The 71,318-nt window shown below is 43.7% G+C and overlaps 3 protein-coding genes and 1 pseudogene across 6 annotated transcripts in view; 1 reads left to right on the top strand and 3 right to left on the bottom strand.

Annotated features, from left to right (window-relative positions):
- The first annotated feature begins 35,059 nt into the window (after positions 1-35,059).
- LOC147432731 (hydroxyproline O-arabinosyltransferase 3-like) lies at positions 35,060-49,111 on the top strand. Of its 4 annotated transcripts, XM_086492573.1 has the most exons (10): positions 35,060-35,627; positions 36,230-36,297; positions 36,386-36,587; positions 36,660-36,757; positions 36,837-36,906; positions 39,790-39,861; positions 39,955-40,068; positions 40,338-40,399; positions 40,494-40,728; positions 40,818-41,241. In XM_086492573.1, the coding sequence occupies exons 1-10, from the start codon at positions 35,481-35,483 to the stop codon at positions 40,923-40,925; spliced, it is 1,176 nt and encodes a 391-aa protein (XP_086348699.1). In that variant the 5' UTR covers positions 35,060-35,480; the 3' UTR covers positions 40,926-41,241. The 4 variants fall into 4 exon arrangements, with proteins under 4 accessions (XP_086348699.1, XP_086348698.1, XP_086348695.1 ...); XM_086492572.1 differs by lacking the exons at positions 40,494-40,728; positions 40,818-41,241 and adding an exon at positions 48,914-49,111 and having other exon boundaries at positions 35,063-35,627; positions 40,338-40,417; XM_086492569.1 differs by having other exon boundaries at positions 35,064-35,627; positions 40,338-40,417; positions 40,552-41,241.
- LOC147432733 (uncharacterized) lies at positions 44,094-45,464 on the bottom strand (annotated as a pseudogene).
- On the bottom strand, positions 45,169-46,150 carry LOC147432732 (uncharacterized). Its single transcript, XM_086492575.1, has one exon. It carries the CDS (start codon positions 46,148-46,150, stop codon positions 45,659-45,661), a length of 492 nt encoding a protein of 163 aa, XP_086348701.1. The 3' UTR covers positions 45,169-45,658.
- A 21,986-nt stretch (positions 49,112-71,097) lies between the features above and the next one.
- Positions 71,098-71,318, bottom strand: part of LOC147432730 (uncharacterized) — a 2,278-nt gene continuing 2,057 nt past the window's right edge. The window contains exon 2 of the mRNA XM_086491637.1: positions 71,098-71,318. This exon is cut by the window's right edge and continues 1,576 nt beyond it. The gene's annotated coding sequence lies outside the window, so the exon portion shown is untranslated.

The raw sequence follows: 71,318 nt of genomic DNA, 5'->3' as shown, positions 1-71,318 counted from the left end.
TAGTCCCCTTCTTAACTTCTACCTCACCAGATTCACTCTTTGGGACTCTTAACCAGAATATCTGGAAGCTTTGGCAAAAGCCTTTGGATAGTCCTAACCTTTGAGAATTCAGGCTTCTCTGTGTTAGGTTTTGTGTCTAAGCCCACTACATGGAGCTCTTCTCTTATCACACTTTGTTCAGATTCATTGTATTTTCCAACTAGACTTGCCTGCCACTTTTAGTTGATGCTTGCATTGACTTCACATGATGATACACACACCCACAAACACACCCATGGAGAAGCATGAACAACCAAGAAGGATTTGGATTGATCACCACTCATTCCATCACCCATGATGTCATCTAAAGGTCCCTTCAGAATCCTATATAATGGCTCACTATGTATTTTCTTTTTAGTTCAAAAATCAATCCATTTTGTGCCCATTACTTTTATGCATCGAGTCTTCTTATTGTGCTTAGTGTGGCTGCACATGATGCTCTCCCTATCATCATGAATGCAAGCCTAATCTATCCTCCTTAATCTATCTCCTTTACATGTGGTATCAAAGGTTAAAGCTATTGTTTTTTAATATAGCACTAGATCCTGTCAATCTTGCGTTTGCATCAAATTTACTTCTAAGCTACACCATTCAAGCCTAGTCTCTCTCCATTGCTTGTATTGGTCATCACTCATACTTCTTGCATTGAATTTAGGTGTAGAAATAAAATTGGATTGATTGCCTTGTATGTGTGTGTGTGAGAGAGCATTATATTCATTTTGTGCTCTACACCCTTGTTGCCAACCATTCTTAAGGGGAGTGATTTTTGGCCTACACCTTATTGTAACCACTCTCTTCGGGAAGCATTCACTTTGTATACCTATTTAGAGACTAAGATCATGCTAGAAGGATTTTGACCTTTGATATGCCCAAACAAAAAAAGGGGAGGATTGCTAGGTTTTGTGCCTAAGCCTACACCACGGAGTTCTTCCCTTATCACACTTTGTTCAAATTCATTGTATTTGCCCACTGGAGTTGCCTACCACTTTTAGTTGATGCTTGCATTGACTTCACATGATATACACATCCACACACACACACACACACACACCCATGGAGAAGCATGAAAGACTAAGAGAGGATTTGAACTGACCTCCACTCATTCCATTACCCATGATGCCATCCAAGGCTCCCTCTAGAAACATATATAATGGCTCACTATGTATTTGCTTTCTAGTTCATAAATCAATCCATTTTGTGCCCATTATCTTTGCATATTGAGTCTCCTAATTGTGCTTAGGATAGATGGACATGATGCTCTCCCTATCATCATGAATGCAAGCCTAATCTATCCTCATTAATCTATCTACTTGATACCTTGGAATCTTCTTAGCCAGATCCTCTGTGATCTTGGCTGCCAAAGTCCTCTATCCTTTGCTCTTACCATTCATCTACCTCCTTGGCCTTCTAGTGCTTCTCCCATCTCTGAGCCTCTTCACTTTGCTTCGTTTCTTCAATTGACTCATCTGGTGATTCCTTAATAACGACCACAGCACTCCTAGTGATCATGCGCATCGAAATTGGGTCTACCATTATACCTTTAGACACTTTAGCTTTAACATTTATTGGACATTGAGCTGCAAAATGTCTATACTTTCCACTTGTCTAGCAACTAAAATTACACCTCATAAAGTTAGTTTTACCTCCTCACCTACCAATAAAATTTTGATATCTACCTCTTCCTGGTATATTGCTGGTGTTGGCATCATTCTTTGTAGCCCCTAATATTCCTTCTTGTTTTACTGGTTCTGTGTTTGTCAGTGCTATCATAGACACATTCTTGTCTTCTTTGAAATGATTCATTCTAATCTTATATTTATTCCATAGATGCCCGAATGATTTGCAATAAGCGCATTGGAAAAGTTCATATGACCTATGTTCTTACTTACACTTCGTACACCGGGTCTCCACCTTCCCACTGATGATCTAGTTTTCAACATCTATCGCTTCTATCTTCTTTGTCTAGGAGCCCTTCTTCTTAGTCTTCGCCTGATCCATTGATTCTCTCTCAGACAAACTTGAGTTGGAATTGGAACTTGACTCCTCAGTCAATGATTTATTGTCACTTGAATTTCTTATTCCTTTATGGCCTTTTTCCTTCTTAGATTGCTGCTCCATTTCAAAGCTCTTTTTACCAAATTATTAAACTTCTTGGTCAATGCTGGTACCTCATCCTCTCTAACCTTATTGATTTTGAATCCACTCCAGACATGCATCCTCTTTTCTGAAGGCAGTTCATTCAATTGCCTAGTGAGCTCCTTGATCTTTTCCAAATAGCTTCTCACTGACAACTTGCTTTGCTTAATCTTGTCCAACTCACAGAGAATGTCTTCACCCTCATAGTTTTCGCTATATTCCACAAAAAATGTCTTTTGCATCTTGTTGTATGTCTAGAGTTTGTATGTTGGGTAATGGTAATACCAGTTCTTAGCCGCATCCTTTAGTGTCTATGGAAAGTACTCACCAATCATCTTCATCGATATCTTTCAGCCCGCATATTGTTCAAAATCTTGTATGTGTACATCCAGATTGTCCTTCCTTCCACCCTTAAATGTCAGAAATCCAATCGTCAAATTATTTGATCTCTCCCCATGTTTGAAATTGTGGTAATCCGACTCTCATGCTCTGCACCTAGATTTCTCCTTGTGATCAAACTTTCTTTCCATGTGCTTATGTTTGTTGTAATGGTCAATATCATCATCCCATATGTCATTATATTGATCATCTATTTCAATATAATGTCCGATTCATTCCTCTATTGATTTCTAATGTGTTGTTTCTTTTCTGCTTTGCATGCTACCATCATTGGTATCGGTCTAACCCTTCGCTTTGCCCTTCAGGCCTGACATCTGAGACCTATGAAAATGAGAGCATGTTTCAGCCCTCTCTAAGTGCCTCCTGATTAGATTCAATGTTGAGAGTCACCAAGCCCCTCAGTACCTCTCCTTCTAAGGTTAACATCTGCCTCCTCATTATGAGATTTAGGTCCATCATCACTGTGCTGCTGTGCTGCTGACATGGTCCTGCTCCTCAACAAGCATTGTGGTTATTACCATATACATGTGGTAGTGATGTGTGTGAACACACTTAGGACCACCGGGGTTTTTTTTTCCTCTCTAGGAGGTCCCCCCCCCCCCCGTGCATTGTATATATGCCCATCACTCTAGGGCTATCTTATCTTTTTATTGCACACTAAGCAAAACACTCTCTAGTATTGTGTGCCTTGAGCTTCCTTCGTTGGTGCAACCGAAGTTGGTTGAAGCTAAGAGATGGTCTATGCCAGGCAAAGGGTGCAATTGAGTGCAGTGAAGAAGGCTAGGGCAGATACCAAGGACCTTGGCAACCAAAGGGTAGCGGGAATGCATGCTTGAAGCAGTTTTTTAGGCCGAAAGGGCTGCAGGATGGTCTAGATGGGATGGCAGGTCAAGGTGTCCGAAATGACAAATCAGCGTACTAGAACATAGTGCTCAGCGTGCTCTAAAAGCTGGTCCAGATGGCTCGTCAAATGGAGCCCCGGTGTGCAAGATATTGCAGTTTAAAGAAGAGTGCGTAGCAGATCCTTGACGGACAGGGCAGCTGGGGACAGGTAGCCTGGGCTGATGTCAATGCATACATGTGTAAATCTCAAGTTACAGAGCATGCCTGTCTTCTCGGATTGCGAATCAGAGCTCTAGATGGCAAGATATGGTCAGTTGAAGATTTTTTGGGGGGTCGGGTCTGAGCCCATTTGACCGCACTGGGGGAATGTGCCATCTGGCATCTTTTGAGCCTCACCAAGGTTCTCAGGGGAAGTGTGCATCATGTGAAGGTAGCACAAATCAACGGTTTGTCAAACGGACACTCGATCAGCTAGATGCGACAGGATGGAGTCGGAAGGTGATGCCGAGAGAAGAGTTGGCATATGTTTTTTCATCATTTTTGCGGCCTCAAATAGCACGCTTGAAAGGATCCAAAGGCGGAAAGGATTTTATGGGCCGGATCGGCACGGCTCGACGACACGAAGTTCCGGCCCGCGGGAAAGATATGGGGACCGGGTAAAGGCAGGGCCAAAAGGGTGTTTTTTTACCAAGTTAACATGGCGATTTTTTTCAATTTTTCAAGGGTCTTGAAGGCTATGGGCCACAGACTTTCCAAGTGGCGCCCTATTGCCCCACATGCGGACGTGGAGCTGTTGAGGTTGGGGTATAAGTACAGGAGGAGAGCGCCTCAAAGGGCATGAAAGGGTGAGCGTGAGGTCGTGGCTATGGTGTTGGCGGCCGTGGGCGCTGCGTTGCTTGAAGGCGGCTGTGCCAGGCGTAAACGACGGTTTTGGCGGCGACCAGCAAGGCGGGGCTGCGCGGTGGCGCTCGCCCGCTTCAGAGAGGGTAAATGGCAGGTTGCTGACGTGGCACCCAGCACGGGGCAGTTCCCACAGCCCTGAGAGGCCCAAAATTTTGAGAAAAGGAGAGGGGGCAATAGCGACATCACTATTGCCTCCCCCCCTCAGGTAAGGGGAAAGTCCCACAGCAGGGTAAGCGAGCCACACACACACACACACACACACACACACACACACAGAGAGAGAGAGAGAGAGAGATCCCGAAGGCCACAATGTGTACCAAGCAAACAGCAAGACCACTCCAAAGAGTGTCCGAACAAGTGGACATAAGAGTAAAAGGACCAATTGGGGCAGGACAAACCAAAACTAAAGGAGGAAATGAAAGCTAAGGGCAAAATGAAGGCCGAGGGGTCGGACAGAGAAAGGGAGTCAAAGTCAAGCCTATAGGGCAGTATAAAGTTAAGTCTAAAGAGGGTAAAAATTGAAGGATAAAAATTCAAAAATAAAAAGGCTAGGGGGCAATAGCGACATCGCTAATGCCCCCCCCCCCCCCCCCCCCCCCCCCCCCAAGTGCAAAGAGTGAAGAAGAAAGAGATAGAGCAAAGCGGCGCCCCCTTTCCCAAAAATGCCAATTCAAGGTGCCAGGTGGACCAATTAAATTGTAAATTCCCAAATTAAAGGCCCCCCCCTATAAAAGTAAAAAATGGATCAAATTACTGGATTTTTTCTTGGCCTTTTGAGGTGCCGTTTGAAGCCTGCAAAGTGGAGTTCTCTAGCATGCTAGCCCCTTTGTAACTTTTGCTTGAAAATGGCCATGGTGATGGCATTGCAAGCCTGTGTATATGTTTTCTGAAGTGCAATCAAGCCACAATTGCCTCCCGTGCTGTTGTTTCTCCTTCCCCCCTTCTCTTTCTCCTGCTTTCATGGTTCTCCTCGGTGCCGGCTGTGTGGAAGTGTGTGCCCCCTCGGACCGACGGTCTGTTGTGTGAGAGAGTGAGATTGAGTTGTTGTGTGCGTGTGTAAGGGTGGAGACAGGCAGTGGTAGTAGGTGTATCTTGTGTGGTGGATTTGTGGAGTGTGTGAGCCATGGCAATTGAGCAGGCGGTGGTCTGCTAGTGTAAAGTGTTTCTTTGAAGGTGTTTTCCAAGAGGATAGTGGTGCTGTGAATACCCTGAGCTATAGAGAGGCCCTTTTGTTTGTGTTGGGCGTGTTCCCCCATTCCCCCTCTCCATCTTCTGGTGCCTCCACTGAGGAGCACACTGATTGCTCCTAGTTAATCGAAAAGAAGCGGTTTTTTGTGTTGGAAGTCATGGCAGCTAGAAGTTATGGACCGATTTTCACAGGAGAAGAGAGCCCTGATGAGTGGATGTCAGATTTCGATCTGTACATGCTATCGTTGCGTATGCCAAAAGAGGATAGCAAAATGCAGACTTTTCCTTTGGTGATGCGTGGTAGAGCTAAAGCATGGTACGACACATTGGAAGGTGAGCCGAAGCAAGCATGGCCGGCTCTACGGGTGAGGTTTCTTCACGACTTCCGCAAGGAGACTTCCCCAGTCAAAATGGATGCAAAGCTGAAGGCGCTTAAGCAAGATGTAAGTGAAGAGTTCAATTTGTTTTTGGGTCATTTCGAAGAGTGTTGGGCAGAACTAGCGGCAGCCATGCAATTGGCTAATGGAGACTATTTCAAGCTAGACAAGTTCATGGCCTGTCTGCATCCCAAGGTGAGAGAGAAAGTTGATTTCGAGAGCCCAGAGAATTACAATGGTGCGGTAGCCATTGCACGGTTGAAGAGCAGAAAGATAAAGAAGAAGATAGAGCAGGGCGTGTCAGGCTACTAGACGATGGCCCATGTTCAACCGCAGAGTCCGAGAGAAGCTGCACACAAAGATAATCATGGAAATCAAGGTGTAGCTGTTGTGCCGCAAAATTGGGTGCACACAGTGCAAGATTTATCCGAGCAGATGCAGGAGTTGCGGCTCACTGTCATGGATAGAGGACAACCAAGAGGAGCAAGGGGTAGGGCACGGCCACTACCTGGTAGATGTTACAATTGTGGAGAAGAAGGGCAATATGCACCCGATTGTCCTCAACCGTAGAGAGAAAGAGGAGGTATGTACCCGCTGTTTGGTAGAGGTCGAGGTCAAGGGCAGTACAATGGTCCAAGAGAGCAAGCAGTAGAGAATCCTGTGCAGCCAGCTCCACAAAACGGAGGTAAGGTCCAAAGAGTAAACATCATAGGGGTGGATAAGCAGGATGTCAAAGTTTTGGCCATTAAGAGGGCAAGAGCTGAGAGGGAGACAAAGACAGAACGGGAAACTAGAGCTCGCAAAGGCAAAGAGAAGGTGTACAAAGGTAGAGAGCAGCTTGAGCCTAGCAAAAGAAGGAGGTGTTGCAAGATCAAACAAGCGGATTTCCAGCTAGGACGTGGCTATCCCGAGTACAATCTGGTGTGTGATGTTCAAAATCAAAAAGAAAATATTATGTTTGGTCAATTGTTAGCTCTAAATCCAAAGTTAAGAAGGCAGTGGTCCACAAGTGTTAGCACCAGGCTGCCAAGAGCTAAGGGAAGTGTGCAAGCGGTGCAAAACATGGCTTTGAGGTTAGGTAGCCCCACAAATGTTCTTCCGCTTGTAGATGCAATTATAGAGAAGAGGATGCAAGTACAAGCCTACATAGACGGTGGAGCACAGGTTTATGTCATGACGGAAGCAGCCATGAAAGAGACAGGATTCAAGGCAGTAGTCAAGCCAAATGTGCGCATGAGCATTGATAACCATACTAAAGACAGGTGTCTGGTGTGGCACAGGATGTGAAGGTCAAGGTGATGGGCATAGAGTGCATGATAGACTTTTTCATGATGAAGGCAGGGGATAATGCTTATCCAATCATTTTGGGCTCTCCTTGGCTTTTGGCAATAGGTGCAAAGCAGGATTGGGAGAGCAAAGTGTTCACTTTGCCTGACAAAGAGAGAGGCAGACAAATTGTGCTTGATTTGAAGACCAAGGACAGCAGTTCTCGTCCTATGGCAGTTAGAGATGAGGGTGACACGACGAGCTACGAGTATGAGACAGAGACGGGCTATGATGAAGGCTATACTAGCACAGAGGAAGAGGAGAGCGAGGATGACATGTTGAAGATAGATGCAGACTTATTCGGGGTCACCATAGACGACTCTCCACCTAAAGAAGAAGGTATGCAGCCTCAAGCTCATGGTTTAAGCATAGAGGAGGTTTCAAGCATGTTGAGTGAAGATTTAACCAAGGGTGAAAAGGAAGGCTATGTTCAATTGTGTGAATCCTATCCAAACCTATTTGCAATGGAGTACAAGCATTTGCGAGGTGCAAAGGGGGTGGAGCACAAGATTTTTCTTAAGGAGGGACATAAGCCTAAAGCACAGAAGCTGAGAAGACTAGGAGAAATTCAAAAGGAAGCCCTTTGGAATGAGATCAATAAGTTGTTGGAGGCAGGCATCATATATCCTGTGAAGGAGTTAGAGTGGGTCTCACAAGTGGTCATAACCCCTAAGAAGAATGGGAAATGGAGAGTGTGTATCGACTACAAGCCATTGAATGCCGCGACCCAGAGGAATCACTATCCCTTGCCATTCCAAGACGAAATCCTAAACCAGGTGGCGGGGCATGAGAGATACTCTATTATGGATGGATTTTCAGGGTACTTTCAGATAGGGATTGCACTTGAAGACCAGCTGAAGACCACATTCATATCTCCATGGGGTTGTTTCGCTTATCGCACGATGCCATTCGGGTTGGTGAACGCATATGCCACATTCCAAGGTTGGATGAACAAGGTATTTGGTCCATACTTGGGCCGTTTTATTAGGGTCTTCATGGATGATATCGGCTGCTACAGTTCAAGGTTGGAGCATCTATCGAAGCTCCAATTATGCTTTCAAAGGCTCGATGAAGAAGGAGGTCAGCTGAACCCCAAAAAGTGCAAGCTAGCACAACCTCAAGCACAATTGTTAGGTCATGTGGTATCGCAAAACGGTAAAGAGGCAGATCTCGAGAAGGTGAAGGCATTGGTGTTCATGGAGCCGCTATCAGATGCTCAAGGTTTGGCTTCATTTGTTCATAAGTTGAAGTATTTGTCACATTTCTTTTGGATGCTGTCGCAATATGTGCATCCTCTTCAAAAGAGGGCTCAGCAGGTGCATGGTTATGAGTGGGATGAGGAAGCTCAGAAGTCTTTTGATAGAGTCAAGGAGGTTTTATGTCAGTTGTTGCCAGTGGTGTGTCCTTCCAATCAAGAGGACGACTTTTATGTGTCTATGACAGTGGGCACAGTTGCTATTGGAGCGGTTCTGTTGCAAAAGGTAGGGAGAAGTTACAAGCCGATATACTTCAAGAGCAGGGTGATTTGCCCAGGAGAGGCTACCTACACCGAGGAGGAGCAGTGGGTGATGGCTCTGGTGTTCGCTTGCAGGAAGTTCAAAATCCATTTGATTGTGTGTAAGTTTTTTGTGTTGACGGCTAATAATCTATTGCTAGAGGTAGTGCTACATTTGAAGCCAGGAAGAAGGATTATGAAGTGGGTGTTGGAGCTACAAGAGTTCAAGTTTGAGTTCAAGGTGGATCACACAAGTCGGTCTCACCTGGCAGACATTCTTGTCAGCAAGGCCATCGATTTACCGGCCTATCCAAGGATGGTACGAGATGAAGCTAAGGAGGAACCCGACTTGGAAGATGCTTTTACAACGTGATTCGATGGAGCATATTGAAGGGTAGTGCAGAAGGCAGGAGGAGGTGTGGTTATACACGACCCACACGGCAAAACTATATTCTCGAAGGCGTATGATTTAGAAGATGTCCACACCAATAATGAGGCGGAGTATCTCACTCTGCATTTAGGTCTAAAGCAGTGCATAGAGTTCGGCATTTCAAGGTTGGTGGTGAAGGGAGATGAGCTACTAGTCATCAAGCAACTGTTAGGCCAATGGCAGGTAAAGCGTGATTCTTTGAAGCATTGGTTCTTTTCCATCAAGTAGATGCTGAAGTCTTTTGAAGAAGTCCAATTCAAGCATGTGAGGAGAGAGCAGAATCAAGAGGCGGATCAACTAGCTAGCAGCAAAGTACAGGTGCATGTTGCAGGTCTATATGTGGCCCCAGCCACTTATGCAGGTAGGTAGACCCTTAAAGAGATTTAAGGTTTTTTGAGTACAGGACAGTGTTCAGAAGATTTGTCCAAGCTGAAAAAGAGAAGAGTGGTGCAAAAGGCCCGCAAATTCACACTTGTAGGTGAAGATCTTATGAACTATGGGCATGACGGAGTGCTTAAAAGGGTGCTATACAAAGAGGAGACAGGAGTGGTGCTGGAGCAATGCCATGAATAGAGCGGGCATCAAGGCAAAGATCAGGTTCTATTTCGAGTGCTTAGAGCAGGCTTTTGGTGGCCTTCCATTGTGAAAGACGTTGGTGCAACCAAACTTGGTCCGTGCTAGGAAGTGTGCAATGCAATGATGTGTATGCTGGCAGGTGCATGGTAGAGGGCTAAAGCCAGTGTGGGAGACCTCAGCGGGAGAGTGGCATCGGAAATGTATGCTTAAAGTGGTTTTTTAGGCCGGGGGGGCCTCCAAAGTGAGATAATGATGACGGCAAGTCAAGGTATTCAAAATGCAAAAAATGTGTCCCGAAATGTAGTATTCAAGATGCTCTAGAAGCTCGTCCAGACAGCTCGCCAAACAGAGCCCAGATGTGCAAGATATGGCAAGTTGAAGTGGGATGCGTTTGCAGATCCTCGCCGGATTGGGCAGGCACAGGTGGTTGGTCAAAGGCGGGTGTGAAATGATACACGGGAAGTGCTCGAGTTGTGGAGCACGTCGGTCTTTTCGGATTGAGAATCGGGCTTCTGGATGGAAAGTTATGGGCAATCAAGTTTTGGCAGGGGCCAGTTTCGAGGCGGTTGGGCCGCATTGGGAAACATGCCATTTGGTGTTTTCTCGAGCTCACCAGGTGTCTGGTGGATAGTATGCAGCACGTGATGCTAGTCGGAGTCGATGGCACCTGAATCGGAGTCAGGAGCATGGAGATATGCTTCAACGAGGTCGGCAGTTCGTAGCGAACATGGATGGTCAGATGCTTTTTTTCCATGTTTGGGACACGTCGTTCGAGGCCTTGAGGTGGTCTGAATGAAAAGGACTTCGTGGGGTGTGGCTTGGCAAGAAGAAGGTTCAACGAGTCCGGGCACATGAAGCACCGGCACCATGGGAAATGAGTTAAAAAAAAAAAGAGTAAAACCCATGGGCTATAAGTGTAAAAAAGTAAGCCTGTCGGAGTTTGGCTAAAAAGAACTCTCAATAGTTAAGGGGAGGAAAATAAACAAAAAGGAGAGTTGCAAGAGGCTAGTGGTGCCCGGCGTCACTGCTAATGAAGGAATTTTTTCCTTTGGACTTGGAAAAAGGAAGAAAAGGGGAGAGTGAAGAAAAAGAGGGTGCGACACTTCTTTCGAGGCCAGGAGGAGGGTTTTGCTCTTGGGCTCCTTTGGCTTGGGAAGGAGGAGAAGCTTCGTACGCTCGATGGTGGGAGCCGACATGGGTGGTCCCTGAAGCGACCCGAGAGCACAAGGGTTTTTTTGTGGATGGTGGAGGAGAAAGGGAGAAGAGTGCTCGTGTTCGGCGATCGAGCCCGGTAGCATGGTTTGCGAAGCGGCTCGAAAGAGCGAAAGCCTTGCAGGAGAGGTAGCAAGCAAGGGCTGCCAAGGGAAGTAGCTGCTCTCGAAGTGAAGCGAGAGGTAAATTTTCCCGTCGAGGCGTGTGCCGATCGATTTGGTTTGTCGAGGGAGGTGTGTGCCCCTCTGTATGAACCGGCGATGGCCATGGTGTAGCCTTAACACGGTTCATGGAGTTTGTACATGGTGTTTTCTTTTGAAGGAGAAGCTTTCACTTCTGGTTTTGCGTTGTCTCCCCCCCTTCCCCCCTTTCTTCTTTGCTCGTCTCCCAGGTGTGTGGTGCTGGTGTGTGTGAGCGTGTGTGTCCCCCGGGCCCCCTGTGTGTGTGAGAGAGAAAGAGGGAGAGGTGTCGAGTTGTGGAAGAGCTGGAAGAGGCCAATATCGGTGTGATCACTCTCTAGCAACTGTGAAGGTTGTGTGTGCGTTGGGCGAAGTACATGCGAGTCCCTGCTAGTGTGAATCCTCTTTTTCGAAGGTGCTCGCAAAGTGGATTGGGGTGCAGTGTGTGCCCTGGGCTATAGGAGGCATTCCGTGCTGGCGCGCTGGGTGTGCTCCCCATTCCCCCTCTCCATCTTCTGGTGCCCCCACGGAGGAGTACACTGATTGCTCCTTGGTGATGTGTTTGTAAGCGAAAATGTGGCAGAGTGTTGGTCCGATTTTCAACGGTGATGAAGATGCGGATGAGTGGCTGACAGATTTCGAGTTATTTACGCTCTCATTGCAAATGTGGAGTGATGAAGAAAAGCTGGAGACAGTTCCGTTGGTGCTGCGAGGTACAACAAAAGCCTGGTTTGATGGTCTGGAAGCTGCAAGTAAGCAGGATTGGGTTGGTTTTCGAGAGCGGTTTCTCTGAAAGTTTCACAAAGTGGTGTCGGCTGGTGAAGCGGATGCAAAGATTAAAGGGCTACGACAAGAAGTAAGTGGAAATTTTGAATCTTTTGCTGATAAGTTTGAAGCTTGTTGGAGTGATCTGGTTGCTGCCACCCATGTGGTCAATGTGGATGGTTTCAAGCTGGAGAAATTCCTAGCTTGCCTATGTCCTCGAGTTCGAGATAAGGTGGATGATGAAGAGCCAAAGACTTATGACAAGGCAGTCAGAGTTGCCAGGGTGAAGAGCGGGAAAATGAAAAGAAAGCTGGAGTTAGTCTTGCTAAAGCCTGCAGATTGTGTCCATTTGAAGCAGCAGTTTGTTCTATGGGCCCGTCAAGGATGGTGCCAGTGATGCCAAGTGTGGAGCCTGTTAGAGTAAGGCCAATGATTGACTATGTTCCTTGGGAATTACCTGTTGGTGAAGCGTCTATGCCGTTTGTGGAGGAGCTCATCAAAGAAGATGAGCCTTGTATTGAAGAGAGCTTGTGTGTAGAAGAGTTAGCAAATACCAAGTGTCCAGTGCAACATGAAGAGGTGGAGCATGTTCTTGTGGAGTGCTTGTATGAAAGGGTAACAGATCGTGACCAAATGGTAGGTGCAGAAAGGTTGGGGTTGGATGAGAAAAGTGGGCAGGATGATGGTCCAGCTTTTATGGAGCAGCTTGAGGATGATGATGCTGATATCGGATCGGCCTATGGTAAAGACGATGAGGCTACAAGCTCAAGTTTCCGGGAAACAAGCAGGAGGATAGAGATACAAGTTGTGAGACAGAGTCCGAAGAGCCGGTATTGATAAAGGTAAGGTTACCCTGTTATATGCATGAAGATGTGGTGGTTGCCACTATAAATGAAGAGCAAAGACGAGCGTCGGAGCTTGACAGCGACGACATACAAGTGAGGGTGTTGTGTGGCACCATGCTAATGACGATGCTCATCAAGGTAGCTAAGGAAGGTGCTTTGATTGTACGACAAATACAAGGGTTTCCCAAGAAGGAGAGAGTTGTTGTGGCTGAGGAAGATGAAAAGGTTGAAGAAGATGGCATGCAAGAGATATTGGACGCTCATAAAGAAAAAGAGCAGCTCCAGCTAGCCATGGATTGCACGAGAGATACCTTGGATACGGGTCCTTTTGAGCAGGTATCCTTGGATGATGAGGTTGATTGGGGGTTTGATGACCCAGTGGGTGAGATGGATGAAGAGACACAAGTGATGGCTGGGAAAGATTTGACCAGAATGCAGGCGATACGAGGGTCTATCCCTCTCCAGTTCGCAGTTTCTTTGGAAGAGCAAAAGTCTGTTGCTATGGTGGTATCGACAGAGGCATGTATGGAGGTGAGTATGGAAGTGATGGGGACTAGGGTGCCTATGTTGAAAGAATTGCCCGCTAAGCGGAGTGGTTCTTTTGAGCATGAAGAAAAGTCCAAGGGTGTGGACTTGTTCGAGCTGTCAAAGGAAATCTGCGGATGGTGGTTGAAGGGGATGCTGATAAACGCAGTTGTGCAGTGGGCTGTCGAGCAGGTGCAGGATTTGATCGAAGAGGATCTCGCTTTATATGGTTGGGAGGGAGGGCATGGTATGTTCAATGTGAATGATGATGTGCACTCGGAGAGTGGTCGTGCTTTTGGTGGTGTTTTTTTGGAAGTGGACAGTGTGCCTATGGATGCTTGGAGTGATGGAAGCATGGCGAGAACAACTTATGTGGATTGTTGGCTAGATGTCTTGGTGCGGCACTATGCGAGCATGTTACAGGTGGATGGACGGGATCAATGCCAGGTGTTTGATCCAGGTGGATATGGCAGGTAAAGCAGGGGGTTGGGCAACCCGCATGATCAAATGTGGCGGGTGACAGATGCCAAGTTTTGTACATATGTTAGGTGGTTTTGTGATGTGCAGAGAGTTTGTTTTGGTGTGGCAGTTTTGTTAGTGCAATAAGCCCGTTTATGGTTGAACATAAATGTTCAACAAGGGGGTGGGCAATGATGGTGCAACCAAACTTGGTCCGTGCTAGGAAGTGTGCAATGCAATGATGTGTATGCTGACAGGTGCATGGTAGAGGGCTAAAGCCAGTGTGGGAGACCTCAGCGGGAGAGTGGCATCGAAAATGTATGCTTAAAGTGGTTTTTTAGGCCGGGGGGGCCTCCAAAGTGAGATAATGATGACGGCAAGTCAAGGTATTCAAAATGCAAAAAATGTGTCCCGAAATGTAGTATTCAAGATGCTCTAGAAGCTCGTCCAGACAGCTCGCCAAACGGAGCCCAGATGTGCAAGATATGGCAAGTTGAAGTGGGATGCGTTTGCAGATCCTCGCCGGATTGGGCAGGCACAGGTGGTTGGTCAAGGCGGGTGTGAAATGATACACAGGAAGTGCTCGAGTTGTGGAGCACGTCGGTCTTTTCGGATTGAGAATCGGGCTTCTGGATGGAAAGTTATGGGCAATCAAGTTTTGGAAGGGGCCAGTTTCGAGGCGGTTGGGCCGCATTGGGAAACATGCCATTTGGTGTTTTCTCGAGCTCACCAGGTGTCTCGTGGATAGTATGCAGCACGTGATGCTAGTCGGAGTCGATGGCACTTGAATCGGAGTCCGGAGCATGGAGATATGCTTCGTCGAGATCGATAGTTCGTAGCGAACATGGATGGTCAGATGCTTTTTTTCCATGTTTGGGACACGCCGTTCGAGGCGGTGAGGTGGTATGAATGAAGTGGAGTTCGTGGGGTGTGGCTTGGCAAGAAGAAGGTTACAATGAGTCCGGGCACATGAAGCACAGGCACCATGGGAAATGAGTAAAAAAAAAAAGAGAAAAACCCATGCGCTATAAGTGTAAAAAAGTAAGCCTGTTGGAGTTTGGCTAAAAAGAACTCTCAATAGTTAAGGGGAGGAAAAAAATTTAAAAGGAGAGTTGCAAGAGGCTAGTGGCACTGCTAAAGAAGGAATTTTTTCCTTTGGACTTGGAAAAAGGAAGAAAAGGGGAGAGTGAAGAAAAAGAGGGTGCGACATTTTTTTTCTGAGGCCAGAAGGAGGGTTTTGCTCTTGGGCTCCTTTGGCTTGGGAAGGAGGAGAAGCTTCGTACGCTCGATGGTGGGAGCTGACATGGGTGGTTCGTGAAGCGACCCGAGAGCACAAGGGTTTTTTGTGGATGGTGGAGGAGAAAGGGAGAAGAGCGCTCGTGTTCGGCAATCGAGCCCGGCAGCATGGTTTGCGAAGCGGCTCGAAAGAGCAAAAGCCTTGCAGGAGAGGTAGCCAGCAAGGGCTGCCAAGGGAAGTAGATGCTCTCGAAGTGAAGCGAGAGGTGAATTTTCTCGTCGAGGCGTGTGCCGACCGATTTGGTTTGTCGAGGGAGGTGTGTGCCCCTCTGTATGAAGCGGCGATGGCCATGGTGTAGCCTTGACACGGTTCATGGAGTTTGTACATGGTGTTTTCTTTTGAAGGAGAAGCTTTCACTACTGGTTTTGCGTCGTCTCCCCCCCCTTCCCCCCTTTCTTCTTTGCTCGTCTCCCAGGTGTGTGGTGCTAGTGTGTGTGAGCGTGTGCGTCCCCCGGGCCCCCTGTGTATGTGAGCGAGAAAGAGGGAGAGGTGTCAAGTTGTGGAAGAGCTGGAAGAGGCCAATATTGGTGTGATCGCTCTCTAGCAAATGTGCAGGTTGTGTGTGCGTTGGGCGAAGTGCAAGCGAGGCCCTGCTAGTGTGAATCGTCTTTTTCGAAGGTGCTAGCAAAGTGGATTGGGGTGCAGTGTGTGCCCTGGGCTATAGGAGGCATTCCGTGCTGGCGCGCTGGGCGTGCTCCCCATTCCCCCTCTCCAACGTGCATTACTGGTGCAAAACGTGCCACGAGTGTCAAACTTTAGGTGAAAGACGACTGGTAGCGGAGTCACAGGGCGCCATCATCGCACAAAGCGCTTTCGAGAAGTGGGGTCTGGATGCCATAGGCCCTCTCCCAAAGTCTACTAGTGGTAAGAAGTACGTGGTGGTAGCCATTGACTACCTTACAAGATGGGTCGAGGCCAAGGCAGTGAAGGAAGTAAATGCTAATGTGGTGGCTCAATTTGTGTTTGATAACATCTGTTTCCGTTTTGGTGTTCCATGGGTGTTAGTTTCTGATAGGAGTCAGGGGTTTAGAAGCAAACTCATGAGCGCATTAGTGGAAAAGTTAAAGATTCAGCACAGGTTTTCCTCCCCCTATCACCCCCAATGCAATGGTCAGTCGAGAGTGCTAATGGTCAAATTTTCAAGATGTTAACAAAGTACGTGTATAAGCAGGAAGCTGAGTGGGAAGCAAATCTAGAGAAGTGTCTGTGGGCGTATAGAACGTCCTATAAAGTGGCTACAAACTTCACTCCATTCGAGCTTGTCTATGGTAAGGAGGCTGTGTTGCCAGTGCATGCACAGCTAGGTGCTTTAAAGGGTATGTGGCGTGTCAATGCCACCCAACAAGGAGTTCTACAGGATCGGATAGCCAGCTTGGAGGCTTTGCAGATGGACAGAGAGGCAACGGCAGACTACTACGTGAAGTAGAGAGAGAAGCGGGTTGCCAAGTTCAATCAGAACCTGCCGGACAAGAAGATAGAGGAAGGAGACCTGGTCATGAAGTACAAAAGCTACCTGGATTCACATTCCATAAGAAGTTCAAGAAGAAGTGGACAGGTCCATATAAAGTGAAGAAGGCCTTTCCGAATGGGACCTATCAATTGGTAAGAGCAAATGGCAAGCTTCTTAGGAACATGGTGAATGGTGTGCGGCTCAAATTATATTTCGAGAGGGATTTAGTGCCTGAAGTGCAACAAATTATAGTCAAGGGGGGTGGGCAACCCACCTAGAGTGTGAAAGAAAGGAGATGAAGCTTTTGTATGTACATACAGTTATGGTTTTGTGAGTGCTTTTAATCGTCAATTTGGTGTGCCAATTTCAAAGTTTTGTACATATGCATTTGGTCAAACATAAATGTTCGACGAGGGGGCTGGGCAATGATGGTGCAGCCGAAGCTGGTCGAAGCTAAGAGATCGTCTATGCCAGGCAAAGGGTGCAATCGAGCGCAGTGTAGAAGGCTAGGGCAGATACCAAGGACCTTGGCGACCAAAGGGTAGCAGGAATGCATGCTTGAAGCGATTTTTTAGGCCAAAAGGACTGCAGGATGGTCCAGATGGGATGGCAGATCAAGGTGTCCGAAATGCCAAATCAGTGTACTAGAATGTAGTGCTCAGCGTGCTCTAGAAGCTGGTCCAGACAGCTCGTCAAACGGACCCCGGTGTGCAAGATATTGCACTTTAAAGAAAGAGTGCGTAGCAGATCCCCGACGGACAGGGCAGCTGAGGATAGGTGGCCCGGGATGATGTCAACGCATACATGTATAGAGCTCGAGTTACGGAGCATGTCTGTCTTCTCAGGTTGCGAATCAGAGCTCTGGATGGCAAGATATGGTCAGTTGAAGATTTTTCGGGGGGCCGGGTCTGAGCCCATTTGACCGCACTGGGGAATGTGCCATCTGGCGTCTTTTGAGCCTTGCCAAGGTTCTCAAGGGAAGTGTGCATCATGTGAAGCTAGCACGAATCAACAATTTGTCAAACGGACACTCGGTCAGCTAGATGCGGCAGGACGGAGTCGGAAGGTGATGCCGAGAGAAGAGTTGGCAGATGTTTTTTCATCATTTTTGCGGCCTCAAATAGCACGCTTGAAAGGATCCAAAGGCGGCAAGGGTTTTATGGGCCGGATCGGCACGGCTCGACAGCACGAAGTTCAGGCCCAGGGGCAAGATATGGGGACCGGGTAAAGGCAGGGCCAAAAGGGGTTTTTTTTTTTTAAAGTTAAGATGGCGATTTTTTTCAATTTTTCAAGGGTCTTAAGGCTATGGGCCGCAGAGCTACCACGTGGCACCCTATTGCCCCACATCCGAACGCGGAGCTGTTGAGGTCGGGGTATAAGCACAGGAGGAGAGCGCATCAAAGGGCATGAAAGGGTGACATGAGCTCGTAGCTATGGTGTTGGCGACCGTGGGCGCTGCATTGGCTGAAGGCGGCTCTTCCGGGCATAAACGGCGGTTTTGGCAGCGACCAACGAGGCGAGGCGGCGCGTTGGCGCGCGCCTGCTTGAGAGAGGGTAAATGGCAGGTTGATGACGTGGTGCCCGACACGGGGCAGTTCCCACGGCCCTGAGACGCCCAAAATTTTGAGTAAAGCAGAGGGGGCAATAGCGAATCGCTATTGCCTCCCCCCCCTCAGGTAAGGGGAAAGTCCCACAGCAGGGTAAGCGAGCCAGAGAGAGAGAGAGAGAGAGAGAGAGAGAGAGAGAGAGAGAGAGAGAGAGAGAGAGAGAGAGAGAGAGAGAGAGAGAGAGAGAGAGAGAGAGAGAGAGAGAGAGAGAGAGAGAGAGAGAGAGCCCGAAGGCCACAATGTGTACCAAGCAAAGAGCAAGACCACTCCAAAGAGTGTCCGGACAAGTGGACAAAAGAGTAAAAGGACCAATTGGGGCAGGACAAACCAAAACTAAAGGAGGAAATGAAAGCTAAGGGCAAAATTTGAAGGCCAACGGGTCAGACAGAGAAAGGGAGTCAAAGTCAATCCTATAGAGCAGTATAAAGTTAAGTCTAAAGAGGGTAAAAATTGAAGGATAAAAATTCAAAAATAAAAAGGCTAGGGGGCAATAGCGACATCGCTAATGCCCCCCCCCCGAGTGCAAAGAGTGAAGAAGAAAGAGATAGAGCAAAGCGGTGCCCCCTTTCCCAAAAATGCCAATTCAAGGTGCCAGGTGGACCAATTAAATTGTAAATTCCCAAATTAAAGGCCCCCCTTATAAAAGTCAAAAATGGATCAAATTACTGGCTTTTTTCTTGGCCTTTTGAGGTGCCGTTTGAAGCCTTCAAAGTGGAGTTCTCTAGCAAGCTAGCCCCTTTGTAACTTTTGCTTGAAAATGGCCATGGTGATGGCATTGCAAGCCTGTGTATATGTTTTCTGAAGTGCAATCAAGCCATAGTTGCCTCCTGTGCTGTTGTTTCCCCTTCCCCCCTTCTCTTTCTCCTGCTTTCATGGTTCTCCTCGGTGCCGGCTGTGTGGAAGTGTGTGCCCCCCCGGACCGACAGTGTGTTGTGTGAGAGAGTGAGATTGAGTTGTCGTGTGCGTGTGTAAGGGTGGAGACAGGCAGTGGTAGTAGGTGTATCTTGTGTGGTGGATTTGTGGAGTGTGTGATCAGTGGCAATTGAGCAGGCGCTGGTCTGCTAGTGTAAAGTGTTTCTTTGAAGGTGTTTTTCGAGAGGATAGGGGTGCTATGAATACCCTGAGCTATAGAGAGGCCCTTTTGTTTGTGCTGGGCATGTTCCCCCATTCCCCCTCTCCATCGTCTTCTCCAAGATGTGTGTGTTTTCTTGCAACCCTAATTCCAACAATTGGTATCAGAGCAGGTTGCGTCCTTCCGAGCTTAGTCGCCAGCAGCTCCAACAGACACCTGCTCACTTTCTCCTATTTCAGTGAGCTTTGGCGAGCGTTCACAAGTCAACAAAAATTTCAGACTGCTTGAATTTTTTATTCGAGCTCATTTCATCCTTCCTTTCCACTATAGGTACTACTGCACAGGCTATTTTGACATGTTGTGCAAAATTTTTGTCGGTTTTGTTTTTTGCATAACGGGTCCTTTACAATCTTCTATGGTTTATGCTATATAGCACGTGTAGTTCCCGCTTCATTTCTCCTCTTTTGGGCAGTTTTCACATCAGGGGCAGCATTTGCTATGGCTGACAACAACACAGATGTGTTCAAGATGTTTACTGGTGAGGACAGATTGGATGGGGACAATTACCCTAAGTGGGCTTACATGATGCAACATATTCTTGCGTCAAAGTGCGTCTAGAATATTGTATAGGGCATTGATGTACGTCCTGGTTCTAAGGATGCAGGCGATGTTGAGAATGTTGTAGGTCTTGCTGCAAGGATTGCTACGGTTAGAGTTGTTTTGCCTACGGTAGAACAAGCTCGTTGGGATGTGAAGGATGCACAGACTCATGCGTTGATTTCATTTTCTGTGAAGCGAACAATTACTCCTCACATTCGTTCAACGAAATTTGCAAAACAGGCTTGGGATATTCTGACTGGTCTTTATGCAAGCCGCAATGAGGCAAAAATTGCATTGCTGCGTAAAGAGCTAGAGTCGAAGATTATGCATGAGGAAGTTGATATGGACACTTTCCTTGCTGGTGTCAAGGATATCAATGAGAAACTTATTTCTGCAGGTGAAGTCATTTCAGACAGTTCCCTTGTGCAGACTCTTCTTGATGCCTTGCCAGACTTTTGCTAGTACTTGGAGACTCATGGCCCAAGGAAATCCCGTAGTTGTCAAGTTTGATGCATTGTGCACATTGCTATTGCAAGAGTCACTTCCCAAAAAAAACAGGACTAGACAGCGTGCAGTTGAACATGATTTTATTGCTACTCAAAGAAAGGATGGTAACAGCAGTGCAGCCACTTCTTATGGTTCTTCTGCAAGTGGAAAATCACTTGTTCCTAATGCTTCTACTCGCAACAATTCGACTGGAAATTCTGGTGATAAGGGCAAAAAGAAGATGCGTTGCCATTATTGTGAAGCTAATGATCACTTGATTAAGTAGTTTCCTAAGTTGAAGGCAAAAGAGGTGAAGAAGAAAGAGGGTGGTTCCACTGCAAATACTGGTTCCACTACAAATTCAACTATTGTTGAGTCTTCTGTGAAAGGAGACAACGATGATGATGTTGATGCACAATGGACTTTTAGTGCAGAGTGTACCTATAATCTTCTTGTCCATGATGCATGCATGTCAGTTGTTGCAGATTCACATGTGTGGTATTTTGACAGTGGTGCTACGAAGCACATTACCTCACATTGTGATTTGTTCACCTCTCTTGAGTTTGTCCCTAATGGGAATTCAGTTACTTGTGCCACCAATGTAACATTTAATGGCCTAGAATCTTATTTGTAGCGGAAATTAGCATGAACATAGTGGGCATTTCATTAGAATAGATTCCTAATGATAATTACAAGAGTGCTTGGGTGGAGAGAGCAACAAAAAGCATAACACCTAGTTAGATAGCATCGACAATACTTTCAAAAGAGAGAGCAATTAAACTATTGACAACAGTTGAGGACCGGATTTGCATGGAGCCGGTCCCCCCTCCAAAAGGCTTTGTATTATGGTTTCTCCCATCAAGAGAGACATTGTACAATACAATTCTTTGTGTTCCTTCAAGACTAGCTAGTGCAATGAAGATGGAAGCTTCATACACCAAGCAAAACACTAAGTCAAACACAACTTGAATTATCCCCGTTCTCAGACCCAAGACCTCACACACCTTCGAAGATGGTGAGAGCTAGCAGGGTATGAGAGTAGATTGAGAGGAAAAAGAAGTATCTTACGAGAAAGAAGTACATCTCCTCACATAATCACTCATATTAGCATAGCTTAGCTTAGTAATTAGCTTGGTAGAGAAGATGAGCATGCATTGAAGCTTGGCTCTTGGTTGGATTTGCATCCACATGCCAAGAGAGTGTTGATGTAGGCTTCTATCTCACAAGCTTGGAGTAGGTGATGAGCTCTCCATTAAAGCTTGGGAGGAGATAGAGTGTTTTTCCTTCACACATGGTCAAGTGTGAGAGTGTGAGAGTGAATGCCCAGCAAAAATGAGCCCCCCCTCTCTCTTGGGCGAGCCCTAGCTGCTAAGTTAGGCTGGCTTTTTCCTCATTGGACCTCCCCAGGTCAAGCCAATAGGAATTAAGCAGCATAAGTGATAGCCTTCTGACATGTGTCCCCCTTTCCCCTTTTGTGAGAGCTTTAGATAATTAAATAATTAAACTAAACTCTCATTGGACCCCTTTGCCTCCTGGCCAATAGGAATCAGGCAAGCCATGGGGCTTCTGAATGCTCATTGGACCCCTTGGGAGACTGCCCAATAGTCTTCTAGGACACTTAATTCTTATTGGTTTCTTTTATTAAATGTTTTTAAATTAATTAAACTAGATTTACTCTAGCTTAATTCTCATTGGTCCACTTCAAGGGTCTTCCAATAGGAATTGGGCACACCTTGTGGGCATCTGGCCTAGGGAGCTGACATGTGTCCCTCATTCCCTTTGTGTAAAGGGAGCCTGTGTGTGTGTGTGTGTGGTTTTCTCTCTCATCCCCTAGCTTTGGGGCTCGCCCCCTCCCATGTAGGGATGCAGAAAGACTTTTTGGGCACACACACTAAGCATCCAATTTTCCCTAAGGTTGACCTTTGGACACAACCTTTGAATTTTGGAACCTTAGCATTTTGGAAGTCTTAATGGGCTGAACCTTAGGGTCTTTTTAGCCCGTTGTTTCACATGGCTCTTTTGCAGATGGCCCCCCCTTTGGATCCCTATTTTCCCTCCTTTGGATCCCTACTGTGGCCGGTCTGCTAACTTAACCAATATTCTAGCTTTTTCTCCCTTGGCACTTCCCCACATTAAATGATCAGTTTAATATGAGAAAATCATTTAGGAGAATTAGATATTGATTATTATGACATTACCTCTCTCTTGAAATCATAGTCGTCCTCGACTATGGTGTAGAGAAGATAAAGCATATGCATGAGTCCTTTTCTTAGCGGGTAGAGGATCCCTATGTTACCCTACGACATCATTCCATAATGGATGACTAGTCCATTTGGCGCTTGAGAGCCTGAGGCTGCCGCAAGCATGTCTGCACATTAGTCCTATCAGTCTTCCATAGTAGAGTGACAAGCTCTACTTGGTGTTTGGGAGACGTCGTCTCCACAAACTTGATCTAAGCATGCATACTACTTTATTTTTGTGCACAAATAAAGAAAAAGAGAGTCTTATAAGACAAAAATTTTTGTTCATTTTTTTAACATTTTGTACATTTGCTTACTCTTGGGAAGCATTGTAAGCATTGACAAGGTTTAGGTTATCCTTTAATTGTATGCCTTGCATCCATCTAGCATCTTCAAAAGGATAATTCTTAAACTTAATAAGATATCGTCGGATAGTCTTACCGCCTCTTAATACCTTGTCTTCATGTCGGAGAATGGACTCGGGCTGCAGCACCTCCTCGTGGTCCTCGATCTCCGGTGGGTCTTCAATAGTTGGTTCTTGAGGTGGCTCTCCTTTGTAAGGCTTTAAGAGGCTCACATGAAAAGCATTGTGTATGAGCCAATGATTGGGCAACTTAAGTTGATAGGCCATCTCATTGATTGGCCTAAGAATCTGGAAGGGACCATAGTACCTTTTTGCTAGTTTAGCATAGTACTTTTGGTGGCCCGTAGGATTCTTGCCCGTCGTGTGCCTTAAGCGAGCCTTGGGAAACTTTAACAAGACCCAATCGTTTTCTTTAAAGGCTTGGGCTCTTCTGTGCTTGTCAGCAGCAGCCTTTTGCCTTTGCTGTGAGATAGAGATAGCATCCTTAATCTTTTGGAAAGATTCTTGTAGGTCTCGGCTATACTCATCTGCAGCGAAGATCTTCCCATGTACCTTAAGTAGCAAGGGACTTTTTGATCTTCCCTCAATTACCTCGAAAGGTGCTTTTCCTGTAGAAGTATGTACAGTGTTATTGTAAGCATACTCTACTAAGGGTAAGTACTTCTCCCATTGGGATCTTTGATCTACTTCCGTTACATAGGCTTTTAGTAGATCGAGAATAGTTAGGTTAGCTATTTCACTTTGGCCATCAGTTTGTGGATGATAGGCCGAAGAGAAGTTTAGCCTTGTTCCTAAATTCTCAAAGAGACCCTTCCAGAAATTACTGGTCATTCTAGGATCTCTATCCGACACTATGGACATTGGCAAGCCATGGTACTTGAAAATTTGTGAAATGAAGAGGGTTGCCATTTGATGGGCTTTGATAGTCTTTTTGACAGGTATAAAATGAGCTTGTTTACTGAACCTGTCTACTATCGTCCATATTCCCGTATTCCCATGGATAGACTTAGGCAATCCAAAGATAAAATCCATGGATATGCTCTCCCACGGTGAATTAGGAATTGGCAAGGGTTGAAGCAATCCAAGTTGCTTCCCTCTATCAAATTTTGTCTTTTGACATACCACACATTTGGAAACATACTCATGTATGTTCACTTTCATGGTAGGCCAATAGAAATATGTTTCAATTCCCTTTAGGGTAGACTGAATCCCTCTATGCCCCGCATATGGGGGAGCATGAGATTCATACATTACTTTCTCACGTAGTGAGTTAGTAACGCATAGTCTATTGCCATAGAGAAGATAGCCATCTTGTAAAGTAAATGGTTCTTCTTTCTTCCCTAAGGCAAGGGCTGAAATCACATCTCTAAAATCGGGATCAATAGCATACTCATCTATCATTAAAGATAGATCATTGTGAGTTGCTATGGAAACCGCATTCACTCTCGGTCGTCTTGAGAGTGCATCGGCTACTTGATTATGCTTGCCAGCAATGTGAGCAATATGAAAATGAAATTGCGAAAGGAAATTTGCCCACCTCATTTGTTTGTCGGAGAGCTTGGTCTGCGTCATGAAGTACTTAAGACTTTGGTGATCCGTTCGCAGAATAAAAGGAGTCCCCAATAAATAGTGCTTCCATGAGTCTAAGGCATGTAGAACTGCAAGGAGTTCTTTTTCGTATATGCCTAGAGCTTGCTCAACAGGGTCGAGCCTTCGACTCTCATAGCCTATGGCGTGCCCTTCTTGGAGCAAAACAGCCCCAAGGCAATCACCACAAGCATCACATTGGACCTCAAATGGTTTTGAGAGATCCGGTAGTGTAAGCACAGGTTGAGAGATAAGCTTTTCTTTAAGCTTTTCGAAAGCATTGTTCTCCTTAGCAGACCACGTATACCTAACATTTTTCTTTGTTAGGTCATGTAATGGTCCCGCAATTTGTGAGAACTTTTCTATGAAGCGTCTATAGTATGCACACATACCTATAAAGCTTCTTAGTTCATGAAGATTCCTTGGTTTAGGCCATCCTTTTATTACCTCTAACTTGGATGGATCCATTTGGATTCCATCTTGAGAGATAATGTGACCTAAATATTGAATCTCTTGCAAGAAAAATTCACTTTTCTTTCGATTAACATAAAGTTTATTCTCTCTTAAAACTTGAAATATTACCTGGAGGTGTTGCTTATGTTCCTCTAATGAATTAGAGTAGATGATAATATCATCAAAGAACACTCCAGTGAAGGTTCGATGAGGTCTGAACAGCTTCTCCATCAAGCGGTTAAATGTGGCTGGTGCATTAGTCAAGCCAAAAGGCATGACAATGTATTCGTAAAGACCAAATGTAGTACGAAATGCGGTCTTTACAATGTCTTGATCAACTATCCTTATTTGATGATAGCCACTTTTTAGGTCAATCCTACTGAAGTAGGTCGATCCTTGTAGCTTATCAAATAGGTCTTCTACCCATGGAACGGGAAACCTATTCTTGATAGTGATCCTATTTAGTGCTCTATAGTCGACACACATACGATATGTGCCGTCTTTCTTTTGCACTAATAGCACAGGTGAGCAAAATGGAGATGAGCTAGGCCTAACCATGCCCTTCTCAATTAACTCATGCACTTGCCGCATAATCTCCTCTTGTTGAGCTTGAGAAACTCTATAAGGAGGTTTGTTAGGCGGTGAACTTCCTGGAAGAAGTTCAATTGCATGGTCGTCATTACCTCGTTTAGGAGGTAGCTCACAAGGGATGTCGTCAATAAAGACATCTTGAAACCCCTTGAGAAAATTGGATAACTCTAATTCCTTTTGGTTGCTTTTATTTTCTTTTGCTAAAGCATTAGGTTCATTTTGAGAATCTTTAACAAAAATCATGTACACGGAAATAGAGCTCTTTATTGACTTGTTGAAAGCTGGTGTATGTACAATGGGGATGGTGTTACCCATCTCCCTAGCATCTATATACATGTCCTTTTCCCTGAACTTAAAGGAGATTCTCCTTTCAGGAAATTTAACATGGGCAGCCAAACGGTCAAACCATGGTGCCCCTAGGATTACATCCTCATGCTTGAGAGGAGAGATAAAGAAATCCTCTTTGTCCACATAGCCTTGGACATGAAGCCTCAATTTCCCGATTAAGGGAGTGACTGAAGCTTCTTGCCCCTTGAAGGCACTGTCTGCGGGTAGGATATCTCCCATCTCGTAGGATTGTATGCCTAGCTTGGTGGCTAACTCCATAGATATGAAATTGTGAGTAGAACCAGGGTCAAAGAGAATAAAAGCATCATGTTCTCTTACCTTTCCCCAAGCATGGCATAGAGGAGATCCTTTGTGGTGAGTTTGGTGAATCTCCTCCTCTTGGATTTCAACCAAAGAAGCTCTAGGAGGATCTTGGCGGTTGTTCTTTTGGGGACAAGCGCGGTACGCATGCCCTTGTTCGCCGCACTTGAAACACCGGTTATCTTTACGATAACGCTCAAGCTCTTCAGGAGAGAGTTTATTCTTTCCTTTGTAAACTCCCTTCTCTTTAGCTTTGTTGGAATTGCCCTTAGGAGACTTTTGGACATTGTCCTTCCCCTTAGGCTCATTGGAACCTTTGTTTTCCGGGGGCTTATTATTTCTTTTTCCCCCCGTTTGGAAATTGATTCGCGAGGCCACCATAGTATGGTGTATTACCGCCGATATGGTACGTGGCCTTTGGGAGTTGACATACTCCGCCATTTCTTCGGTTAAGCCCGCACAAAATTGTTGCTTTTGCTCTCCAAAATCCAACTTTTTGAAGACAGTGGCTTTGAGTTGTAGGTCCCAAAACTTGTCTACATATTTGTGGATGGATTCATTGGGAGAGAGCTTTAAGCTTCGCCATTCGGTGAGTACTTTGTCTTTGGCATCGGTGGCCAAAAACTGCTTCATAATGGAAGCTCTTAAAGCCTTCCATGTTCGTGGAGCTTCACCGTTGGCTCGTAGGCTAGACCACCATTGTCTGGCGGACTTTTGAAAGTGCATAGCTACATGGCGTAGCTTAGAGGACTCCGTGAAGCCCTCATCTCCAAACGCCGCATCGAATTGCTGGATAAAGGCCAAAACTTTGTCTGTAGCACCAAAGGTACCATCATAGGTAAGGAAAGAGATGCTCTTCCCTCCCTCTTTGAATTTCTTCAGCTTGGACGACCTCTTCCATGCGGCATAGGATTTCCTATGGCCTCTTCTTTTTGATGGTTCAAAAGTTGCACCATCACTTTCTTCAGAAGATGAAGAATTTGAAGAAGGTGGAGAAGAGGGTGACCTCTTTCTCGCCTTTTTCTTGTCTTGATCTTTGTCGTCTTCACCATAGCTTTCATAAGAGGAAGAGGATAAAGAAGATGGAGAAGAGGGTGTCCTCTTTCTCGCCTTTTTCTTCTCTTGCTTTTTATCATCCCTCTTTGAATTATGGCGTGGAGAAGAGTGTGATGGTCTTCTCCGCTTTGGTGGTGATGGAGAGCGTTTAGCCCGCCGTCTTCGTGGAGCCATCTCCGCCGAGGTGGCGGGAGACTCGCTTCTTTCTCGTTCCTTCGGTGGAGGCTCTTGAGTTCTCCTTTGGGAAGGAGATGCATCATCAAGAAGTAAGTTCTTGAGCCCTTCATATGGATTCTCTTCTTCTTCCCGAATCGGAGAGAGACCTCTTTTGGTAGTCTCACAAGGAGGCTTCCTAGGTGTTCTCTCGTCATGGTGATGAGCTTGGAGAATCCCGTGAGCACGGAGCTGCCGTTGCACTTCACTTTGGAGAGATGGATTGCCCATGGCTTGTTGAAGCCTAGAAACAAGATAATTAACAAGCATTGAAGCATCATTAGTAGCTTGCTCATGAGCAAAATCAAAGTTATCAACATTAATTTCACTCTCTTTAATATTGTCAGCCATTCTAACAATTTTTAGGTGTAAACTTTTTAGGTGTACTTTGGCACTTCAAGCCCTAGTTGCTACTCCTCTTTACCCCTTTAGAAAAAGCACTCAAGCTACTGTACCCGCGGCTCGAATACCATTAATTGCAAGGAATAGAAGAGAGGGTCTTTCGACACCAAAACAGCACCGGCTCCTGTCAAGCTTCTAATAGCTCAATAGTGGTTAAGCCGTAGGCAAGCCCCGTAGGACTCCACTATTAAGACCATAGCTCTCGACGGTGATGCCCCGTTAACTGCACAAAGGCAGGCGCACTGCAAGGCTGAAAAATCCCTATTCTACTTACTCACAGGCAATTAATAATACCAACCATTTGTAGCTAGCTTGAGGACCTCCCTTCTTGAGCAAGAAAAGAGAAACCTTGAGCTCTGATACCAATGTAACATTTAATGGCCTAAATCTTATTTGTAGCGGAAATTAGCATGAACATAGTGGGCATTTCATTAGAATAGATTCCTAATGATAATTACAAGAGTGCTTGGGTGGAGAGAGCAACAAAAAGCATAACACCTAGTTAGATAGCATCGACAATACTTTCAAAAGAGAGAGCAATTAAACTATTGACAACAGTTGAGGACCGGATTTGCATGGAGCCGGTCCCCCCTCCAAAAGGCTTTGTATTATGGTTTCTCCCATCAAGAGAGACATTGTACAATACAATTCTTTGTGTTCCTTCAAGACTAGCTAGTGCAATGAAGATGGAAGCTTCATACACCAAGCAAAACACTTAATCAAACACAACTTGAATTATCCCCGTTCTCAGACCCAAGACCTCACACACCTTCGAAGATGGTGAGAGCTAGCAGGGTATGAGAGTAGATTGAGAGGAAAAAGAAGTATCTTACGAGAAAGAAGTACATCTCCTCACATAATCACTCATATTAGCATAGCTTAGCTTAGTAATTAGCTTGGTAGAGAAGATGAGCATGCATTGAAGCTTGGCTCTTGGTTGGATTTGCATCCACATGCCAAGAGAGTGTTGATGTAGGCTTCTATCTCACAAGCTTGGAGTAGGTGATGAGCTCTCCATTAAAGCTTGGGAGGAGATAGAGTGTTTTTCCTTCACACATGGTCAAGTGTGAGAGTGTGAGAGTGAATGCCCAGCAAAAATCAGCCCCCCCTCTCTCTTGGGCGAGCCCTAGCTGCTAAGTTAGGCTGGCTTTTTCCTCATTGGACCTCCCCAGGTCAAGCCAATAGGAATTAAGCAGCATAAGTGATAGCCTTCTGACATGTGTCCCCCTTTCCCCTTTTGTGAGAGATTTAGATAATTAAATAATTAAACTAAACTCTCATTGGACCCCTTTGCCTCCTGGCCAATAGGAATCAGGCAAGCCATGGGGCTTCTGAATGCTCATTGGACCCCTTGGGAGACTGCCCAATAGTCTTCTAGGACACTTAATTCTTATTGGTTTCTTTTATTAAATGTTTTTAAATTAATTAAACTAGATTTACTCTAGCTTAATTCTCATTGGTCCACTTCAAGGGTCTTCCAATAGGAATTGGGCACACCTTGTGGGCATCTGGCCTAGGGAGCTGACATGTGTCCCTCATTCCCTTTGTGTAAAGGGAGCCTGTGTGTGTGTGTGTGGTTTTCTCTCTCATCCCCTAGCTTTGGCGCAGAATGGGATTTTAGCGTAGAGTGCACTTACAATCCTACTGTCCATGATGCATGCTTGTCAGTTGCTACAGATTCACATGCTTGGTATTTTGACAGTGGTGCTACAAAGCACATTACCTCACATCGTGAATTGTTTACCGCTCTCGAGTCTGTCCCTCATGGGAATTCAGTCACTTGTGCCAACAATGCCTCTTATCCGGTTCAAGGAGTTGGAAAGATTGTGCTTACGTCCGCAAATGGCAGTTCTTTCACACTTGTTGATGCACTTTATGTACCTCGGATCAAGAATAATCTTTTGTCTGTATCTGCACTTGCTAGATTTGGTCTTGTAGTCAAATTTGTGGATGACAGATGTACTGTACATGATCTCAGTTTTGGTGATGAAATTGTTGCATCTGGCATTTCATGCCATGGGCTGTATAAGCTTACTTTGTATGACAAGTGTGGGCATAATTTTACAAATGTAGTTGTGGATTCAAAGGCTATTTCAGATGCAAAACTTTGGCATGCACGTTTTGGTCACCTAAATTTTGCCAATTTGCTACGTTCGCAGAAATCTGATATGGTTGCTTCTTTGCCGCCTCTTCAAGCACCTGTCAAACATGTTTGTGAAGGCTGTATTTTGGGTAAGATGCAGCGTTCTAAGTTTCCAAAGGATGGTTCAGTTAGGGCCACATGCAGGTTGCAGCTTGTGCATAGTGATGTTTGTGGACCCATACAAACTCCGTCCGTGGGAAATTACCTTTACTTCGTGACTTTCATTGATGATTAATCCAGGCATGCATGGGTATTTCCGCTTAAAGCGAAGTCCAAAATTTTTATGTGCTTCAAAAAATTTCTAACCATGGCTGAAAATGTCTCGAAATGTACTATGGGCACCCTCCGTTCCAATCAAGGGGGGGGAGTATATGTCTCATGAATTTAATGCATTTCTGGCTAATCATGGGATAAAAGACCAATGTACAGTGCCTTATACACCTTATCAAAATGGTGTTGCTGAGAGGAAAAACAGGTCACTTACGGAAATGGCACGATGTATGGTCAAAAGTCAAGCTTTGCCGCATTCTTTTTGGCTTGAGGCCATCATGTGTGCCCCTTATGTGCTCAACAGGTGTCCTACGAAAGCTTTGCAATTTATTACTCCACATGAAGCATGGCATGATAGAAAGCCTTCTATTGAGCACATGCGTGTTTTCGGCTGTTTGGCATATGCTTTGGTGCCACAAACACAACATAGAAAATTGGATGATAAGGCTATCAAATGTATTTTTGTTGGTTATAGTGCTGAAATCAAAGGTTATAAATTTTATCATCCGCAAACAAAGTGTATCTTGGTCTCATGGGATGTTGTGTTTGTGGAAGATTTTGTTTAGCCCTTGCTGTAGGCTCACAGGATATTTATGACACTTTGTTGCCTCTTTTCAGTGGTAAAAGTTCAAATGTAAATTCCAATGAGGAAAATATACAGCCTATGGGGGTTTCTGAAAATGTTACAGATCAGCCTATTACAAACGTAGATGTATATGATGTACTTGATGAAGAAAGGGCTGAAAATGACCAGGCTAGAGTTATGCCAAAATGGTTGGTGCATGCATTGTGTGGCAGTAAATTGGATGCACCTTTGTCTACTCGTACTCGTTTAGGTCCTCGCCATGCATCTTATGCATCAGATTGTTATGCTTTGGCTATGTCTAGTTTACGTGATGTTGAGGAACCTCTGTCTTTTGATGAAGCACAAAATTCTAAAAATTGGATGGATGCCATGCAATTCGAATATGATGCACTTATAGAAAATGACACTTGGATTTTATGTGATTTGCCTCCTGGCAAAAAGGCCATTGGTACGAAGTGGGTTTACAAGTTGAAATGCAAGCCAGATGGTGAGATTTATGGCTATAAGGGTCGACTTGTTGCAAAAGGTTATGCACAACAAAAGGGCATATATTACGAAGAGACTTTTTCTCCCACTTATCGTATGATTACTGTGCGTTTTCTATGTGCATTGGTAGCTCATTTTGGTTGGGATGTACATAAATCAGACATTGTTACTGCTTTCTTGAATGGTGACATATTTGAGGAAGTTTATGTAACGCAGCCTCACAATTTTGTCAAGAAACGACAAGAGGATAAGGTGTGCAATGTAACAAATGTCAAAGCTTTTTATCGGTTGAGGCAATCTCCTCGTGCTTGGTATGAGAAGGCTGACACTCATTTGGTCAAACGAGACTTTTGTAACAGTCCAACAGAAAACACATTGTATGTAAAGCGTGAGGGTGATATACTTCTCATTGTGGTTCTTTATGTGGATGATTTGCAGATCACTGGACCAAATGAGAGGCATATTGCTGAATTTAAGGCTGATTTGAATGCTACTTTCAAGATAAAAGATTTGGGGCTATTGCATCATTACTTGGGAATACAGTTTAAGCACTGTGATGGTGGTATTGCCTTGTGTTAGAAAAGTTACATAGAGACATTGCTATGTAAGTTTGGACTTGAGGATTGCAAACCTATTGCCACTTCCATGGAAACATGTTTGAAATTGAATCTTCGTGATGTTGGTGATCCTGTAGATGTCACTCTTTACCAAACTGCTGCTGGATGCCTCATTTATGTATGCAACACGAGGCCGGATATTCAGTTTGCAGTCTCACATGTCAGCAGATTTATGCATAGCCCAAGGTCTAAGCATTGGTAGGCTGTCAAGAGAATTTTCCGCTACTTGAGTGGCACTTTACATCTTGGCTTGTTTTATCATTGCCGCCAGACTTACATGCTTTTTTGGACTCAGACTGGGCTGGTTGTTTTGACACGCAAGTGTCCACAAGTGGTTTTTGTTTCATGCTTGGAAGTTCATGTATATCATGTTTGAGCAAGAAGCAACCTACTATGGCCACTTCTAGTTGTGTGGATGAGTACAGGGCAGTGTTCACAGCTACGATTGAGTGTGTATGGCTCAGACGCCTTATGGATGATTTGGGTGTTGGATAGGACACTGCCAATACTATCTACACTGACAGTCAGAGCGCATTGGCAATTGCGAGGAACCCAGTTTCTCATGCTCGCACAAAGCACAATGAGGTGCATTACCACTATGTCGAGGAGAGGCTCTCAGCAGAAAAGATCATCTTGGCTTATGTGCCAGCACATGACAACCTTGGAGATCTTTTTACAAAGGCATTGTCTCCTGAGAAGTTCAAAGCTTTCCGCAAAGATTTGGGCTTACTTCCCTTTGTGGACTGATCATATCCTCAAGGCAAGGAACTTCCCTTTACTCATGTGCCAACTCTCGTTTACTGTATCACTCCAGGGGGGATTTGTTACCATATACATGTGGTAGTGATGTGTGTGAACACACTTAGGACTGCCGGGGCATTTTTTCCCTCTCTAGGAGGTTTTTCCTCCTGTGCATTGTATATACACCCATCACTCTAGGGCTATCTTATCTTTCCATTGCACACTAAGTAAAACACTCTCTATTGTGTGCCTTGAGCTTCCTTCGTCTTCTCCAAGCTGTGTGTGTTTTCCTGCAACCCTAATTCCCACAGTGGTCGATCTCCTTCCTCTTTCTAAACGTTTGTTTGGCATTGTGAATGTTTAGTTGATTCCAAATTTCAAATGGGAGATAGGTTCCTGTCAAGAGGTCAAGCTCACTACATGATCACAAAAATGGAATGAGCTAGTCACTTCGAACAACTATTCTAGGCTAGAGATTTAGAGTCAGATGTCAGATTAGATAGAGGGACTATAGATTTAGACTTCAAATGAGCATAGGAAATTAGATATGAACTGAATTGAAAGTACAGATTCAGATATTAGACACAAAGTACTGGAGCAAATATATTCAAATTATGAAATAAAAGTACAACTGACACTCAATGTTGATTACAAAAGAGCTTGATGACAATAGGAGGCTCTTTGGACGCCTATAGTCATATACGATCGGATATTTTCATTCTTTGAAACTTTTCCCTTAAATGAGCACCATTTAGATGTAGCCGACTGGCTAATTATCAAATACGTGACTGTATTAACTTGAGATCAAACCCTATTGTTGCTTCTCGTGTGCCACATTTTGCTCATGTCTCATGTCCACAGCTCCCTGCTGATGGGCAAGGGGTCCAAGATGGATAGCTTCGACCTACAGTGGACATCACACCCAACCACTACGTTATGCCATCTCATGTGCGTACACGTTCGGGCGGATGTGTGTGAGAGAGGTCTTAGCTCCTTTAACCCATGATGGGTGACAATTGCCTTAGGCTTGTGTCACACATATCGGCCTGGACGTGCGTGCACATGACATAGCAAAAGCTTATTGGGTGAGAGCTGTATTTGGATCTGGGCGAAGTGAGGCGACCCAGACCCCTCGCCCATCCTCGGGACTAAGTGACACGGGCATGGGAGGGTGGGATCTACGATCGAGGGATTGTGGGCCGTAGATCTGGGTGGCGGCGCCGAAAGTAATCTAGGGTACCCTAGATTACTTTCGATTGTCGCTGTTTTGCATACGTGTTTTAAGTAAATTAGGGCCCCCACGTTTCAGAACGTGCGCATAGCGTAGTGGTTACGGCATGCGCCTCTCATGGGTGGGGTCACGAGTTCAAACCCCACACCTGCAAAATGGGGTACCCTAGATTACTTTCGAAACACGGGTACCCCAGATTACTTTTTACTCTAGATTACAAAAGCAATCTAGGGTACCTGCATTCCAGATTTATGGAACACAATCCCCCGGTCGTAGATCCCACCCTCCCCCGCGCGTGTCACTTAGTCTCGAGGCTCGCCCATCCTTGACATACCGTGGACAGGAAGAAGCACTGAGGAAAGAGAGAAGAAAATTGTTTGCGAGAAAATACAGATATTACCATGTCCAATTATCGTGTGACAGAACAGGCGCCCAAGCCAACTATTTTTGGCAATTTCTTCCCCGTGTGTGACACGGGCCTTAGTTACAAAAGAACCTAGCGAGTCAGGACTGCCTAGGTGGCAGTGTCTTGCCACGTGTAAGACCTTTCAATCCTTCGTTTCGTGAAAGTCTTCCTTCAATGGCGCCTAGGTGTCTTGCCACGTGTAAGACTTTCAATTCTTCGTTTCGTGAAGATGCAGAAGTCCAAAGTCTTCTTCCTTCAATGGCGCCTTGTCTCCCGTAGTGCCCCAACTAGCCTCAGAAATCAAGCTTGTCGATGCCATTATGCAGAATCATTGCGGCACACTTCCCTTCTCAGCTCTTTCACCCGGACTGACACAAGCTCGAGCCCGCCATAGCCAATAGGGCCCCCTGCATCTCTCGTACCATCCATTTGCAGAATACCCTCATTTCCACTTTCACATTTCAAAAGTATGAATGCACGACACAAAGCTTTCCACGTTCTGAATCCTGATGTTGAATCGGTGTCTTTGTAAGCGTCTCCTTCTGTATCAAGCAAGGCTCGATAAAAGATAGCCTGTTCAAAATGAAAAATGACCGGCTCAAGTTTGGTCAAGAAGGTTCTTAAACCAGTTCAAATTATGGAACTTTTAGTTATAATAGAGATTTTTAGTGTGATTATCCCTCTCAAATTTAGAGTTAGCCTGTTCATATGCGCGTGAAAAAGTTCCAAAGCGGGGTCCACAAAAAAAATTTCCCGAGCCTTGGGTGTCAAGAAGCCGACTCCTCTTTCACGTGTCTTTTCGCCTCCTTTTCTGCAGTGACACACCCTTTACAGGAACTCTTTTGGTTGTTGTGTCTCCTCCTTATTCTCTTCCTTCACTCCGGTTTCCTTGCCTTAAGCTTCACCATAGCTAGCTAGCATCAGGGCGTCTGCATTCTGCGCCAATTTGTGCTACATCAGACACTCTCTTTGTCTCCAACATGGGAAGCAAGTCTTTGCTCTTCTGGGCATTGATCTTGTTTGCCACCTTCTTGGCCACATACAGCACTATTTCACTTCTACAATCCGGCCATAGCTCCTCCACAGGCAGCTTCAATTCCGACACTGATTCTATGATCAATTCTTTTGACCCAATTGTCAAATTAAGCCAGAAGTTTTCGATAGAAAGGCGTCACCAGAGACAGGGAAAACAGAGGCTTTTTCATGTTGCAGTTACCGCCTCAAATTCAGCCGCATCATGTACTACTGGTACAAGAAGTTCCAGCACATGCCTGGGTCAGAAATGGGAGGTTTCACAAGGATTTTACACTCTGGCACCAATGACCACCTCATGATGGAGATACCTACCGTTGTCGTAGATGAGCTTCCGGAGGGAGTGGACCAGGTAGCAAAATCTTAATTTTACACATAATTTTACCTGCGCTTTTTAAACCATTTGCAAATAGCTGAGTATTTCAGTGCAAATTAATCTTCATTGTGTTGTTTACATTGTATCATTATGAAACGACCTGAGGGATAAGCCTCAGTCCGTATACATATAAAATGCTCTTGGCCTGTTCAGGCTTGGCCGGTTATTGCCCAAGCATCACCTAAACCATGGTGTGTTGGGCTACACACCTCTGTTGCCTACTAGGGCTTCCTCACAATCCTGTGTGATGGCCCTAGCATGGACTCCACCCCTGAACTCGGCATACGCAGTGTGCTCTATGAATCATATCCGTGCATTCCATGCGTGCTGATCCATGGTTCTGCTCCTATAGATGACATAACATATTACTTTAATAAAGCTGAACTGTTGCTCACAGATGAGCAAGTTGAATTCAGTGGCTAGCTTCAATTGTGTGTGCATATTTGTCGTGAATACAAATGCTGATGCTCTGACTACCTTTGGTACTGCTGATATGAACTTTACATGATAATCAACTCAAGTCATTCTGCATATTCTTTCCTAATTCTTGATGGAGGTTCGTTAATAATGTCTGCCAGGGATATTTTGTCTTGAATCGCCCCTGGGTGTTTGTGCAATGGCTCCAAAGGGTTCCAATTGAAGAAGAGTGAGCATGTTCTCAGCAAATTGAAAGCAGTCAAGGCTGTAAGAGAGCACTATTTAATAGTTTAAATAGTGTTTTTTTGTTCTTGCAGCTACATCATGATGGCTGAACCAGATCACATTATTGTGAAACCACTTCCCAATTTAGCCACTGAAGATATACCTGCGGCTTTTCCATTTTTTTACATTACTCCGACAAAGTATGAAGAAGTTGTTCGAAAGTATTACCCAGAGCACATGGGACCTGTTTCAAATGTGGATCCTATTGGTAATTCCCCAGCTATCATCAAGAAAGTAAGTTACTAGAGTTCTGGTCATTGGTCTTGAGATGATCATTGGTTTTTATAATTTTGACTTTTTTCTCAGTCCCAACTTGAGAAGATAGCGCCAACATGGATGAATATCTCATTGCAAATGAAGGGTGATCCAGAAGCAGACAAAACTTTTGGTTGGGCTTCAGAAATGTAATGTGTTGAAAGACAGCAACATCCAATTGTTGCATGTACTTTAGTCTGATAAAGTCATTGTTGTGGTTTTGATCAGGTATGCTTATGGGATTGTGTCAGCCGTACACGGAGTCAAACATGCTCTCAAAAAAGACTTCATGATTCAGGTATGCTTCTACTAATTTCTTTATGGGTGTAAAAGCCTTGCGATTCACATCCAGGGGCTCACTTAAATCTGCCAAATAAGTGGCGGTTTCTCCATGCTGTTTCCTTCATTCACTTGTCATTTTCAGTCTTTGTTTTGTTTGTTAATCACATGGGTGACTGCTGCCAAAAAAACGTACCGAGTTATGGAAGTGTATGTGCATTGCACTCATACCAAGTGTAAACATAAATTGGCAAGCTTTCCAAAGATTTTTGATAAATCTTTTTGCATTCCAAAAAATGCCAAACAACGGGTAGTGAGACAGAGATTGGATGAGGTAGTGTAGCTCCCAAATATACCTTATGAGGAGAGACTCCCCGATCAGGATCGAGAGGGTATTTCAAAGTAGTTGGAGAGTCCAGAGAGATCATTTGTGATTAGATTCAGACATTACATGATATGTCTTGGATAAAAGAGAATTTCTATGATTCAGACATTACATGATATGTCTTGACGAGGGAGACTGTCTATGATATTTTACAGGAGCTGATGATGGTGAAGGTTGACTATTACGTGGATATTAGATAGTTTGTAGATTTGTGTGAGACATAGTTATCGGGTTCTCTATGTCGAAGCTGATCGGATCGGAAACTCCGTTTTCAAATTCTCTGGTTTCTGTTTTGCGGTTTCTTCAGGGAGTTCCCCACGTTCTACACACAATTTACCTATAAAAAAGCCGTTTCTAAGCAGTTCCAATGAAATGAGCGAGCTGATTTTGTCTTTGATGGCCTTGCCGGTGCCGTATGCTCTAGGTGACTATGGTATGAGCCAGATTAATGATTCCGTTGTCAAAGTCGACGATGCGGAAGCATGCAATGAGGGAGAGAATACATGAGAGAGAAACAGAGACTCTGCTGAACCAACCAAGTGGGCAATGAATTGATGATTATACACTGGGGGACTATAGTTGTTGCTTGTATACTAGCCCGGGGGCCTTGAGTACCCCTCTCAAGAAATTGCCCTAGTAAAATAAATACCTAGAGCCAAAATAAACAATTGGATCACATTGGGCCATTTACTTGAGATGCTATAATTTTAACACCCTCTCTGCAGCTTATAGTGGACATATGTAGGAAGACCAAGTCAATGAAGAACCTACCATGGAACCCTAGCAATTGATAACTCTATTGGATACACCTTGGTTATGCTACCATCAAATTTTTACCTTTGTACAATGCCACCTTGAGCACCATTTGCCTCATAGAAAATTGAACTATAGACCACACCATGTCCAAGAATCCACATTCGTGAATTGTGAACTAGTCAATTCCAAACTTTCTTAGACAATGAATTGTTGGAACACATTGTGTCCATAATCTGGCCAACAACACTGGATTGTCGTGCACATCCATAGTGTTTTGTATACGGCGTGTTGGTTCCTTGCCAGATGTATATGCCTTGAACTTCGACCCACGGGTTCAAACACGGATAACGTGAATTCCACACATGGGTCCAAATCATTGTAAGGATCTCCTTTTCCCCTCTCTGTTGCTCACAAGCCTCTCTCTGGTTGAAGCAAGTGGCGGAAACGGCCACCTGACTAGAAATTTGGTGTCGTGGCCGCCATCGTATGCCATGCCGATCTCCTCTGCCGAATCTTAATCCTCGATATCCGTCATAAAATCTAATATCTAGCCATCCCCAAGGGGTCCAAATGAGAGATGGTCTATCAAAGAGCAAGGCTAACCAATGGAGAAAAAGACCTTAGGGTTAGCTTCATTGAAGACCTCCAATAGTTAGTGTTAAAAGTCCTTTGACCTTAGGTAAGCTAGGGCTGTGCTTGAGGTGGGAACCCAGCCCAAGCTTGAGGTGCTTGTCATGCTTGATGGCTGAGATGCTTGAGATGCTTGAAGTGCTTGATGATTGAGATGCTTGAGGTGCTTGTCATGCTTGAGATGCTAGGGCTGTACTTGAGGTGAGATGGGTGCCCAAGCTTGAGGGGCTTAAGGTCCAAGCTTGTGGTGAGAACTAGGCCCAAAGTTGAGGGGCTTGAAGTGGTACAAAAGTCAAAGTAAATCCCTACAAGGAGGGGACGAGCCATGCAAGAAGGGGGGTTGGTTGCTTGACCACACTCTCCCCCAAAGGGCACCCCTTGCCCAAGAGGCAAGTAGGACACATATCAAACCCCTAGCTAGGTTACCCTCATGGTGTGCTTAAAGCCTATTGGTTGGCCTTCCAAGGGGTGCAATGATAATTTAGTGGATTTAATTAACTGTGTTAGCATTTATAAAGCCCTCTCTCTCAAAGGGGAAAGGAGGACACTTGTCCGAAGGCTACCCTTGTTGCTTGGTATGACTCTTGCTTGTGGTTGGCTAGGTCTGGAGGGGTCCAATGAGCTTCAAGCATGAGCTACAAGGAAGGGTCGACCAAAGCAAGTAGGGGGCTTGCTTGAGGGGTATACTCTCCCACACACACACACGCACACACTCTCTCTCATTGTGTGAAGTGCAAAGTGCAAGAACTCCCTCTCCTTCTCCAAGCAAGTAGAGAGGTTGAGAGCCTACACCAACACTCTTGGCTATGGAATGCAGATCCAACCAAGAGTCATGCTTCAATGCTTAAGCTTGCCATCTTCTCCATCTTCATTACTATGCTATTATGTATGCTAGCAATAAGAGTGATGATAAGTGAGGAACTAATTCTTTTTCCTATGAAATGTTTCTCTCTACTCAAGAACAACTGGTACAAAGTCTTGCTCTATTTGAGCTAAGAAAGCTCGCTTCTTCCGACGCACTAGGCATCGGGCTGTCTGTGATTGATGACTCCTGAGACTGAGACAGAGAGAGAGAGAGAGAGAGAGAGAGAGAGAGAGAGAGAGAGTTTTGTTTATGGTTGAACAAGGTAGCCCCCATGGGATCTCGAGGTTGGAGAGAAGCTTCTCATACACTACACATATGGATGTGACTATAACATGAAGGTGATCTCTCTTTGGTGGTCGTTTTTATGGTTATGGCACTGCTGCAGTCCAATTCTTTCAGCGTCATAAAGTTTTTGGACTATTGAAGTTCAGGGAGAATTGACATATGGGAAACTTGGGGAATGGCGTTTTGATAAAAGGTCTCATCTTCAAGCGGCTCCTCCAAAGAATCTTCCTTTGCCCCCTCGAGGGGTTCCAGAGAGCGTGGTAAGCTGATTGTAGTGAATGTTACCTGAAATAGGAGTTAATGCATATTTCAGCTCAGTGAATGCTGGTTGCTTTGTTTCTTAACAAAAAAGATTCTCTCTCATTTTATCAAAGAAAGCACACACATAAAAAGAGTAGAAGTAAATGTCAATGAGAGATTGAATATGCTGCATAGCATCCTCCGATTTAGACTGCCCATTACTCCCATCTCCCCAAAGATCGAATGTGTTCACATGCCATTGGAGTTTTTATTTCCAGTTCTTTCTTAGGTGACTCTGGTGAAAATGGTGAATGAAGCAACTGCAAACATACCATTTTGGGAGGAAGGAAAGTAGATGCACAATGAAAGGTAAGAGTTTGGTGTGAAGCTCTCTATAAATGGTTTTAAGAGTTGGGCTGCTAATGGAAACTAGGTGTTGTGGCAGGTCTCTTGAAAATTATGAGCTTGATTGCTTTGACTATGCCTTTGTTCTTCAATTGCAGAATAGCGAGGAAAAGTCATGCAATTATTTAAGCTTGGAGCTTTGGCTGTCTTGTGTGAATATACAATGTTCTAATCTTAGTCAAATTTTATGTCATTGTATAACAGAAGGAAATCTTTTAACAGTGGATTTATATACCTTATACCTTTATATACAAGTTTGTTGTGAAGCAGGAGAGGTATCTAGCAGACTCGGCTTTTTTACACAAGATCTTATCGTCTGGCCTTGCTATAACTGGAAATGCCTCATTTGAAGTGTTGCTTGTAGGGCATTGTGCTTGTGCCAGATGCTAAATTTCAGATATTCAATGTCCATGTTGTGGCCATTGGAAGAGGATACATCTACTTTGGTCTTGACCTTTTTGTGGATTGCTAGATCCGTATCGCGTCTTTTTGGAGCATCTCAGTCCTACAAAATATAGCTTATTACCTTTGAGGATATTTGTCAACAGATACTAGAGAGATGCTTCTGCTAGTGCCAGGCTTCATTATGGCTTGAGTCGGCCCTGCATCTCTACAGTTATGACAAAAACTCACTACACAGATCTTTGTATTGATGTATGCTCGTGTGTGTTGTGGGTGTGTGAGACCACATACAGTACCTAGTTCTACACCCACTATCTATTGGGCATTGACGATGTTAGTGGGGATGTAATATTTAGTCAATACTATGCATGATGGAGCTATGGCTATATTGTCTTGTGGATGACCACCATGAGTCTATACTTTGCACTTTCCTTTACCCTTAAAGGTAAATTTGGGCTTATCTTGGATTCATTTAGGTATGTAGATATGAAAGATGCTTTATGCGTGTTTGTAGTTGAATCCCATCAAGGTTGACACGTACAATCATTTACCATTAGTACACGTTTGACGACGTGCTGTACTTATCGTACTACCAAAATAGAAAACTTGTTAGTTTAGCCTAGAGTCTAGTCTCTAAAGAATAAGTATTATGGGAAAAGACTAGAGCCCATAAACATTGAAAAAAGTCAAAAATGCAGCCCACCATGTTAAAAGTTGGTCATTTTTGGCTGGTCAATAACAGCCTTTACTTGAAAACTGTCCTGAACAAAATGTACTAGTTCGGTACATAATAGTTAGAGCGGATATTTCATATTAGTTAGGTGGTTACCATTGCACATTGTGGTTTCACTACATTCGAGGCAGATAGAGATTTTGGCAGATTTGTGTAGGGTTCTTACAGCCAGAGGGGGCTTCATTACCACTCCTTGATTTAAGGATCTTATCCCTTGATGTATTGTGTCGTTTGCATGGAGTTTTCCCCATGATATCATTGTATATTTTTTCAGGGTTTTTTCCCATATTTCTTGTATAAGGACCAATGGTTGATTCTAATATATAATGCATAGGGTCATAAACCCCACTTTGTGCTCATCCACACAGAGAGAAAGAGAAAGAGAGAGAGAGAGAGAGAGAGAGAGAGAGAGAGAGAGAGACTTTGAGGCTAGATGTGATTTTCATGAAGGGGCCCTACTTTCTTGGTTTAGAGGGGTCGACCATCAACGGTCATCGATGATTGTGTGCAGATTTATATGTTATATGATATGATCGGCCTTAGAGGGAGTCAGCAATTGAAAAAACATTGATGGAGCAGACCTTGATGGAGGCATAGAGCTTTATATGCAATGAGTTTTTCTCTTATGTTTGAGTGCAACCTTGATGATACCTTGGGGTGGTTAGAGTGCTATTTATTTTTTCTTCTTGATGTAGGATTAGTGGATTCATCCTCCAATTTTCTCAGTGTGGCCATTTAGAGGTTCTCATCTTATTTGGGGATTAGATCATAGAGAGCTCATGAGGTGGATGCAAGACAGATTTAGAAATTTTCTCATGTAGGAAAACAAAGTCTTTTCCAATGTTTCATACAATGCATAACATCATGAGCTTCTACTCGAGAGGCACCACATACCTAGCTAGGTATGATTGGGGGCAGGGGATTGCCCCCCCCCCCCCCCCCCCCCCCCCCCCCCACCCCCCACCAGGGCCGGCGGTCCCCTGCCCCCAATCGTACCTAGCTAGGTATGCGGTGCCTCCCTCACAAAAGCTCATGATGTTGAGGTAAGTCACAATGTGGGAATTATTGTGAGAATTTGTCCAAAACTTCTTGTGGTGTAGGCTTCACACAACTAGTTAGACATTCCTCTCATTTTTTATTGATTGTATCGTAGTTTTTGTATCCTATGCTTTCAAGAGTATGTATCCCATTGATATCATTGGTTATGTTGTATCGTTTTCCCTATATTCTTATATCATGACTTGTGGTCAAAAGTTTATAAAGAGCCAAAGGTTGCAAGCACCATTTTCTTGAGAGTGTGTGTGTGTGTGTGTGTGTGTGTGTGTGTGTGTGTGTGTGTGAGAGAGAGAGAGAGAGAGAGAGAGAGAGAGAGAGAGAAGAAGAGTTTTAACGTTGTAAGGACAATCCCACAAGAGGGAATTAGGATAACCAATCTACTATGCTTGGGTGATAGAAATGTTATTCCAGTTTTGTCGTCTTTAAAACACACAAACAGCCACACATCCATATGAGAGAGAGAGAGAGAGAGAGAGAGAGAGAGGATTCTATAACTTGATGGGAAATGTAGAGGTTTGAAATAGGTTCGATGGTAAAGATGGTGAAACAAGGAAAAAGAAGGAGGAGAGGTGTGGTTGCTAAAGGAGAGTTGGGAGAGTAATCGTCGAAAAAGCGGAAGTAATAGTGAAAAGTGCTATGTTGTACATCTACGGGTATAACAGAAACCCTAAGAAGCTTGTTAATTACGAAAAAATATATAAGCGAGTGTGTCTTTCGAAAACATGGTGACAAAATGTATGTTGTTTTGAGAGAGAGAGAGAGAGAGAGAGAGAGAGAGAGAGAGAGAAAGATGTAGCCAAAGATTTACAGCAAATGCGATTTGCTTAATAGCTCATCAGTGGTGTAAACTATACAGAAGAAAGGCAAACGGTTTAAATAGCAAGTGAGTTTTCATTCCCAAAAAGGATACAAAGTTTAAGAGAGAGAAAAGACTCTTTGGAGGGAGAATTTTATACAATTTAGGGGGCTTGGTGGTGTCTTTAAGAGAGGAATTTGATACAATCAAGGATGTACCCTTCCATAAAGATGGAGGGAAAACATGGAGAACTAAAGAAAGAAAAGATAGGACTACTCCAACACAAGGAGAGCCTCTAGGACTTTTAAAATAGGTATAGGAGAAGGGGTGTCCATGGAAGTGTGGTAATACCTCATGTGGGCGGAGTCGAGGAGGATGCCTAGTTACCATTGTCTAAAGGGTGTTGAAAAAGAAAGGGTGGTGGTTGTTCATGGAAAGGATTTTGCTGAGGTTGGGCGAGTTCAACCAACAAATTATCGGTTTGAAGAGATGTGAAAGTTCAAGATTAATGGATAGTCATTTACAGAGGTTTTATTGATGGGACGAGCTAATTTGAGCCGACGTTTGTGGGGTGAAAAGGGTACTTTGATAGGGGGGGGGGGGGGGGGGGGGGGGGGGGGGGGGGGGGGGGGGGGGGGGGGGGGGGGGAATTATAAGAAATGTAGAGAAAGCATGCCATCAAGAGAGGGGAGGGATATCCTTTTGTTCTTAGTCTAGAGAAGAAAAAGTTGAGAATAGAGATGAACCCTAAAGAAGTGAACTATCTAATGATCTATCTTTTAAACTCAAAAAGGGTAAAGGCAACTCTTCATAAGAAGATTGATTCTCTCTCAATAGAAGATTATAGAACTAGGATTTTAGATGGCATTGTGGGATGTTAAGATGATATCATTCATCATTTTTAGACACATTTGGAGCCATTTGTGAGCTCATTGACATAACAATTTTGTCTAAGGCACTTAAAGATAGATCTACATTGTCATAAAGGTTAGACTGTGCAAAAATTGGGGCAAATCCATCCCAAAATTATACAAGTGTACATTGGGAATTTTTGAAATTTGAGGGGGATTTTGAAATTTAAGGGGTATTTTGGTAATTTTCCCTTATCTAGATCTCAACTGATAAGCAATGTTTTGCAAAACTCCAAGTTTGTATTTCAAGATATAATTCATGTTTTCTTATTGGATCGCTTCAAGTTATTGAAAGGACTAGATTCTGGAGTGCCCATAATGTTCCTACAAAGCCAATTATAATTCCCACACATAGGCCAGGTAAAGCAACCCAATCATTAATCCTTGTAAGAAATGTATGTTTATTGCCATTTGGATGGTTAGGACTAGTTGTAGGACTCTCCTCAGGGTTACATGCATTAACAATGGGATGTCCACAAAGGCCAAGATCTCCTCTGAAGCTCATGTTGGATTGAAATGCAGATCCAATTGGAATAGTTCCATCTAACTCTTTATTGGATGACACATCAAAAACTTCAAGACTAGTCAATTCAACGAACGTTGGTAGAATTTGACCTTGTAGTTCATTGTAAGATAAGTCCGGTGATTCTAACACATGTAGTTTGGACAATGCAGCTGGAATGGACTTTGAAAGCATGTTCCTGGAGAGATTGAGGAAACGCAAGCCCACCAATTCTCCCAACTGGGATGGTATTGTACCATTAATAAGATTGTTGGACACATCCAATGAGGTTAATACCACAAGCTCATAGTCATATGTGGTGCTCATTCCCTTGACTACAATGTTGACTTCCTCCTCAAGACGGTCCAAGTTAGAATTGCGGAAGATTTATTGACATTCAAGAAAGCTGGCAATTGTAGGTCTGTTGGAAGAGCTCCATTTAGACTGTTGTTGGAGAGATCGATAAGTTGTAAGTTGGGAGTAAGAGCTCCAAAGGATGGGGGGAATGAACCATTCATCTGGTTGTTAGAAAGCAATAGTGCACGGAGTTGCATGGTATCCTTGATCGAAGAAAAGAGCATAAGGGATGCTACCCACAAGAAGGTTGTCATTGAATAGAACTCTACCAAAGAATTTGAGGCCGCATAAAGCTTGGGATGGAATTGCACCAGTTAAATTATTGTGAGAGAGATATAGAGAGCCAAGCCACAAGGTTGATTCACATCGATCGAGACCCAAATAGGAAAACACAAGTGAAGCATCAAGGGATAGGTGGTTGTGAGAAAAGTAAAGTGAGCTAGCTCCATTAAAGCCCAAAAATGGACCCGAGAAATCGGTCAAGGCCTTGTAAGAAAGATCTAATGCAACCAGAAAGGGTATTGTTGGTCAGATAAAGTTCTTCCAAAGAGATAGGGAACTTGGTAGGGATAGGGCCATGGAGAAGGCAGTGGCTCAGGTCTAAAAACTGCGTGTATGGAGGAAGCTGAGACGTCGAGAGCTCAAAAGCGAGGGGATTGCTAGAGAGGTCGAGGGTTGGTATACTGAAGTTGTAGAGAGCAAAGCAGTTGAGTATGTCAGGGCCAGTGAGGTTATTTCCTGCCAGTACAAGAGAGTTGAGAGTCTGATTTAGCAGAGGAAGCATGCCTTGGCGCACACAATCTCCAGGTTGTAGACCTGTGGATGCTAGTGCTAGCTCCATTAGAGGCAATCTAAATAGCCAACCTGGTAGTTTCTCACGGCCGCGCCTATGCTGTTGCCAGAGAGATCCAATATGCTCAGGCTTGACATCTGTTGCCATTCTGTGGGAAGCACACCGCTCAGGCGGTTGCCAGCAAGGTCAAGCTCCAAAAGCTTTGGAGAGTTGAAAGCTGGGAAGGCACCTGAGAATTGATTTCCATAGCTGTTATCGGAATGAAGGTCTAGTTTTGCAGGATTGGGCAATTGCTGGGTTAAGGATGCTGGGATCGGCCCCAAGAGGGAATTGAAGGGAAGCGAGAGCATGCGGAGTACAGGGAGATCAGAGTGGGCGACAAATTCCTGTAGAGTAGAGGTGAGGAAGTTGTTATCCAGAAAGAGCTCTTGCAAGAGAGGGGTGTTGTTGAAGGGGGGAAGAGAGCCAGACAAAGAGCAGGTAAATCAAGGTGCAGAGAAGTGAGGTTTGGGAAAGAAGTAGTGAAGAGAGGAAGGGAAGAGGGGGCAAAGAGCAGTGTGAGATTTGGATTTCGGCAAGGCCGGAGAGGCTGAGGAGGGGGCTGAGGAGCGATGGAGAGTCGATGCGCAGGCCTTCCAAGCCAAGGGAGTGGAGGTGGGAGAGGCGAGAGAAGGAGGGGGGGAAGGAGGTGTTAAAGCGCAAGGATTGGGAGGGGTCGTTGTTGGAGTACAAAGAGAGGATGAAATCTGTTAAGAGAGGAAGATGGGTGGAAGCACAGTCGGGGATGAGGAAGCGGTGAAGGCCAACATCAAAATTTCCATGGACACGCAGGCGGAGGTAAGTGAGCGCAGAAAGGTTGCAGAGGCTGGGCGAGGGGAGAAATATATTATGATCATGATGAGACGCAGTGAGCTGAAGAACATCTACCTCCATGTAGTCAAGAGCAACCCTGGTGACACGGTGGGGTGCGACGTCGCTGCAGGAAATTCCCTCCCAGAAGCAGCAATCCGTTCCAGCTTGCCAAGCGTCTGCATGGGTCTGCAGGCTGTTGAGGAATCCAGCGTGACGAGCAAAGGAGAGAAGGGAATTGTCATCAGGGGCGTAGCAATCAGGCGAACTGTCGTTAGCAGCAGACGCAGTAGTGGAGGAGAATATGAGGAAGAGAGCAGCCAGCTCGACTGTGACTGTGAGGGCCGATGTCATATTGTGGAACTCCATGATTTAGGCGCTTTGGAAGAGAAGCGACTATTTTGCTTAACGCTGCTAACATCCTTCCAAAAATTTGCCTAGTTTCTTCCTCCCGCCTGCGTGTGTGTGTGTGTGTGTGTGTGTGTGTGTGTGTGTGTGTGTGAGAGAGAGAGAGAGAGAGAGAGATATGTAAAGCACACATGAGACGATCATTCGTGCGTCCGATGGCACAATGAACGCACCCTGCCGGTCGTCACTTTGCGCACATGAGGGTCTTCAACCAGTATTCGTTGCAACTAACATATTATTGATGTTCAAGGTGGAGAGTAGGGAGGAACCACGGAGCTCCACGTTAGTGTGTAGCAGCTTTTGCAGACGTGCGAATGATTCAAGCTGGCTCCCGCCATGCGAATGTAGGGAACGTTTGGTGAACGCGATGAAGGGGGGCGGATTTCCATTGCGGTAGCAACGGTAGCTACCCGTTCCTCTGCGTGTAGGGGCATTATGGGCTTTGTTGAGCTGGAGCGCCCTTTTTCACCGAATGCAGGGCACGAACGCTGCATGTGCACAACACGAGAGAGAGAGAGAGAGAGAGAGAGAGAGAGAGAGAGAGAGAGAGAGAGAGATGCACATTAAGGCTGCTCACACACCAGGGTGTCGAAAGATGGGCAGCGGTTTTGAGAGCCCAAAAGGTTACAGGGTCTGCAAATTTTGCGCCAGACAAGAGTGGGGCAGCCGAGCTCCCCCGTCCAAAGATGGGCAGGGATTGAGCCGCGGACCCCACGTTTGAAAAGTGAGAGCTAAACCAATCAGCTAACTAGATTTTGGTGAATGATGGTGGCCCCAAATTTAACAATATAAAAAATGATTTGATTGCTCAGTGTCTAACCATGCCCGCCTGTCCCATTGTGAGATGGGCATGCTTGTTTTTTGTGTGTAAGTAGCCTAAGGTCACCGAGGCAACAATATATCGCAAAGCCTACCATGTTGCAGGCTACACGAAGCATTGGCTCGCCGGCTTGCAGGCCTGCCTTGCTTCAACAAGATGATAAAGCCACCACACCTAAAGAGACATGGCACCTCTCAGTTTCTAACCAGGTCCCCATTAAAGCCTTTGGATGGGTGTAAGGCTTCCTTATTACTCACCCTCAACCCTCCCACAACACTACCTACCCATCAGTCCACACCATCCTCAACAACATGTGGAAAGTATCTCTTAACAGGATTCTTTGCAAAGCTTGATGTGAAAGTATCCATAACAATGATGTTGGTTAAGTGCTTAGATAGTAAATATGTGTTAGAATTTGTGGATGAAGGTTGGAGTCAAAAAACAGTGAATGCAATCTAACTCCATTACATGTAAATACATGATCCATACCCAAAACATCATTATTTTATTTTTTATAGTCGATGGCATCATATTGGGGGAGAGGGGGAACTTGGTTCCTTTAGATCAAAACTGGATGATTTCAATGAGAACCCACATTCACAACATTGATGTATGGATGCACAATGAACACTTGGCAACATTGAAGATACGAACCAAGTGCTCATTGTACCAGGTGAGGTAGGACTTACACAATGAGGAGATAGATTTACCTTCAACTTTTGCTTTTCAGATAGTTAGAAAGAAGGTAGGTATGTAGGAAATAGTTCTTTTCTAATGGAATTTTTTTTTTGTGACCTATTCTTACTTTTCTTATTTTTCAATGTGGATTGCAGGTCCGAGGAGGATTGAGAAGCAAGTTTTATTCCAAGAAGTGTTGGAAGGAATAGTACATCTTCTTCCAAGCTAAAGTTTGATAAAGACTATGCAAATTGTATCAAACTAGCATTTTGTACAAATGTTGGTTGTCTCTTTAAGTAGCAGACTGACATTTTGTACATTTCCATATCAATGACAAATGACATTTTGGTTAAGGTATCTTATCTTGTTTGGTTTATTGTTCAGATGTCTTGTTTTATATCTTATTTGTTTTTTATTATTCAAATGTCTTGTTCGATATCAATGTCATCAATATTATCTGCCTTCACAACACTATAAATGGGCTAACCTGGTTTAGGTTTGTCACCCTTTCTCCTCTTTCTCTTTCTGTGAGCAATAGGTCAAGAGATATGGGTAAGGATTCTGGCTCCTCTTCCTCATTTCCTGTGAGCAAGAAGGAGAAGAGATGCAATGTGAGTGCTTGGGAGAAACAAAAGAAGAGTTCCTAATGCAAGTGCCAATTATGGGACACTTTATATGCATATGAGAAATTGTCAAATGCATGCATGTTGAAAGATGGAGTTGATGGATGCTTCAAGGAACAAGTGTAGCACATGAGACATCAAAGGATGTCATAATAACTTCCACGTTTCCAAGAAGGTTTTTCGATGTAGAAGCTTCTTCAATCATACTTCACTGTGCTCATTGCATGAGTGTCTTATGGACTTGCTCCTTCACTTTGCCAGACTTAAATACATAGACTTCGACTCTTTTGCTCACCTACACTCAACTCTTCCAGCTTCAGCAGTACCTAGAATAGCTAAAACGCTTAGACCATAGAGAATATTACTTGAAGCTTTGGGATTAACGCTTCGCTCATTTAGTGGCTTAGTTTTTCGACTCTAATTTTTATGACATGTATTTTTAATGGCAACTTGGATGTACTTGTTCAAGGCCAAAAACCCAATTCAATAAGTTCTTGGAAATTTAGGCCTCTCTCATTGTGTTGGTAGATGGATTCCACCATTTTGTCCAGCAGGTTGACATATGTTGGCTTCTCTTGCATTGGTCTGCCGAATGTTGATCCTGCTTTGGAAAACAAGTTCTTCGATTGTTGTAGTGACTGATGGAGCCTTTGACTTATCTTCCATGGGAAGCTGTTGTCGACGTGTGTGAATTTTTTGTGTTTGAGTTCGCTCTACCGATTTCGAAACCCACCTTGGTTTTGGTCCTTGTGTGACCGTCTTTTGCATTTGTTCCTTTTGCTTGATGACTAGATGGTCACTAGGCTTCGATATCCATACCTGGATATTTTTGTTGTAAAGCCTTCCTTTTGTAGTTGGAAATGATGCATCCATCTAGAGGTTGCGTCATTTCTTGCCCTCAGGGAGACCACTTAATAATTATGTGACTATCACGTGAGTGCAACAGAATGGATGATTAAATTTTATTTGTTCTCACATTTTCTCATACAAAAAGGTATCATGATATAAAATTGGGAAAAAAAATATAGATTGAGTAAGAAAAGGGTGTATTTTATTTTCAAAAATTCACAGATAAAGAGTTTTATAAATAGTCCTTGAACGCATGCGATATGCAAAATTTATACATAGTGACCCCTTCAAGTTCTTGCCTTAGGGAGGAGCCTTGTGCTATATGATGGATTGTCGTTGTTCTCGGTCGAGCTACTACTTTTGGTAGCCAATTTGAGTGTTGCCTTCGTAAGATCCTTGTAATTCTAGTAGCTTCACTGGAATCATCTGCCTGTCTTTGTTGGGTAGCTTGGTTGAGGTCTGACTTCGGCACCCATACTTGTCGCATTGCTTGTTGCTTTGAAGGTCCTTTCTTTCGTCTTTTTCTATTGTTCTTTCTCCTGCTTGAGTTGTTTGTCTTCTGTTGATAGCTCGGCTTGCTCTTTGTAGAACTTTTTTGTTAAGATGAGTAGATCTAGGCTGTTACTTTAGGCTTTTTGACCCAAAGATTGGTGTTTTCTCGGAAGTAGCCTTGAGAAGTGATTGAATCATTTGATACTACCCACCTTATTACCATTTTTTGTTGAAGTTGAACCCATGCTTGATGTATCCAAACTAGGTCTTTGATTTGGATGTGCTCTTTGGAGACCAATACTTGGTTGACTCTCTTTGGCTTTTTCTAGAGTCTTTTTTGTGATAAAATCTTTGGTTGATAAACTTTTTGCTTTGGTCTTCATTGCAATGTTGATGGTGTGGCTCTTGATGTAGAGGCTTTGCAGGAAGTTTGATAGAGGCTCGTTGAAGGTAAAGTCGTCTTGCAAGGTTGATCTACTTTAGTGTTTGCTTTAGCTTTACCTTTCTCCACAATGGTTGGTTGCTCCTTTTTTGCATAGGCTGTAGGTGCTTCTGGGGCTCTTACCATTGTTGTCGTCGAAGTTTTCGGTTGTTGATGAAAGAAGATGTTTCTCTAGCTTTCTGTCAAGACCAAACTCTCCTTGATGTGATGGGAGTCGATTATGTTATAGGCTTGGAGCCTATGGAGGATGGTGGCGTGCAGGAAAAGCCATGGCTAGAGAGGAGCAGCCAAGATAAACGAGATGGGGAGAGACAGAGAGTCGACAGAGTAACAATAAAAACACGCTATGCTTGATTATTTGAAAACCCCTTTTACATGATATAAAGCAACTAACTAGAGTTATTGCATGCATCAAAAAGGCACTGGTGCATAACTCTTTATCACAAGAGGATGTTCCCACGAGTAATAGTGGTCTTGAACCCAACAATCCCCCCCTCAAGCCCAAACTGGACAGACCACTCGCATGATGCCTCGAGTTTTTGGTATACTCGACAACCGTGAGTTTTAGGTTCTCTCACAACCAAGGATTTCTGTTGTATCCATAACCTAGTGCTATGATAGTAAAACCCCCCCTTGAACAGATAGGGTGGAGGTCAAAAAATTAGCTACCAATGAGTGGAGTTTTTGGTTCACTGCGAAACCTTGGGTTCAAGGTGTACCTAGTAACCTCATGAGAAGCGGGACAAAAAAAAATGGGATGAGAACAAAAATGGTTTTTTGGGAGGTCGTCCCACTCATGTGTGGCAGTGTCTATAGCCCGTACAATTTTTTTGGCATGACAGTAACTGACAATTTATAAGCTAAATGAAGGCTTTGAGTGAAAAGCATATGATTGTTTTGACAACAGACACACAGGGCTTTTAATAAGATCATCCCTCAAGACCTTACTCATACTATTAACAACCTTTGGAGGCCTGCAATAGTCAATAGAGTAATATGGATATCAATTGTGAAGGCTCGTTTACCTGCTCATCCCACTCTACAGGTAGTGTTTTGATATGCTGGTCATTAACAAGCTACCAGCATTCTAAGATGCCGTACAAACTTGTGGGCTAGCTGCTCAAATAGCCGCAGAGGACCACACAGCGTTTTGAGATGCTACAACAACTGCCTTTGCGTCTTGCCCGCCTGGGAGCCGCTTGTGTCTACATTGCTGACAAGATTTTGGCATAGAATGAGCAAAGACCAAAACCATCGTAAAAGCATTTAGTCATCCTTTTTCTAAAAGAGCATGATGTTATTGTGAAGATGGAAAGCTAGGGAGTTGAGCTAGCAAGTCAAGGTGAACATCCTGTAATCTTGCGGTTGAAAGTGTTAGATCTTGAGACACATCTTAATACCACTAGAAGAGAGCTTGCACTAGCTCAAAGCAAGCTCGCAAAGTAAAACAAAAAGTTTGGCCCTCTTCTAGAAGAAGACATTGCAGCTGCCACAACCAACCTCAATGCCTTTTAATCTGCATCTTCCAATTCTACATCCCTTGGCTCTGATGAGTTTTGCTTGAATGAGATTTTGGTAGATCTCACTCAACATGCTGAGTTGTAAAAGGATTTGCTTCTATTTTTGTAATCATTCTATGTAATCAACTCAAATATTTATTTCTTTGTTTCTTTTTCAACCATGTACATTAATTGTATACAAAATTTGTTACAAGGATTCAAATGAAGATAAGATGATGGGATAATTTTGGGTATTTTCTACATCAAATGAAGATGATGTAGAAGAGAGTGATGCTATGCTAGTTGATTTGACCTTGGGTGCATGTGTTTTACTAGACCTAGGGATTGGGAAATCTTCTACTCAATCGTCGAGTGGTTCTATTGGGTCATGAATGCAAAAAGAATGGGGTCTATGTATGCAAGGATTTGATGCTAGTTCCATCTCCCTAAAATGTTAGTGGTGATACATATCCTTTGGTAGTTCAATATAAAATTCTTGAGGGTTTGATAGGAAAGCAAGATAAAGTGATCTTTTGCTTACACAATGATTTCATGAACTCTTTTCTTGTGATTCAACATAGGAAAGGGGTGTATCCATTATCTACAAAAATCCCAAATGGCAGGTTGGCATGATGAAGACCTGGTTATGATGTCTTTGTGTGGCCTTGTGTGCATTTTCTCAGCTTTTCAAGTGGCATACACCTTGTGTAAGAGAAGAAGATGCTAGTGGTAGTGTTTCTAAGGCGCTTTTCCAATTTTTGAATGAAACTACTAGTGGCTGGAGTGGTGATCTATTTTACGTAGTGAAAAAGAGTAATTGATGCATCAATAAGGTGATGTGAGATTTATGGCTTTTAATGGGATGAGCTCTAGTCTCATGAGATTCATTTTGAGGAAGCTATGGCTTTGGTGATTGTGACCACTTATGGTATGACATGACATTGTTGGGAAAACAAGAGTAAGGGGCACCTCTATAGCAATGTCTTAGTGTTCAAGAAACAAATTTAGCACCACAAAATATATCAAAAGGACTCCCACAACACCACAACACAAAGGCAAGTGAGTCCTTGGAATTTTATAAGTGAACGCCTACCCAAAAGGCCACCATGGAAACTATGAAGCACTGCCCTGGCATGGAGTTACAATACACACCAACCAATGCACTTGAGAAAAAAAATATTTCTCCTTAATCCATTTCCTTTTTAAAGCCAAGATTTCAAAGTCCACATATACCACAAAACATGTAAGCCTTCAGAGCGTACTCTACATCAAATTGCAAAATTTTATTTCCCTGAAGAGAAGAAATGAGAGAGAGAGAGAGGTAGAGATGTGTAGAAAGAGAGCCCCGGGGGTTCACTATGTGTAAAACTACCATATCACGTGTGTTCAAAACATGTTTGTAAAACCCCTTATCTGTAAAATTTGTTAGGAATTATAATGTACCCTTTTCTTTTAAAATCTCTAAGTTTTTTCAAAATAATGTCCTTCTGTATATATATTTCTATAAGTTTCAAGAACTTTAAATACCCTTCTATTGAACTCACGTGATAGGTTACATTTTTCTTAGGTGAGAGAGAGAGAGAGAGAGAGAGAGAGAGAGAGAGAGAGAGAGAGAGAGAGAGAGAGAGAGAGAGATGACACCCAATAGGGTCCCAACCAACCCTTTCAAGGGCCTCCCCACACCATTGGCTGATTTGATGGGATTTTCTAGAAATAGGGTTGAGCATGCAAAAATGTTGGTTGATCTAACTCCAAAATGGTAGGGCTGATCTGGAGCCAAACGCTAGGCTTGGTTCTACAAATCAATGGCTGAACTGCAACGCTTCTATATTTGATGCAAAACGTTTGCATGCTACTCCCTTCATAGGTGAGATACATTGTTTATAAACTTCTTAAGGCTTAGGTAGGGCAAAACCTCTATCAAACTCTTATAAAATAATCATTAAAATGATTTATTAGCTGTCACAAATTTGTCGATCCAAAAATTTGATCGATGGGAACAATGGCTCATTGGATTCCTCTAACCTAAACTACATGTACATCATGTTAGATACCCACCATAGTGTAACAACATCTATCAAAACTCTTATAGAATCCATTTATGCAAGAGGGTTCCAAAGCTGGAAAACCTATCTAATGGGCTCATCCGGATATGTGGGTCTTGTGAACAGGCTCACAAATTTGCTGATACTAATTCACCTAGGAAAATTGGCTCAGGAAGTCGATAAGTATATCCATGTGGCACACAGAGCCATGTTCACGTGGAAATAGTGATTTTGGTTGTATGACGTGTTGGTCGTATTGCCAAAGGAAGCAATCCATTCTCATCTTCAAGCTGAAGCTGGCATGTGGTAGCAATAACAGTCCATTGATGGAGCAAAAGACACCGTGCACACACTCACACACCCTCACATCTTAACAAAACACAAGGAATTCATTTACTTTTCTCACCTCACACACAAACACAAAGCTCACCCAATTCAAACTCCAAACGTTTTGACCTATAAGCCCTTGACTGCCTATAGACACTACAAGGTAAGTCAAGCTAATGAAATCTTGAAATCCCACTCGATGGTGACCAAAACACACAAGAAAAACCATCAAAAACTCAAAAACTCCAGTCACAAAAGGATTCTCTCAAAAAATTGCAAAAGTTTCACCAAAATCCACTCTATTGGACTCTTTGGTGTAGCACCAATACAAGGTCACATAGTCCTGTTGAAACCCGCATCTTCTTTCCTCGATTCCTTGCACGCACACATCCATGGAAACCTTAGAACTTCTATAAACACTTCCAAGTGTTAAACTGAGGAGAAAATACTCTCATTCACTCCTCCACACATTTGAAAATAGGACACAAACAAGACAAGATTGCATAGGACCACCTATAGTAACCGTGCTTCCTCCTTCACGTAGAGAGGTGAAAGTGCTTATATCCCACTCCACACACTCTCCCTCTATTTGACATTCGCGCCACCGTGAGTGATGGGTCATCATTAGTAGCACCTTCATGTGCAAAATTAAAGTCGTCTCAATATTCATTCTACTCTCTTTATTATTGTCAGCCATGCTAACTAAACTTATGTATATGCTACTTTGTGCTTTGGCAACTTCAAACTTTAGTTGCTACTCTTCTTTACTTTTGGAAATTAGCACCGTGAGTGATGGGTCATTATTAGTAGCACCTTCATGTGCAAAATTAAAGTCGTCTCAATATTCATTCTACTCTCTTTATTATTGTCAGGCATGCTAACTAAACTTCTGTATATGCTACTTTGTGCTTTGGCAACTTCAAAACTTTAGTTGCTACTCTTCTTTACTTTTGGAAATTAGCACTCAAGCAGTCACACCCATGGTTCAGAGACTGTTGATTGCAAAGATTAGTGGAGAGGGTCTAACATTGCTTGGTTGATTATGGTTCCTGTTGAGCTTGCTAGTAGCTCAATAATGGTTAATCGAAAGGCAAGCCCCAAAAGACTCCATTATTAAGTCTATAGTTCCCAACAGTGTGCCTTGAACTAAGTCCTTTTCAACCAAGATGATAAATCACTATCTCACTTACCCTCTTGCAATGAATAGGTCCAACCTTTCATAAAACTTAAGGACCTTTTGTCTTAAGCAAGAAAAGAGAAACCAATAGCCCTAATAGCAATGAAACGGAATTGGACTAGCAACATTGAGAGCAACGAAATTAAGATGATCATAGTGAACATTTCTTTAAGGGAATTCATCATGAGCATAAGAAGAGTACTTGATGGTAGATAGCAAAAGAACCATGATACCTAGTTAACTTGGCATGAACAATACTAGAGAGAGAATTAGAGAAATTGAGAACAATTGAGGGCCGGATTTACATGGAGCCGGTCCCCCTTCCAAAAGTCCTTTGTATTACAGATTCTCCCATGAAGAGAGACTTGGTACAATACATGGTTTGTGTTCCTTGAGACCTTGTTGGTGCAATGAAGATGGTAAGCTTCATGCACCAAGATTATGCCCGTAACTACCTTGCTTGTCCCCGGCCTCAATCCCAAGACCTCAAACACCTTCAAAGGTGGAGAGAGCTAGTAGGGAGTGAGGGAAGGGAAGAGGAAGAAGAAGTAGCATACGAGAAAGAAATAGTCTTCTCACTTATCATTACTCTTAGAGAATAGCATAGCATAACATAGTAATGGAGATGAAGAAGATGGAAAGAATTTCTTTGAAGCATGCCCCTTGGTTGGATTTGCATTCCATAGCAAAGAGGTGTTGGTGTAGGCTCTCAACTTCTCAAGCTTGGAGAAGGAGATCACGTTCTGGTTCATCACACAATGAGAGTGTGTGTGAGTGTGTGAGGGAGAGTCTATGCCCAAGATTCCCCTCCTAGCTTTGATTGACCCCTCTTCCTAGCTCATGCTTCAACTTCATTGGCTCTTCCTAAGCCTAGCCAATCACAAGCTGAGGTCTTAACTAGCAATAGGTGTAGCATTTGGACAAGTGTCCTCCTTTCCTCTTTGAGAGAAAGAGGTTGAATAATGCTTGAATAATTAATTAATTAAACTTAATTCTTGTTGGACCTCTCTCAACGCGATCCAATAGGCTTTAGGCACGCTATGAGGGCAACCTTGCAAAGGGCTTGACATGTGTCCTATAATCCTCTTATGAAAAGGCTTGCCTTGTGTGTGTGTGTGTGTGTGTGTGTGTGTGTGTGTGTGTGTGTGTGTGTGTGTGTGTGTGTGTGTGTGTGTGTGTGTGTGTGTGTGTGTGTGTGTGTGTGTGTGTGTGTGTGTGTTCTCTCTCATGCCCCTACCTTTAGGTCTTTCCCCCCTCCTTGTAGGTATCATGGTTGAATTGCACACCTTAGACACCTTGGCCTTCAAGCATGACAAGCACCTCAAGAACCTTAGTTAGCTCAAGCGCGAAAAGAATGTCAAGCACATGCCTAGATTACCCTAAGATCTAAGGACTTTTAACACTAACCTTTGGAGGCCTTTAATGAAGTTATCCCTAAGGTCTTTTAAGCTCAATTATTTACACATTGTTCTTTAATAGAACATCTACTTTTGAGTCCCTATCGAGATTTAACCATCTCCTTTTTGGCCCCATGCTGAGTTAGGTCTAACAACACATATCCATGTCCTAGCTCTTGTTTCCCCTTTTACCTTCACATATTAAATGATCATTTTAATATGAGAAAATGATTTGGGTAAAGCTAGATATTATATTTTATGACAAGACTTGCATCAAACAGTGACATAAAACCTCAAAAGTCAAAGTTCCTCCTCGATCATATGGAAACTCATCAACTTGCATAACACCATCGAATTACCCAAGCATTCCACTCACATCAAAGGGGAAAGCATCTATTTTCTTGCCACCAACCACCTAGATCCCAAGCATGATATGGATCTTCTCAAAGGTTGGCACATGCCATGCTGTACCATACGTCATTTGAATCAGCCGAACCCACAAATACCTCAAAATGTATCTCATAACTAGAGCTCATTTAATTGATAATCATAAACCTCACACCATCTTCCTAATGCATCACTTGCTTTTCATTCCCTATGTAAAAGAGAGCATCACTCCAATCACTAACAGCTCCATTCTAAAATTAGAAAAGAACCTTAGAAACACTATCACTAGCATCTGCTTCTTCCACATAAGGTGTCACTACTTGAAAAGTTGGAAACATGCATACAAAGCCACACAAGATATCATAGCTAAGTCTTCATCATGCCAACTTGTCCCACAACTTGCTAATTGCCAATCAGGATCTTTGGAGATAAACGGATATGGCCCAAAGATATGCCGAAGCACATAAAATGCATTCATAAGATCATTGTACAAGCAAAATATTACTCTTAACTTTCTTGCCTACCACGTCCTCAAGATGTTTATATTGAACAGTCATAGGCACATATCATTGCCGAAATCTCTTGGAGGTGGCACTATCATCAAATCCTTACACACATAGAACTCATTCCTATCACCTTCATGACCAATACCTTTATATTACAACCACTAGAGGGTTGCCCAACCCCTAGCTCTGGTAAAGCACATGTACCCAAGGTCAAATCATCTAGAATAGCATCACTCTTTCCTACATCATCTTCATTTGATGTAGAGAATCCCTGACCATAGCCCCCACCATCTCATCTTCATTACAAACATCCGTGTGGTGTTATTGCAAATCTCTTTCCCAAAACATACACTACTCTTTGTGCAAAGCTCCCATGTCCTTCATTTTGATAGATCTTGTAACTCTATGAAATCATCACACCAACTCTCATCAACATTAGATGTGTCACCATCATAGGCTTTCTCATCCTCATAATTTCACTTTCATCATCTTCACTTTCTATGCTAGTGCTCAAACTTATTGTGTCCTTAACATCCTGCAACATAGGGATGTGTATGGCTTCCACAACTTCTTTACATACTTCATTTGCATTGACTTGAAGCATCCTCATAATTTCACTTTCATCATCTTCACTTTGTATTCTAGTGCTCAAACTTATTGTGTCCTTAACGTCTTGCAACATAGGCATGTGTATGGCTTCCACAACTTCTTTACATACTTCATTTGCATTGGCTTGAAGCATATGTTCAACTGCATAGGCCTCCAAACTTCTAGGGTGCTTCATACCTGTAGCAATACATTTCTTTCTCCCTTTTTGTAGTGCTATCTTCAATGCTTCACACATGGAATTGGGCTCTTTCTCTTGCACTTTCATCTTAAGGATTGGTTGCAAAACAAACCTATGAATACCTATATTCTTTGCCTATTTGTAAAAGTAGAATAAAACTACTCTTTAGGCATGGATTCCACATGCAACACAACATATTCTCAAACTCTCCAAGCATCATCAAATCTTGACCAAAATTTTGCAACAGACTCGTGCTCCCCTCGTGCTCTTGCATAAACATAATAGTGACTTGTTTCCATGCATCTTGGTGAGGGATCACCTTCTTGAACCGTTTCAGAAATCATCTCTTAAACCTATCCCAATTTCCTTTCTCATCTTGTGACAAGCCCTCAAAACAATCTCTCACATTCCCTCTGCCCATCAAATTGATGTCTGCAAGCTTCTGCGCCTCACTTGGAACCGCACGACATAAACGTGTCAAGTCAACCTCATAAGATGCAAGCCAATCCTTTGCATCCTGGGTTAATATGACACCACCATCATGAAATTTCCTTCAATATCCAAAATTGCAAAAAATCACTACTTGAACTCCAACTTATGAGTGCACAACCGGAATATCGCTCTCCAACATGATCGCCAAAGAATGATGGAACAAAAGACACTGTGCACACACTCACACGCCCTCGCACCTGAACACAACATAAGGAACACATTTACTTTTCTAAACTCATACACAAACACTCTAATTCTCAATAAAAATCCCCATCCCAAACCCAATTCAAGCTTCAAATGTCTCGATCTACAAGCCCTTGCCTGTACGCATACACTACAAGGCAAGTTGAGCTAATCAAGGCTTGAAATCCCACTCAATGGTGACCAAAACACACAAGAAAAACCATAAAAAACTCAAGAAATCTAGCGACAAAAAGGCCTCTCTCAAAACATTGCAAAAGCTTCACCAAAATTCACTTTGTTGGACTCTTTGGTGTAGCCTCAATCCTAATAGCACCAATACAGGGTCACATAGTCATGCGGAAAGCAGCACCTTCTTTCCTCAATTCCTCGCATGCACACATCCATGGAAACTTTGGAACTTCCATAGACTCTCCCAAGTGTTAAATTGAAGATAATATACTCTCACTCACTCCTCACACACTTGAAAACAGGACGCAAACAAGACGGGACTCCATAGGACCGCCTATAGTAACCCTACTTCCTCCTTCATCTAGAGAGGTGAAAATGCTGATATCCCACTCCACACACTCTCCCTCAGCTTAGAAACTGACACCACCATGAGTGACGTGGAAAATTTCAGCCTTTTCACACCATTTTTGACTTGTTTAGTGTTAGTTTTGGCCAATTTTGATCCTTGATGGGCATTTTTCACGGGAAAAATACCAAACAGACTCTGAATTTCACCAACATTTTTAGGCATGATACTTGATACTCAAACTCCATGTCCACGTGCCAAAATTATATTTTTGACCACCTCCAAGGCGGTTCGCGCATCACTACATATCAAGTGTCACAACTTACCGTGCATGTCAAACTTTCGGAGCGGGATGAGGGTACCCACATTTTCCACTTGCATTATTGACATTCTAGAAAGCTCAAGAACATACCCTAGAGCCAAAATAAGCCATTTAGTACCACATCTAAGGATTAAACACCTTGTCTAGGCATGTACATGTACTCGACTGTCGGTACGCAACATGTCTAAATGCCATATATACATTGTCCACCATATTTGAAACCTAGTATCACCTTAGAAAAGCTTCCAAATGTATGTATTGACATTTTTATGGAGACGTGCGCCCATGCATATATGCACTACTATGTACATACCAAAAGATGTTTATCACCATTAGTGTATACTTAAATCCTTCGCAACATTTCCATTGCTCAATTGCTTTGTGATAGTTGCAGGAGTGCCGTTGAGACAAGCCATGATAGTTAACCTTTTCAAAAAAAATTCATTATTTGAATGTGGTATCTTCACCTCGAACGACGTATTGCAGATATTTGATAAGATGTCTCTCTTCACCATGACAAACACATATTGCAATGCCGAGAAAGTTGGATCTTGAAGTCCTAGAATCTCCATTTGTAAACGATTAGGAATCACCTTTGTGCCAGTACCTAGCCATTTCTCTTCAAGTTTTGTAGTCTTGCTCATTAACATCACCTTCCTCTCTCTTTTGTATCATCCTCTTCTTGATGGTTCTTTGCTCCTTGGAAATCCAACAGCTTAGCCGAAACAAGCTCCAGTGGATGTGTTGTGAGATAACAACTTGTACAAAGAGAAGCACCTATTAATGTACATACAAGCGATTCATTCCATTAATACGTGCAACTTATCCATTGAATGTCTTGGGCACAAGTGTGTATTGTAGTAATCGCTAATCTTCGTGTTTACCTTACAATCCCATCTATGGAGCAAATAATCCGACACGTAAACATGCCACTGCTTCATGTACTCTGAGTCTATTGAGTGGTCCACAACTTCCCTCTCTCTCTCTCTCTCTCTCTCTCTCTCTCTCTCTCTCTCTCTCTCTCTCTCTCTCTCTCTCTCTCTCTCTCTCACACACACACACACACACACACACACACACACACACACACACACACACACTTTTTGTTTTGTTTTAGGAGTCGGGTTGGGCACTCCCGGCCATTCCCCTCATACACCAAAAAAGTGCACAAGAAGAACGACCAGGTATGCACCCACAACTTCTCTCTCTCTCTCTCTCTCTCTCTCTCTCTCTCTCTCTCTCTCTCTCTCTCTCTCTCTCTCTCTCTCTCTCTCTCTCTCTCTCTCACACACACACACACACACACACACACACACACACACGCACGCACGCACGCACGCACGCACGCATGCACGCACACGCACACGCACACACACATTTTATTATCGTCCTTAAAGATCAAACATGACCTATGGGACCAAAGATACATGTAATGTACTATGTATGGGGCTGATAAGTGACCCAGGATTGTGGTCATGAGAGTCACCATGGAGATTCCACATTGTGGCTAGAAGAGGAAAGTGTGTATGTCTAAGTCATGATGAAAAATGTGAGGGAAGCAAGTTCATATGTGAGCAAAAATTGAGCACTCTAGTAGTGTATGGTACTCAGACTCTCTAACTTGCAGTGAGCATAATATGCAGAGTCGATTTGCCTCTTCTCCATTGTCCCAGCACCCTATCTTGCATCAAAGGGAGTGGGAGCGAAGCCGAATGGTTGTGATAGTTCGTATCGCCGACAAGGGGATAGGCTCAAGCATAGAAGGGTGAGTATAGTTTCCTCTTTCTATGAAGAATATGGTTTTGTAATTGGGGGCAATATGGGTAGTGTAATGTATAAAGTGTGACCCACCGCATTCCTCCCAAGCTATAGTACATTGGCGTTCTAAAAAAGCTTCATTCACTTAGGAGTCTGTTGAGGCATCATGTAGCAATTGTAATGGATCCAATCTGCCAAACCACTTACTTATGTCTTGCATCCATCTCGTGCTCCAAATCTTGCTTTTATTTGTCTTTTTAAATTATTTGCTTGCTTCCCATGCAATTGTAAGAAGTCGATGCCCGCATGTGCGCGCGCGTGTGTGTGTGTGTGTGTGTGTGTGTGTGTGTGTGTGTGTGTGTGTGTGTGTGTGTGTGTGTGTGTGTGTGTGTGTGTGTGAGAGAGAGAGAGAGAGAGAGAGAGAGAGAGAGAGAGAGAGAGAGAGAGAGAGAGAGAGAGAGATGAAATGTTATATTAACGTCTTTCAAAGGCCAAAATGACCTATGAGACCCAAGATTTACAAAATGGTGAATCAGATACAAGGTCTAGATAAAAAGAACAAAATTAACTACAGAGAAACACTACTAGGACTATAAAAGGTGGGCATCAAGATCCTAAGAGGTACACATACAAGAAGTGGGTGTGTATCTCAGAGAATAGATACAGAATGGTGGATATGTGTATCAAAATCCGGAGATGGCTCGTATGAATCTCGCTGCATGATAGTGTCGATATCCTCCATGGTGAGAGTCTGCATAGGGCGTCTCCCATGTCTTGCCAATGATGTTTCATCCCCTCAGGTGAATCTGAAATAAGCACAATATCATGTGCATATTATGTCCTTTGTCACCCTCCCTATCTATCTAGTTTGAAGTGGAAAGCCTCATCCACATACATGCCAAAAAGAGTGGGGAATAGTGGGAAGCGTTGTTTCAACCCAATGGCGGAGTGAATAATCTCTAGCATCCCTGGGGTGTACACACACTCATCTTGTTACTATCCCCAATAAAAGGCCATGATCCCCATATGAGCTCTACCAACACTCTCACCTCCTGCAGTTTGTGCATCAATTTGCCCTTGGACTATATCAAAAGCATTGCGAAAATCTGCAAACCTACAAAATTCCTCCTTACATGAAATTTACCCTCCTCAATAATAGCTAGAGTGTGAGAATGTGATATAGGGTAGAGAAAACCCTCCTGAAACTAGCTTGGCCTGATGCTTGGATGCCCTCTCTTTTTGCAGATCCACGCAGCTCATGCTCAATTATAGATGCATGTAATCTGGCTACTGTGTGTCCAATCATGATAGTGTCTCAGGAAAAGTAGGGTCCCCAGATTTGAAAATAGTTACAATCATGGACATGCTCCAAGTATCAAGGAAAACCTCATACATAGCTCTATTAAACATCAAGGCAAGAACATCAGCTAAAAGATTCTTCGTATGTATAAAATGCTCAGCTACCAAGCTATCATGATCATATGCTCTCCCAATCTTCATCCTATCAATAGCCTTCTTTACCATGTGTATAGTAAAGAAAGTGCAAGTGCATGGACATGCCTTTGGTGGATTTGGCAATAAGTGATGGTTCAAGGCCATGTAGAGAGAAGTAGCATATTCACTCCATATGTCTGTAGATGTAATAGCTGGTGTAACGGGACGACACTACGTGCCAACGGAAAAGAATAGTTTGAACATAATTTAGATGCTCAAAATGGCTGAACTAAACGAGATACGCTACACACAAGATAGGGAGTGGAGTTCCACCCTAATAGAGCGATGGCCCCAAACTGTGTTCCCTTTTGGGGATTTCTTTATATTGCTTCGACTCAGTACAACTCCAGCAACATTGCTCTGCATCTCCTCGATAAGCATGTAGAGAGTGAGCCCTTAGCACATATTTAAAGGCCCTTGGACTAACAAAAGAAATTTACATGAAAAGCATCTTATCCAAAAGCATCTGGTCCCAAAAGCTGGCACCCAAAGCCACCAGTGAAATTCGTAAAAATCCGTACAGCTGCCATGTCAGTAGTCGGCACAAAACGCAAGTGTCCATACAATTGCCACATCATGAATTTTCTACGTGAGCTTATTTGTGTGTGTGTGTGTGTGTGTGTGTGTGTGTGTGTGTGTGTGTGTGTGTGTGTGTGTGTGTGTGTGTGTGTGTGTGTGTGTGTGTGTGTGTGTGTGTGTGTGTGTGTGTGTGTGATTGCTTTATTTTTAGGCCCCATCGGACGGGGTTGGTCCCATAATTTGTTGGGGGCTAGGATTTTAATCCTAACCCTACTTTAATAATTGGGCCCCTCGACGAAACTTTGTAAATCTGTAAGTCCTTTCTCTTCTTCTGCTTTTGTTAGGGTTTAGGCCCCTCAGCCGGGATGTGCAGGTTGGCTAGGATTTAGGCTAGGGTGCCCAATCCTCTAGGTCTTCAATGGCTTGACACGTTAGCAACTTGTGACATCCCCCCTTCTTAAAAGAAGAGTAATTATCCGTTATTATATCTACAAAACAACTCAAGCTAGCTCCAAAATATCCGAGGGTCAATCCTGAAGGTCATTCAGGTTTCTCATTCCATATCGGACTTCTTGACAGTCTGGCATAACAAAATTATCCATCACATTTGGACCGCGCTGATCTGCAACGGGTGTCTTGATGAACTAAAGTTACATACCCAAGAAATCTCACCCAATTAGGAATATTCAGTGGATAACACATCATGATGTGACACAGATGTTTACATATGCATGTTACAAGACACAACACAAGGCGCTGCTAAGCACTCCTTCCAGACATACGGTCTTAGGCATGAATCTACTCAACGAGTACCTCCTCACTACCCCCGCAAATAACCTAAAAAAGGTCTAGGTCATAAGCTTAGAGGACTAATACAACCAAACGCTCCCCAGACTGCAACCTGTGTTGCTTGGAGGCTCCAAATACAACTAAATGCACCCCAAACCACCGGCTTGCATCGTTTAGAGATTTCACATAAAAAATGAACACTCCTCTCTGGAAAGCCTAAGCCGAAGATATTCAAAAGACAACATAAAAAACAAAGCATTTGAAAATCGGCACCAAAAAAAAGTGCAAAACAGCTCACTTCTATTTCAAACAAGTTTTTCCAAAGAGTATTGTAAAACAAAGTTCAAAATGTGTCTTAATTCAATTGTAAAATCATTCTGGGTGTTCTTCTCACAATGGAACTTCAAGGACGAAGTGGGTCCCATCTAGAAGCATTCAAAGCATCGACCTTCTTGTAGTAGAGCGTCTCTTTGGTGTTGCATCAAATGAGGTATGGTGTTAGGTGCAACGAAAGAGTTTCAGGATTTAGCTTGGATCTAGTACTCCACACAAACACAAGGTTACTTTACTTCACTTAAAAAGAGAAGCTGAATTGAAGACAATGAAGGGGGCGGAGAGAGAGAGAGAGAGAGAGAGAGAGAGAGAGAGAGAGAGAGAGAGAGAGAGAGAGAGAGAGAGAGAGAGAGAGAGAGAGAGAGAGAGAGAGAGAGTCAATGTAATCACTTTTGGCGAGGGATCGATAGAAAAACAGAGATGATTGCAAACTTCACACTTTAATACTTCAAACACTTAATATTTGAGAGAGAGACGACACGATGTGGCAGAGTTCTGAGCCAAGACTCGTTGGCCCAAAAGATTGGTGCCCCTTTTGGTATTTCTTTATTATTTCTTCAAGTTGGTACAACTCCCGATGGAGCCAACTCTTCAACCTTTGCGTCCAGATGCCCTGAAAGAGTGGCCCATGGGGCACTTATAAAGATTACAAGGGATTCTAAAAGAGTGGCCCATGGGGCACTTATAAAGAATACAAGGGATGCTTGGTACTACGGGTCCTGACTTTTGGTTCTTCTGCTTCTTTGTTGCGCTAGGAGGTGACCCCCTAGGTCATTTATAAAGAAAATCCATGCTGGGTCGAGATGTGCATAAATTAGCCCCCACGACCTAGGGACTGTTCAGATGCCTATATGCTAAGATGATTGTACTGTGCAAGAGAGGGTATGCAACTATGACCTGCTTGAACATGCACATCTTGATAGAGGCTCACAACGTGCCAGGCTAGATCCTAATCTAAACTAAGACTGATGCAAAACTGTAGCAAAAGCTTGTCCACGTGGCTCAACTGAATGCGCACGTGACATCCCTCCTGTTAAAGGTCAGACACAACTGTTGCACTTCTACTTGTGGATACTTCGATACTTCTGATGCTTGTGGATGTATAAATTGATGAAAACTCCTACAGAGGCAGGTACTACTACGATGTAAACACCAACCATACGAGTCACTAGGTAGCCTTACTATTGAGGTAGAATACCAGCCTTGATGTTGACTCTACCTTGCGAGAAAATACTTCCACTCGAATAGTCCTGTTGTGAAAACATTGCGGGTGAAGATGAAAGGTAGGGTGCTTGAAGGTATTTTCAAGGTTTGCATGTCAATGGAAGTGGATGCACGCTACATGCGAATACGAATGCAGAAGAGGGTTAGTGGTCCTTTCTCCAACTCCTTTCATATCCGTATACAAGGCAAGCAAGTCTTGGCATTCAAGATTTGGATTTTTGTGTATCCGATGTCGATCTGTGTTCAAAGACATAGCGATGAAGATGGGAGTGCGCCCGATGAGCGATGGACTAAGGGTGGGAGTGGCTAATAAGTCTGGGGCAGGGATGTGAAGCTTCTTTGAGGAAAAGAAACCGAGAGAGGTTCTTTGGGTTCTTGGTTCTACTTGTGTTCTTTAAGAAAGACATGGGAAGGTAAACATCAAGGGAACCTTTGGTTGTAGTCTTCCATGGTTTCTATGGCAAGCATTTTCAAGTTGCCCCATTCTAAGAGAATTTGTACCTCAAACAAGGAGGTCATGTAGCTTCATGCAAAAATAGTTTGAAAGCCTGCCAAGTCCTTGGAGCATGCGGTTGGGTAGGATTTGAGCTCCACCATTGCATAGCATTGTCTTTGAGAAATCTTGCGGCTCGAGAGATCTTGAATTCTTCCATGCTGTTCCCCTAGGCATAGATGTTGTCAAACATTGGCAAGAAATCCAAGGCTTTCTTCCGATCTTTCACTCCAGAAAAAGTGAGAAATTTTATTGTAGTTTCCCCATCCTTGAATTCCTTTGGTTGATTTGGTGCAACTCCAAGATGTGGATAGTAATAGAGGAAACCATACGAATTCCAACCATTTATTCGGGTGGAGGTGGTGGCAATGGCGGTGGAGGAGGTGGTTGTACCATATTCCCAAAAACTCCCCCGATCGAAATCAAAGACTAGATGGGTTGTTGATTTGAAGCCATTGTGCTATTTGGTGCCAGAGAAGGAGGAACAACCTATGGCAACACAAGTGGCAACATGTGCTTCAAGTATTGGTGAAAGCTCTGCAAAACTGGAAGATTTTGTTGAGCATGCATTGAGAGAATTTTCCGAAGCTCATGGCAAGGAAATTGCAAATACTCTAAGGAGTCCAAAAACGGCATCTTGCTCTGTGTGTTCTTGGGAGGATGGGTGTGCTTTCAAAAAAACACGTGACTCAAGCTTCGATACCACTGTAACGGGATAGCACCACTTGCCACCGGAAAGAACAGACTGAACAGACTTTACATGCTTAAAAACCACTAAACTAAAAGAGATACACTGTACACGAGACAGGGAGTGGCGGAGTTCCACCCTAAGAGAGCACTGGCCCCAAACTGTGGCGCCCCTTTCGATATTTCTTTTATATTGCTTCAACTCATTCAACACCAGAAACATTGCTCTACTTCTCCCACGAGAAGCATGCCACAGAGAGAGCCATATGAACATATTTAGCCTACCAGAATCACTTTACATGAAAAGCATCTGGTCCCAAAATTTGGCACCCAAAGTCACCAGCACAATTCACAAAAATCCGTACAATTGCCACGTTAGTAGCTAGTGCAAAACGTGGGCGTTCGTACAGATGCCACATCATCATTTTTCTATGCAAATTTATTTGTGTGTGTGTGACTGCTTATTTTTAGACCCCATCGGACGGAGTCCCATAAGTTATTGGGGGTTTATCCTAATTGGGCCACTCGATGAGACTTTATAAATTGGTAAGTCATGCTTCTTCAACATCTATTAGAATTTAGGCCCCTCTGTTGGGATCTGCAGGTTGGCTAGGATTAGAGCTAGGGTGCCCAACCCTCTAGATCTTCAGTGGCTTGACAAGTTAGCAGTTTGTGATAGTTGATGCTAGGGAGTGCTCATGAAACAATCTTCAAGCCTCACCTAAGTCCTGGCTGGAGAATAATTTCTCTCCAGTTGAGTTAAGTAAGCTCTCTTCTTTTATCGCACAAGGCGTCGAAAGGTAATCTGTGATTGCCTGTGAGTGACGAGGCCCATAAACATATCTCTCTATAGTCTCACTCTTGCCCCTCTACACTCCTCGTCATACCAACTGTTCTTGAGCATATTCCCAAAATGAGGTCTCTTTGAAGGGTGGCTTTGTGGGAAGCCCTATGTTGTTGCATCATGTAGTGTCTCTATCGAAACCTTTGTGAGCTCATGAAGAGGGTGCCCTCGATCCTCCACTCTGAGGTGCATGTATATCTCATCAATGTAGATAGAGTCTATCTCCCTCGTAAATGTATAGCCAGTGGGCTTGGATGCCTACGACTATGTAGCTACACTGTAAGAGAACATAAGCAAAAAAATTAGGACAACATGATCCGCTACCACCCCAATTGGCCTAGGATCTACCATAAATCATCAATACATGGAATAAAACTAGGTGTAGTCATGACATAATCCAATATACTAGCTCCATGACGATCGAGGAATCTTTTGATACCATAAAAAATGGTTAAATCATGTGCACTACCCATCTTAGTAAGAAATCTTCCATACTTCATCTGCTCTCTTTTGTGTGAGACTCTGGCCAAGATCCATGTCAGTGGTATCAAGCTCTCTCAACATCTCTGCAAAGGTGTCACAAAAGACTAACAAGAACTGCGTTGTCTTGGCATTGAAATCTTCCAAAATTATGATATCACCATCTCTGGAAAATTCCCATATATCCGCATCCAAAATAATAAATGGTTATTTCCCTATAGGCACCCCATAAGCTGACGTACTAGGTGCAAAATAGCATATAGCAATCTATAGGTATCTGCGAGTCTCTGGCCTCAATCTCACCCACATATACCTAGCATGTCTAAACTGCATACTGCATATACCTAAGTTTACCATGTTGCGCTAGAGAGAATATAACAAGAGTTTTGAATGTTCAAACTGACATCCATTAATGAAGGCCCCCACCATTGTATTTTAATTTAAGGTTATACCATGACTTGGAACTCTCTTGTACCCCACGTTATTCTTTCCCCAAAACCCTCTTTGAAGCCTCCAACAAAGCAGTGTCTAAGACACCTCTTTTTGGTATGACCAATTCATGCCTTGACCCAAAAGCACCAAATACTTGCATAGATCACCGATCCAACTTGGGAGCATGACGTGGCTTTGGTACCATGTCAAAGGTGTAGCCAATGGGTCTCATATCTTTTGTGGCAGATCTCCTTAGACATGTCCTCGTATCGCGTACTACCCACCAAACATTGCAATGCAACTTGCAAAAGAGGGGGGGGGGGGGGGAGATGGAGCGCTAGAAAGGAAGATGAAATCACTAGGCAAAAATGTCCTAGAGACAAAACTTTGGCAACTGAAAACGCTAGAGAGAGAGAGTGCACACTCAAAATGCTAGAGATAGAGAGAGTCACCCAAAAAGCTGGAGCTTTACAATAACTGACATTCCAATAGGGGGGGAGGTGTATATAGGGAAACCTCACAAATGCCAACATAAGAGCGCAAGAAAAAATAAAAGTTTTGAATGTTCAAATTGAGGACCCCACCATTGTAGTCATTTAAAGTATTCTCTCTCTTTCCCGCCTTATTCTTTCCCAAAAACCCTCTTTGAACCTTCCAACAAAGTAGTGTTCAACACACCTTTTTGTTACCACCAATTCATGCCTTGACCCAACAAAAACTATCTCTTTTCATCGCGAAACTCAGCACCAAATACTCGCATGGATTACTGATCCAACTCAAGAGCATGTCGCAGCTTGGTACCATGTCAAAGGTGCAACGGAAAAGGGTAAATCAGATGATGATCTCGTCTGCAACCGCAAGCAAACCTCCTCTTGGGACTGTGCATCCAATGGATCTCGGATCTGTCGTGGAAAATCTCCTCAAACACGTCTACGTATCGGCCCATCGAATGTTGCAATGAAAGGGGGGGGGGGGGGGGGGGGGGGGGGGGGGGGCACCCAATGTAAATTGATTTAGAGAGTTTGTATATAAGAAAGAGAGTCTCAAGTAAACTCCAAGTGAATCAATTTAGAGAGTCTGCACGTGTGTGTGAGCGCGTGAGAGAGAGAGAGAGAGAGAGAGAGAGGTACAAGAAGCCAAACTTGTCTGTGACATGGAAGTGTACCAAAACTTTTATGATAGGTGCATAGAAGTTGCTGAGTGGATCTCATGTGGTGGCTATAGTAACCCATACCCATTCATTGCATTGCTATGATTAGAAACGGAGTCGGAGTCAACATGCATGAGATGCAAATCAAGGACATGGATTTAAAATTGTCATCTTATAAATATAATATATCGCCCATATTCATAATCATGACATAGCCTTTCTCCTCAAAACTATGGTGAGCAACATGTTACATCGAGTTCTCTGTGCTTGGTACTTGGCTCATACATGCTCAAA

This window comes from Adiantum capillus-veneris, chromosome 20, assembly GCF_014529385.1.
Source record: "Adiantum capillus-veneris isolate H3 chromosome 20, ASM1452938v2, whole genome shotgun sequence".
NCBI classification, from domain to species: Eukaryota; Viridiplantae; Streptophyta; class Polypodiopsida; order Polypodiales; family Pteridaceae; genus Adiantum; species Adiantum capillus-veneris.
This window is presented reverse-complemented; position numbering and strand designations above follow the sequence as displayed.

What these genes read in the sequence shown, in the direction of transcription:
- LOC147432732 (XM_086492575.1), bottom strand. Translation starts at nt 46,150, where the DNA reads ATGGCAACAGATGTCAAGCCTGAGCATATTGGATCTCTCTGGCAACAG.
- LOC147432731 (XM_086492573.1), top strand. Translation starts at nt 35,481, where the DNA reads ATGTACTACTGGTACAAGAAGTTCCAGCACATGCCTGGGTCAGAAATG. An exon ending in TTTGGTTGGGCTTCAGAAAT is followed by an intron (nt 36,758 to 36,836) that starts GTAATGTGTTGA and finishes GGTTTTGATCAG; the next exon opens with GTATGCTTATGGGATTGTGT. An exon ending in GATGTGACTATAACATGAAG is followed by an intron (nt 39,862 to 39,954) that starts GTGATCTCTCTT and finishes ATTGAAGTTCAG; the next exon opens with GGAGAATTGACATATGGGAA.